Raw genomic sequence first — 72,089 nt, forward strand, 5'->3', positions numbered from 1 at the left:
GTTTTGCAACGCATACCACTCACCATTTATTTCTATGAGGCTGAACTCCCATTGACAAAAAAAAGATACCGTAGCGAAAAAGCATCACAGCTGCATTTAAGCCTGGCATACACATGAGCGGCGCAGGCAACGCTAGCAGGGAGCAGTGAGGGGTGATACCACAAAATTAGTGGACACACAACAGCGTATGTGGAGGCAGTTTCCAAAGTAAATCATGCCCCTACCACAGCCAAACTGGCCATAAATTATGGACTGGAGTGTAAGTCCAGTATATGCAGTTAATTTATTAAAGAACATTTACGGACCAGGAAAGAAATGGGAGGAATAGTACTGGGCAACAGTATGTTTCCCATCATCTCATCATTTTTTCGTCAATGTGAGTTCATTCTCAGAAATAAATGGTGAGCGATATGAGCTGCAAAATGTTGCTTTTTCCGCGGCGCTCATGTGTGCCCTGCTTTAGCCGGGCGACACGTCTGGCTGTAAAGGACTGGGAAGAATCCTGCAGTTAAGGTTTAACTTAATATTACAGTACATGAGCGATACATGCATAGCTTTCAGAATTTTCAGCTTCTTGATTTATGGTGAATTGGTTATGTTTTATCAGTTGTTTTTTAAGGCTTAGTTTGTATTCATAAATGTATCGTATGTATACATTTAAAGTATTTATTATTAAAATGTTTACACATGAGAACCAGCACTTTATTGTTGAATTTCACAATATAGAGCACACACGCAAGGACAATAAAACGTGTCAGAAGGGGCCTCCTCCCTAAAATCAGAATCTTAAAATCTGATGTGCTGTAAATATGTTTGTTAATATTATCTCGGCAATGGAGGTCAAGCGTTTGATACCTCATCCTGCAGTTGATACATTTCCTTAATATTACTGAGCTATATAAACCACTATCAGTTATCCTAACCACTGTACATTAAGGAGTGGGCTGAAAAAACATGAAATAGCTCCATAAATCTTACAAGATTAGTTAGTTCAGTTTTGAAAGAAACACATGTTATAGCAAACATTTACTTTAATTTTAAAACTTTTTATCTGTTACTAAAACAGTACTGGTTACAAAAGCGTCCGGTCTCATAAAGATGTGATTTTTTTTTTTTTTTCTAAATGGCAGATAAGATATAATTGGGACTAACTCCCTCCCCCATTTTAATGTCAGTGCAAACAATTTACAAAAAGGGGGGAACAAACTCAATTTACTACAGTATATTATTGCAATTAATAACTGGGCAGCAGTGTGGAGTAGTGGTTAGGGCTCTGGACTCTTGACCGGAGGGTCGTGGGTTCAATCCCAGGTGGGGACACTGCTGTTGTACCCTTGGGCAAGGTACTTTACCTAGATTGCTCCAGTAAAAACCCAACTGTATAAATGGGTAATTATATGTAAAAAATAATGTGATAACTTGTAATAATTGTAAGTCGCCCTGGATAAGGGCGTCAGCTAAGAAATAAATAATAAGAAGAAATAATAAAACAGCAAGCATGGAGTCTGACTCGAGTGAAATGGTCATGTCAATCCTCTGTCAGTGTGTTTAACTTACATCAGAGGGCGCTGTAGTTTACAAACGCAAGTAAAGTGACCTCATGTGTTTCTCTTGCCATGTCTCTTCCTGATCTCCAGCCAGGAGCAGGAAGCTTGTGTTGACCTCATGTGAATGCTATGAGCGCTTTCTAAATGTAAATTTATTTAGGCGTTAACAAAACACATTATGGCAAGAAGAGTAATGTAAGTAAATCTACGTTTCAAATTAGATCTGTTGGGACTCTGAGCTCGTCCATGTATAAAAATCAAACGCACTGTTTTATATTATTTTGTTAGTTCTTTATGTTGCACATTTCTTCTGATACGTACGATACTGTATTGTAGATCCATGTCTATTTGTAGGTGCTGTGTAAACAGATAATGGTGCAATGTATAAAGAAAAAGGTCATGCATGCATGCATGTGTGTTGTTTTTATTAATAACTATAAATCATAGGAAACTAATAATAACGCATGGTAAAGGCATGCATTGTAGTGCTTAGTAGAACAATGGAAAAACTGCAGTTACCATGCGAATTTCCTATGGTAAACTCCTGAGGGTGTAACCCTTTCAGTATTCTCAGTACAGAAAAGACCTACTCAAATAATATTATTGTTATTTTAAAATACTGTTAAGGGTTTCATATTTAGGCAACGCAACGTGTGATAAATAGTGGTTCCAGTAGTAAATAAATGGTAACATAAGAGTATAAGCTCTCTGAATATAGTATAACTATTTCTTCTTCAAAATATACGGGGATAATAATATTAAGCTACTTTTTTAAATGACACATTTGAAAGCAGCTGAATCGTTGGTTGTTTTTCTTTTCACTGTATGTTGATAATAATGTTCTAGCAGACTGCGTTTGAGTTCGGATTCTCAATTGGCTGTTGAGTACGTAATCGTTATACAGCGGTCTTACTGAAGCGCAGACCTCTGCAGTTTTTCTGAATGTACAACCACAGATGGTCTCGTATGCAGAGCAGTTTACACCTCACTGCAGTCTCATTGCCCATGGTTCATACACAGTATGGCATCCAGGGGGCATGCCACACATTGTTATGAGAACAGCTTAACTTTGAGTTGTTAAGTACAGTACCTAATTTAGGTTTAACAGTGTAAAATAATTTTAGTCTATGTGGAGGCGGTTTGTAGTGTATGTCACAATTTTACTTTCTGCTAACTGCTAATCCAATTGAAATAAAACATGGCAAGGGCATTCTTTAGCACAGGTTTGTAAGAGTGTTAGCATCTGAATGTATCTGGAAGCTGTCTGACTGTATAGCTTTCAAAGTATTCAAGATATCTTCCTGATACTCGCTACACGCACATAGCTGCTCTTGTAGCTTAACAATGTGCCAACATATCACCTATTGGTGACCACGAATGTCAATGCAATGTAGAAAAAGTGCAATGATGGCACACAGAATGCCATATTGTACTTGTGAGAACCCATGAATCTCTGTAGTTACCTGCTTCTCTGTAGTTTGTCCAGGTTATATAACCCCAACAAAGACTGTATGCAATGTCTGTATTATAGTGTGAATGGGTACTGAGGTGTGAGCCCCCAAAGTGGACAGCAGGCCAGGCATGGCATCCCTTCAGCACCCCAGAACTCAAAAGAGCCCATAACTTTAAAAATAATAGTTGAGCTTAGAGCTAACATTTTAGGATTCTTCATAAAACACTTCCAGGTATTTCAATATGCAATATCAAAAGAATCTGAGACTGTGAGGTGGGGGCTGTTGTTCCATTTGATGGGGGGATGTATGTATGTTTCACTGTAGTTGACAGCTTTAATTTTGTATTTAGAGGCTTATTGGGGATATACAGTTTGTTACTTACATTTGTTTCAACTGTTGGATTAGGAGTGTGCCATACTGTAGTAAAAGTCCCTGTCTCTATGAAAATACAGATTCTTCTGCCCCAATGGTAGTATGTATGTGTTGCCCATCATTTGGGGACTCATCCTGCTATTGCTCTGTGGTGCTGTTTTTAGAAAGCACTTCTTATTATTTTTTTTTTTAATAAGTGGTCTACTGGCTTTATTGTAACACCCCTACACTTCAGGCTGCCCATGAAGTAGTGTGAACCCCAGACATGGTGATTGATTTGAAATGTGCTTGTCTGTGCCTCTCTCTAGATACCCACTCTATCAGCTCGGGAACCCCCAGTTGAGGATTTTCCGAACCAACTTCTTCATGACCCTGGTAAAACCGGGCAAGGAACAGCCGCCTGACACTGTGCAGTTTCGGATACCCATGGAGTGAGTGCTTAATACTGTACACACTATGCCACAAGCAAACACATTTTTATAGCTCTAGTTAAGGCAGCCATGTTTTCATTGTTGTTTTGTAAGCTACCTGCAATAAACTACAGGTAACTTACAAAAGACTCAGTAAACTCAAATTTTATTTTGGAAATAACGCTGTTTAATCACATGAAAGGACATCCCGCGATCTTCAAAGAGTTATAAGATATGTTCATTTTTAACACACAGGGGTGCATTTGCAGTACTGGCAGGCAAGTATGTAAAGAAAAAATACCTTTAAAGCCAGTCTTTAATGATGAACTGGAATGCCATTAAGTCAGTATGCTATTGCAACATAATTCAGAAATACAGCAGGAATAAAATGATACAGACTTGACCGCTGCTTAACACTAGTTTATAGAATAATAATTAGTACAAACATGGGTTTGTCACATTTTTAATATGGCTGGCAAGACCTATGGTCAATGGAACAGAGCAGGATCAGTTTCCTCATCAGGTCAACATATGATGTTCTCCCATCACCACAGAACCTAAACCTCTGGGTAGGAGAGGATCCCTCATGTCCTTTGTGTTCATCACCTGCAACATTAAGGCACATTTTGACAGGATGTAAGGTGGCTCTTAGCCAAGGACGGTTTACTTGGCGCCATGACCAGGTGCTGCGATGTTTGGCCTTAGCATTGGAAGACAAGCGTAACATGACCAATAAGTTGCCATCTGTTCCATCAAAACATTACACACAAAAGACAACATTCCTCCGTCCAGGAGAGCAACCACCAAGAAAAGGTGTTAAAACCAATCCTCGCCCAGGACAACTGGAAGCTGCTAGAGACTGGAAAATGCTGGCAGATGTTGGTCAACGGCTTATTTTTCCACCTGAGATTGCCACAACTAACCTTCGACCAGATATTGTCTTGTGGTCTGGATCAGCACGCCTTGTTCACCTGGTAGAGTTAACAGTGCCATGGGAGGATGCTGTAGATGAGGCGTATGAGAGGAAGAAACTGCGGTATGCTCAACTAGCCACTGAAGCGGAAAAGCGAGGATGGAGAGTCCGGGTTTACCCAGTGGAAGTTGGTTGTCGAGGATTTGTGGCACACTCTACAACCCGGTTTCTCAGAGACGTCGGATTCAGTGGCCAAGAGTTGCGTCGCACAGTGAAGAACTTATCTGAAGCAGCAGAGAGGAGCAGCAACTGGCTGTGGTTGAGACGGAAAGATTCTGGCTGGGGATCTCAAGCACAATAGAAAGAAACAAACGCTGATGTACAGGTAAGTAAGCTGGGCTGAGTTGAGTGGGGGACGGAGGGGGGTGATGCTGGGATGCCAGAATCACCGTCAAGCCCTCTTGAGGTGTCGTGGGCTAGTCGACGAAACACTGAGGATGGAAGGTGCCCACTTGAAGACCCCACAGATGTACCCTACTTAGCTCAGTCCAGACGGTTGTCATGCTGATGCGCTGGGGAGGCCGCACTGTGGTTGATCCCCGGAGCCAGCCTTGCAGCCGTTGTGTGTGCTGATGTGCCAGGGAGGCAAAATAAGCTGATCCCTGGAGCCAGCATTACACTTCAGCCATTAACACCAGACAGAAGGATATCTACATCATCATATGGAAGGAAACGTGAATGGATGGAGACACATATGGATCACATTAGTTTACTTTAAAGCTACGTCTTAGTTGGTGCTTATCTTGGTGAGAGCCGAGTTCAAATCAGCATGAAGTTTTAACATCTACTCTCGTGTAATGGAAATCATATTCTTTCAAAATGTAAATGAATATTTGAATATTGTTCAATTTTGAATTAAGTATGTATATTTTGTACCATATTGCAGTGGAAAATAACCCAGGTACCCTATAAAAACCTATTAAAGAAAGAAGAGAAACTCTTCTGTATTGTAATGTGTGCTTTTTTTTAAACGTCATTTATTATTATTATTTATTTCTTAGCAGACGCCCTTATCCAGGGCGACTTACAATTGTTACAAGATATCACATTATACATTATTTCACATTCAATTACCCATTTTTACAGTTGGGTTTTTACTGGAGCAATCTAGGTAAAGTACCTTGCTCAAGGGTACAACAGCAGTGTCCCCCACTGGGGATTGAACCCACAACCCTCCGGTCAAGAGTCCAGAGCCCTAACCACTACTCCACACTGTTGCCCATTTATGCTTTTTCTGCATGATAACTTTTTATAAAGAATATGGCCATTTTTTGCAAATAAAATTTATTTCAAGATGATGTGTGTTTTGATATTTGGATATTTGTCACTACTACTACAATTTATTATTATTTTTTTTTAAATGTAGACTTTTTTAATAAATTTGTATTTTTGATTGTAATACTTCAAAAAATTCTCTAGAGGGCATGCAAGTTCCAAGAATGAGCTTTTGTAAATCTGAGAGGCTCTTGCAGTGCTTTCCCTTATTAGTCCACTTTTTAAACTGAAATTCTATAATGTTAATTGAGAATGATATTTGATGGCTAATATAAAAGCATTGACCGTTTCCCTAGAAAGACACCTTTATGTTCCCAGTATGACAGCAGGGCTAAAAGAAAGCTGCCAGAGCATTTGTCCTGGTGAAGAAACCAGCCAAGTTAAAGTGGATGGAAACCAACTACTGGGGCTCACTAATGAACAGTAGTGAGCTTTATCCCTAGCTGTTCTTACATTCATACCACACTTCAGTTTCACATAGGCCTATATACATCTGCTTATCCAATTGTGATACAACTTGGGAACCATATTCTTTACATTATTGAGAATACAGGGGTGTGCAATTGATATCGCCCGAAAAATTACAAAAACCTATAAACTATTTTATATGTAACGGTATAGCAATGTGTTTATTTTTTCAAAAGCTACTTAATCGGGTGGTCGGCAGTAGGTTTGTAAAGCTATAGATTGATTTAATTATTTTTTAATACAACTTTGCGCTGTGACCGACAGCACAATGCCCACAAAACAGAATTATTTATCTTTATCTAATGTCCATATAGGAAACCAAACGTATTAAACAAGCGGCATCACCGGTCTTCTGGGTAATGTAGTTTAGAGCGTCATCACCGGTCTTCTGGGTAATGTAGTTTAGAAACCAATCATTTAACCCTTCCGCTCCGGTGAATATTCTACCTGTTTAAGGTCTGACTGACATAACATGACATTCGGCTGTTTTTAGGACAAATATCCACGAAAAGTATACCGTATTAAACCTTTCTAAACAGCTGAGAATCTGAAGATTAGTACGAGAATAACGTTTTCACTTAATGTAAAAAAAAAAAAAAAAAAATAATAATAATAATTTGATAAGTACCATGTCTGGTTTTCATTTTACACCAACTTGTTTAACGAGTGTATAATGGGAAGAAGTTCACCATCAGATAGATCTGTCAACTCGTCGACATCTGTAAAAAATATATATATATTTTGGGTCAGTAAGCATTCTTGGTTATGTAAAGCAGTTTAGTTTGCTCTCCGGTAATGCTGTGCTTTAAAAACATGGTATATACGGTAATCAAAACTGAAACCTAAGATACTGAAATGCTGCACCTCCAATTAAAAGTTATCTCTATTGGCCGGGTGTATGGAGTCTGACTTGCCATGTATAATGCACAAAAATTACTTGGGCTCAGTTTTGGCAAGTATGTTCTTTATTTGATTTCATGAAGCAAGAATTATTATTAATCACTAGTTGATTGTTTAATAAATGCAACATTCTAAAAGTTTTATTATATTTGTGTGTTTTTTTGTGGGACGGTGAAGGGGCAAATAGATTTGGGCAAATAGATGGACAAGAAGTTTTTTTTCAAAAATTGCACACCCCTGGAGGTACAGAATCTGGAATATACAGAGGAATATATTCCTACAGTATGTCTTGCTTACATTCAATGTCCTGTTGATGTCTGTAATCTAATTTTGTTACAGTCACATGGATGCAGTGGTGTAGTCGAAGGAATATGCAGGTAAACGACATTTACCCACTTTTAATTTGGGCAATATAACGTTTACCCACTTCTCATATAAGGGATACAGAGTTTCCTCATATCCTGTGATATGCAAATTCTGAGTTAAAGACAAGATATTTTAACAGTGAATTGTGTTGCTGCACGTGAGACTGCCAGCTGAGAGCTCTCATTCATAACTGCGGTGCGAGCAGGGGGGCGTGGCCACTGGACTGCGTGTTCTCTTTGTGTGTTCTGTGGTTGGTTGGTTGGTTGGATGTTTGTCATGTTAATGTTCGTTGTTAGCAACACTGGACTTGAAGGCGGTGCTAGTAGCCTTCATCCTAGCCCGTGAAAGGACACTCACAGAACTGTCACCTGAACAGTACCTGAGAGGGGAAATAACTCTCAGGTTAATCATAAACTCTTTCAGCTTTTTTTGATGTCCAATTGGTTTTCAAAGTTTAACAGAAAAATCTAATTGCATTTGTGCAGCCAAAGGGACAAACATGCCATTAATACACACATGTTTTATTTTTTTTATGCATATTGGAGCACTCATATCAGTGTATTGTACAATTAGACGAAATGTAGAACTAATACACTAATGTAGTAAGAGACATACCACTGAGTACTTCTCATTTCCCTGTCCCCCCCCCCCCCCCCCCCCCCCCCCCTTCTTGTTGTTGTGGTCGGTTGTAAATGGCATATCACATGCGAATAGAGCCGCAGCTCATGGATTTCCAAATTAAATTATTGAATCAACATGTTGGCTTCAAAGCGACCAAGATGCTTGGCAGCATTTTAAAATGAAGAAACACTTCCAGGATTAGAAATGAACTTTTTGAAGAGGTGGCCACTCGGACCACCGGTCAAGAATATCTGGCGGTCCATTAGAGATTTTAGTGGCCCTACATTTTTCTAAGTGAACTTAAAAACAGTCACAATAAATCTGGTAAATAACACAGCGTGTGAGCAAAATAAATAAAGCAAGCTGACGTTTGTTTAATTTGACCAATTATTACTTAAGTGATAGACGCTTTACAAAGATATTAAATGTTCATCACAAAACCCCACTGAATTACATACAATGCAAAGGATGTCATACAGTAGTTTAAGTCAAATGTTTGTTTTTTTCTTGTTGTTTTTCAGGCATAAACAGAACATAAAAGTAGAAATTCCATTTAAAAGAAAAATCCCTGCCATTGTCTCTTCTTCACAATAAACAAAGTGACAAAAGACACATTTTCAAGTAATAGCATTACTGAGGTGTAGTTATGCTTTTTATTTGCTGAAAAAGCAAGTGAAAACTGTCATATTTAACCCAAATAAACACTTCAGATAAAATTAACGTGGAAAAGGTTACATTGTACAATGAAAAAAAAACAAAACATTTTGGTTCTCGTTTATAAAACAAAAACAAAGTGTTGACCACCATACATAACGTTCCACTTGCACGTTAGGCCCGTGTTGGACAGAGTGTGGAGTGACGTACCTGCATCTGTACCCCCGATTCTGACTCGCTTCCCAAATCTGAAACACTGACTTGAGCCGGTAGAGATCCCTATTTGGCAGATTGGGTTGCGCATGCATAGCCAGACTGCATATTCTTGGTGACAGAAACCTTTTAAATTGGGGATCAAGAGCAGCTGTCTTATTGTCTGTTTTAGGATTGTCAATTGTCATTAAAATGCAGTGTTATAAAAATGTAGCCTTATTCAAAAAAACTTTCACAGGCCACATTTCAGTTCCATTTCGTTTGAGTAGCACTTGAAACAGCAAATTAATGACCGGAAGATTTAAGTCTGACTCTGACAGGCGGGTGTAACCTTCATGGAACACACATTCCCTATTATTATTGGCTCCTCAATTTAAGTAGCTTTTGAAACAGCCAATGATAGCAGAGTAATTGAAATCAGTCAGGATATTACCTTGATAGAAATTCAGCTAATAGAGATTGCGATCATTGACGTATTTCAATTTCTTTAACCACATGCCTACATACACACAAGGTATTCCATTGGTTTGTACGCAGTGTCCGTGCCGACATCTTTTGGAAACAAGACCTGGCAGCCCCCTTAAGCATTGCACTTTTTAACCATTAGACAAAATATTTACATAATACTTAAAAACTGCTGCTATAATCATGGTTAATTTATTAACAGCATTAGAATTAAATTATACCAAATTATGTTTTTTTTATAAATATGAAATATTCACTTGTGTACCATTTAATTGAATATAGGGTCTGAAATGTAGAACATTAACACAAAAGGTTTGCATGTTTAATATATTAAATATAGAGTTCCAGCTTATTTTATTAAGTGTGCTTGTTTTGTAAAATAAAGTAACAATGCATATTTTATTGAATTCATGTTTCTGCATTGTAGCAACAATCAAACAGATTGATGCCCTTCCTGCAATTAACCAAGAATGTATATGATAAAAAACCTGCTGCCTAAATAAGCCAAGGCCCAAGTGTTTTAAATGTTTTAGATGTCATTATATTTACATCATGTTTTTGATTCTGTTTTCCCCCACCATGTTTTTTTTTGTTGAATTCTCCCAGTATTGGTGCACCATTATCATAACCATGCTTTTGTTTTGAGGTTTAATGCAAAACAGGCGTTTTAACTGTTAATGGGCGCTTTAATAGAAGTTTTCACATGGTAAAAATACAAGCTTTTCTTTGTCTCTACAGAGCATGAAACAGAACAGCAGACAGTTTAGCACAGCATCGTATTGGTTTAAGTTTACAAGGTGCTTACCACTGGAAAGCCTTAACCCTTTCTAGATCTCACAGAACACTTTGGTGTGGATATATTTTATCAGTTATTGATGTTGTTTTCTTGTTTAGACTTTGTATCATTTTCTGTTTCATTTCAAGCACCCATAAAAGCTCTCAAACATGTCTTCTAAGTTCAGCTGGTACACCAGGGTGCAACCATTAACCTGCCCCCCTACAACACTCTGCTCCCATATTTGTTTTATTTTTTTGTTTCTCACCTATCTGTATTTCTTGCATCCACTAGGGGCAGAGTGTTGTGGGGGGGGGGGGGGGGGGGGGGGGGGGTAGGATGTTTAGCGATATCAAACAGAAAACAGTTTGTAAGGTTGAAGTTTACACTGTGGATGTAGTTTATTTTTGATACTGAAAGCTTTTTTGTCTACGCTGGGGGTACAATTCCCTGGCAGTGGGAATATAACTGAGGTGTCTATACATAACAGGACAAATATCAAAATATATGTGTTCAGAATTCCCATTATGATCTAAGTAGAACGATAGTTCATGACTGTTTAACAAAATATACAGTCTCTTCTCATCATGCATTTTTATCATAAAGCAGATGACAGTCATTATTGAAGACAAATTCAGTATTTCAGTTTTTGTCAGATGGTAGGGAAAAAGTTTAAAGATTAGAGCAGCAATTTGTTTTATTAGATTCACATGAATAATGGGATACAAAATGCTACTTAACAATATGACAAAGAAAACTACTACTGTATTTAGGAATAGTTTTGCATTATCCCAATTAAAAAAACACAAGCATAAAATATTAGATGTTAACTCTCAAATCCCCAACAAAGTGCAGGATATGAAGGATAGGAAATCATCTAGATAAGACAACAATTATTTAAAATCACCAACCAAAAACTTACCCTGCCATATTTAGTTAAAAAAGAAAGGCCATTTCTTTTGTGGACTATGAGTTGAATTTAGGATAAAGCAGAACATATTTAGCTACATACTTTTAGGTTTTTCATCTTCTTGATATTAAGTGAGAACATCAAACGATGCCCAGTAGGACACCCAGTCTCTTGGCTAAGCCTTCAAACATGGCCTAACCAATAAGGATGCTCCGTGTGAAAACCAAAGCCATCCTTAGTGTAGAATTGTATACAAAAAACACAGAATTGAAAGCTAGAAATCTGTCACATTGTCAGAATCACCTTGGTTCTATGGTAGTGTTTTTGTGTATTATTGACTGCATAACGATTTCTTGAACGTTGTTATTGTGTGATTGCTTGTTTAAATAACATTGCTTTGAATGGATTCCTAGTAAATCATTCTCTCTCTGTAACAAACACAATCTGCGAACTTTTAAAGCAAAATAATTTGCTGTAATATACAAGCATGTCAGGAAATGTCTATATAGTGTATTAAATTCAATTAATATTCCAGTAATAATTATAAATTAACCAAATAGCTACACTCAGGCACCCCTAGACATGGCATTTTAAAGTGTGCCCAGATAGTGTCCATTGGCATCCATAGACTGAACCCGAGAATAAGAACATAAGAAAGTTTACAAACGAGAGGAGGCCATTCGGCCCATCTTGCTCGTTTGGTTGTTAGTAGCTTATTGATCCCAGAATCTCATCAAGCAGCTTATTGAAGGATCCCAGGGTGTCAGCTTCAACAACATTACTCGGGAGTTGGTTCCAGACCCTCACAATTCTCTGTGTAAAAAAGTGCCTCCTATTTTCTGTTCTGAATGCCCCTTTATCTAATCTCCATTTGTGACCCCTGGTCCTTGTTTCTTTTTTCAGGTCGAAAAAAGTCCCCTGGGTCGACCTTGTCAATACCATTTAGAATTTTGAATGCTTGAATCAGATCACCGCGTAGTCTTCTTTGTTCAAGACTGAACTAGATTCAATTATTTTAGCCTGTCTGCATACGACATGCCTTTTAAACCCAGGATAATTCTGGTTGCTCTTCTTTGCACTCTTTCTAGAGCAGCAGTATCCTTTTTGTTACAAGGTGACCAGAACTGAACACAATATTCTAGATGAGGTCTTACTAATGCATTGTAAAGTTTTAACATTACTTCCCTTGATTTAAATTCAGCCCTTTTCACAATATATCCGAGCATCTTGTTGGCCTTTTTTTATATCTTCCCCACATTGTCTAGATGAAGACATTTCTGAGTCAACATAAACTCCTAGGTCTTTTTCATAGATTCCTTCTTCAATTTCAGTATCTCCCATATGATATTTATAATGCACATTTTTATTGCCTGCGTGCAATACCTTACACTTTTCTCTATTAAATGTCATTTGCCATGTGTCTGCCCAGTTCTGAATGCTGTCTAGATCATTTTGAATGACTTTTGCTGCTGCAACAGTGTTTGCCACTCCTCTTATTTTTGTGTCGTCTGCAAATTTAAGAAGTTTGCTTACTATACCAGAATCTAAATGATTAATGTAGGTTAGGAATAGCAGATGACCTAATACTGATCCCTGTGGTACACCACTGGTTACCTCGCTCCATTTTGAGGTTTCTCCTCTAATCAGTATTTTCTGTTTTCTACATGTTAACCACTCCCTAATCCATGTGCATGCATTTCCTTGAATCCCTACTGCGAACCCATAACCGCAGTCCAAAGCCCTAACCGGTAACGTGCAGTTGCAGGTTCTTGGAATAGGAAAAAAGCTAAGTAAAAAAAAAAATAAGAATAAAATTAAGAAGGGTTTCCATTTCAGGCAGTATTCCGTAGGTCTTTACTACACTTGGTGCATTAATCAGAAAAAAAAGTTTGGATTAGATTATAGAGTGTGGTAATTATCAATCACACAAACAAAACTACAGTAGATGGTTGTATGGTGTTGTTGGCACTGTACATCTTGTTTGGTATTCGACCAGGACGACTGTCTTGAAACACCTGCTAAGTCATTATTATATTGTTAGTGATTGACATACACTGCTTGGCTACTTTTTTGGGACCTGTACCTAATGATCTCAGATTTGACATGGCATAGATTCCACAAGGTGTTGGAAGGTGTCTCCATTTAGTCATTAATATGTCCTATCATGCAGTTGGTGCAATAGGTAGGAAGAGAATCCCAATATGCTCAAAAGGATTGAGATGCGTGTAGTCTCTGTCATGCTCCTCAAACCATTTGCACACATGGTGGATGGGTGCATTATTGTCTTAATAGTCGCCATTGCCATCCAGGTACAAGGGCACAATTGTTGGGTGGACTTGATCTGCAACTATGCTGAAGAAAGTGATGGCAGTTTTATAGGGCAGGGATCACATTGCATGATCGACTTCATTTGTGTCTCTAATTCAAATGGGGTAATATTTCAGTATTAAAACAGTGGGGTATTTGGATCTGCCAATGTTTAGACCAATTATCAGTGTTTTCAAATGTTGTTCAAATTTGGTATGATTGTTGTAACTTTGTTATATCTCAGAAATCAGTTGTATGTCAGATTTTATATTTGTTACATTAAATGTTATGCAAAACATGACAGTGGCCAAAACTTGAACTCAGATTTAATGTGGCTGCCAGATGATGAACAAAAAACCCTTTTGAAATATTACTTTCCAAGTGAATTCACAGCTGAATTTGATTCTTACAGTGAAGTTTGAAACCATTCTTTGGGGACATGTACTTTAACCTCTGGTTATAGTGATGATGGACTACTGGCTCCGATATATATTTTATTTAAATTTGATATACAGCTGTGTTTTCTCAGATACCTTTGATTATTAAAATTGTCAACAATTCACTGTTCTGTGGCCATATCATATTTCAGAAACCTTCAGATGTATTCTTCATATGTACTTCACGTTCTTCATGCTTACAAACAATTCTGGCAGCCACGCTATTCCCCAAGGGATGCCAGTCAGTGGTTCATTAGTAGCTCCCAGGCCTAAGATCTAAGGAATAAATGTTGTATGTACAGGCCACAATGCTTTTGTTTTTTAGTTCAAAAGGATTTCTTAAATTGCTCTTGTCTCCGGTTTCTTACATGAATATTCAATTTGTATACGTTTTTTGATTGTTGCAGCATTTTCTTGATACAGCATACATTTCTTTTTTCTTCCATCCTACAAATATAGAAAATATAAACCTATTTGAAATCTGGACCTCTTTTAGAGCTGCTAATTTTGCCATTCGGTTTGTACAGCTGTTAAGGCTTGTGCTTTGTGTGTTTGTTTTTTTTTATTATTTACAGGTGGCACGTGCAATGTCTATCTGCTGGAAATAGTAGAATGACCATGCCTTTGTCTTGCAGAGTGACTTGGTGTGCATCTGGTTACAAAGGAGGACATGTGTGTCCCTACAACAAATCAACAAGTTTAACACTGAAGATCTACCTCAATAGTTGTACTGAAAAGAAATATGTAAATATGCTTCTGTGATAAATCTTTGTTTTGTGTTAGAAGATTTTTTAATCATATCATCAGGACTTATACTTCTGTTTCCAGATGGTTTTGATACTGTGCGAAATGGAGGCACCTACAGCAAAAAAAAAGAAAGTCTAAAGGTTACATTTCTGAATGGAAACATAACGTTTGTAAAGACATCTGTCCTATACATTTCCACAGTGTTTTCAGAGTACTGTTCTGTTTACAGCTGGTAAAAGCTCTTGTAAAGACACATTGAAACCAAAAATAAATTACCAAGTTTTTTCCCTACAACTACATCTGCCTTTGGGTACTACAAACAAACTGGATTGTCAACAAGGCTTTCTGTTTAATAAGGTATTATACACAGATGGCTAAGCCAGTGGACTAATAGAGTAAACAGGCATCTAGGGATAATCTTGTACTGTAAGACATTAGGGCAGTTTTAGCTTACTTTCTCTTTAAAGATTTCCAGGTCTCTAATCAAGCTCTACTCTCCAATGATTTGGCAAAGCATGCCTCTTTAGGTCACATATCCGGCAGCCCACATTTCTGCTTTCAAGGAATCCTTCGTTTAAACAAACACAGAGGCTAATGCTTTCTGCAGTGCTCTGTGGCAATTACATCACAGACGCAGATGGCTTGGAGGCAAACTAAGGTAACTCAAGGTTACATTTGTTTTCAAGTCTCTAAGGATACCAGCTTAAGAGTTTGAAACAGTTGGTGGATTCAGCCAGATGAAAACAATCTCTTGATTGAGCTCCCCACCCCCCAAAGATTTTCCTAAAGTTTCCTTTACGCGATTAGAATTAAATAGGCTGAAATCTATTAAGGTTTTGCATCAGGGGGAAAAAAAAATCTGTATTTTCTACAGTAACTCAGTATTTAAAACAATAATCCTTTAAAAAAAAAAGATATATATATATATATATATATATATATATATATATAATATATAATGTGTTTGTGATGTCATTTACTACACAGTTAATGATGTAACAATCTACTATTAATTTTTATTTAAACCTTCAGGCATCCTGGTATGGTCTATTTATCCATTTATGTTCCTTTATTCTCGTACATTACCTGTCTCTCTTACATATTTTGTTTGGTTACATTTTGGTACAATATACCATAAACAAGGTTGCTAGTTTTGCATGACAAGTTTCTTATGACTATTTTTTCTTTATTTGCGATTTCACTTTTATCTTTACAAATACATTTGCATAGTTTACATGTGCTCTTGCAGGTTTTAATGTCCTTTTAATATGTCTGTGATACGTTTATGTTTATTGTGTGACAGCTTGTGACAGAGACAGAATGATTCTTGGTGAAAAAAATCTCTCTCCCGACCTGTGAGGGCGATGTGTAAAGGGAACAGAGTGCCCTGGACTGGATGGCCAGACAATTCATTCCCAGGGTTAGGTGGAAGTCAGCCATCTAGAAAGGGGGCGGAGCTACGGTACGACCCAGAAGGGTAACGATGTGGCAGCCGCGGCTTGGAGGAGCGGTTGCAATCATTTACCAAGGGGGCGTGATTGACTGTATATAAGGGGACGTAGCGAGGTGATCTGTTCCTTTGTTATGGTTAATGCTGAACTGGAGGGAGAACCGTGTTGTTATTGTGAGTGTTTTGTTTGTTTTGTCGTGTCTAAATATATACTTGTTTGTTATTAGATGGCTAACACGATCCGGAGCTGTCGCTAAAGGCCAGCACCAAACCTGGACAACATTGCACTTGTGTCACGATTAACTGTATTCACACCACGAGCACTAGGCGTCTGCTAAGAAATAAATAATAATAATAATAATAAAAAATCATTTTCTAACTGATTTATTTCATGATGCAACTAAAGATTTAAGTAAGGGATAAACAATTTGAGTTTATGCCACTTAAAACATTTCTTCCTACTTGATACTTGTTCGCTAACGAGATTCCATTGATTGTTAATTTGGTAATTGGATTTGGTTTTCGCTCCTTTGTTACACTTAGTAAAAACAGTTAAAATTGCGGCAATGTTATCATGATTTGCTCGGAGTTAGAGTTTGAAATTCCACTTTACACAGACGCAAGTTTCTGTTGCAAGTGAAAATAGTAGCGAGCACTATGTTTTAGATGTAGAACATTAAAATGGCATTAGAAAAATAGAAATGCAAAAAACAAAGGAGTGTGAAGTGGGAACGGAGAGGAAAGTTATTGATCGTTTTGCCAAACCTACAGATGCAGATCAAATATCAGTGCAAACCCTTATCTAAGTGCTACGGTTGAAATGTGTAATACTAATTATTGAAATGATTGTTGCGTAACAAAATTCAGTTTGTTTTTCTGTGGTTTCGTTAATGAATCCAGTTTCCTTTGTATTCGTAGCACTAGCTGTGGATTTGTTAATCAACAATATATCTGCCTCACAGTTCCCTTCTCAAGCCACACAGCCACTTTTAGTTAGAAGATTTATAGAATTAATCAATCAAAAGATCAAAGGGTGACAGAAATGTTTGGAAATGCTAGAATATATTCTGTGTAATTATTTTCTTAATGATTTACTTGCATTTCTTCCCTTTTATTCGTTATTGTTGCGCATAACTGTAAAACATAGATTGTATTAATAAATAATGTGTTAATCTTCATAGTGTGGGATTTCCTCTTTATTATTATTTTATTATCCGAATGAACTATGATTGTGTTATTTTAACTGGAAAAATTGACCTCGCCCGAGTAAAAGCAAAAATCGTCTGCAAAAAAAGATATATAAATAGAACAATAAGGGTCATGTGAGGGATACTATCCTTAAAGTAAAAGGATATCGGAACACTTTATGCTGTATACTATTGTCAGTGTTTAGTTCAACTCATGGCGTTGCGATTGATGTGGCATGGAGTGTTTAATTGTCCTTTCTAGACTCGTCCCTTCTAGACTCGTCCCTTCCTAGCACACCATTTGCCCCTTCCAAGGGGATCGACGAATAGGACAGTTGTTTTAGATTGAATTGTGTCACCTATTCGGTCCTAGGATCAGTCTACTCGCCCTTCTGTGAACCTTCTTAAGTGCAATACTGTATTTTCTGTAATGAGGTGACTGAGAATGGATATAGGATTCCAGGTGGGGTGTAACTCAAGCATTATTACAGTAGTCTTAGGCTAGCTTCCCTAGTTTTGACAATGGCAGTCTAATCTACCATTCTATTGCCTTTTAATTGCCTCGCCACATTGGCGAAATATTTTGATCTAATGTAACACAACATGCCCGCAACTGTAGTTTTAAGATTAGAATGTGCCTATAATTCTTTTATTGGCTATTTTGTGTAATTTTGGAAGGTTAAAGTACTACAACGATTAGCTACTGTACCATGGGGGCCAACTGCCATTTACATGTACTGTTCCCTTTGACAAAGGGATTTGCCAACAGTTTTATTTCATTGTGTTTTCTACAGGATGACCAAGTGTGATGTTAAGAACTACCTTGAGAAGATATACAGTGTTCCAGTGGGAGCAGTCAGAACTAGAATCCAGTACTGTAAGCGTACATTATTTATGTTGTATAAATGTATGGTTGTATTATTGTCCCCTGCTGGGTATGCCTATGCACATCCAAAAATTGTTTGATACTTTTTTTTTAATCTTTTGAAATTTAAAAGCTTTTAAAAGTGAGCGAATCCCTCTGATAGATTTGCAGCAACCTGCAAAGAATGTCCAGTAGTTTTGTTACAAAAAATGCCAATGCAATCCCTCGGGAAGAACTCAAAAACACACTAAGCAAAATACTGGCACCAAGGGGACAGAGCATTTTGAGAAACTAACTCAGTAAGGATACCTTTTTGTTTGCAGTTAACTTCTTATCTTGCTATTCGCTTCCCCAAAGCTTTGAGTTCACTTCCTGGTTTACAGGTAATAGGGACCCCATCTGAGGCCAACATTCAAAATCTTTGCTGGAAACAGGAAACAATGTAACACAAGAATTCAACAGGGAGTGGACTCCAATAGTGTTTGGAGTCTGAAAACGAGCCTGGAGTGAACTCTGTAGCTCAATTAGAACAAAAGCTGTCCATCTGTAATAAAAAATAAAATAATTAAGGTTGCATTTTTGACCAAAACAATATGACCTCATATCTTGAATTTATGAGTGATGGAGATCTAAAATTCAGTGTGCTTTGGCATTTGAAGTGAAACGTTCCATGAGTAGCAAATGGTTACGCTGTAGGAGACAGTAAAGATTGGTATGGAAAGTATATACAATAAAGAAACCCTTTCTTCGTCAACGCTGGGTATTTTGGAGGATGTTACTATAGTTACAGATATCTGGGAAGTTTTACTTGATCTCAGTGTTGACATCTACATTCTCAAGCACAAGCTAATAGTTGAGGGAACGTAAGAATTAAAAAAGGACTGCTGGTTGAGATGTTTCCATAATACTGAGAAGAAAATTACAGTTGTGTGGTTAGCCCTTTACAGTAACCTCACCAGCGATTGACTGGAAACATAAGTCACGATGGAAGAGGAGATCAACACTTGTGGAGTTCTTTATACTGCAGTCACCTATACTTGTCTTTGTTCCCCACAGTCTGAGTGGAATAACAAAAGTTTTCTTTTTCCTATGTTCAATTCTTGTCCCGGCAATACAGAAATGGGCATTTGAAAGAAATAAGTTAGGGCTTTGGCGATTGCATTGATACAAACATTTTATCAAAATTAACAGCAGTAATAATGGAGATCTGGATAATACAGATGTAAATTGAGCTAGTACATGACTGAAAGCTACTACATTTATTTAAATGATTATGCACATTTCCCCACAACATATAAACAGCAGAGGACATTTTACCATCAGATTTCACAATCGAAAGAGTTGATGTTTGCTTTCCATCCAGTATGCAACAAGTCAAAAACCACCTGTGTTTTGATTTCTTTTCATCAAAGCTCAATCACACTAGAAGTTCAGTAATTGGGTGAGGACACAAAGGAGAAGCAATAGTGATCAAGCAATGTAATATATTCCCAGTTTGGGAGGGCTTGATTTGAAGTTTTAAAAATCTTACAAAGAAAAAATATATTAAATTAAGCACAGGAAACTGGACCAGAGAAAATGAAGTGGCCACAGATAGGACAGGGTAGGAGACACTGCTTTACTCGGTGGTGAGAGCATGGGACCGATACCAGGCTATGTTGTTGATGCTGAATTATTGGGACCCAGTTTGACAGCATCAGCTCTGGGAACCGGACGAGCATTATTTGGCCGAATGGCCTCCTTTTGTTTCATGTGTTAGAAGGAAAATTACTTTAAATTACTGGAAAACAGGATTTTTGAATTAGTCATGGAAAAGTTCCATCTCGGTTGAACCATATTCTGGAACATACCCACGAATGGAGCATTTTCACTGATGAATAAAAGAGTTGTATGTTATGTGTCCCCTTTCTGATCTTTTGCAGGTACAAACAAGAAAAGAAATCACCTAAGCCAGAGGGTGAAGCGGCCTGATTACAAAGTAGCATACATACAACTGGTGAGTATAAATTAAGCCATACAACGTGGACTGCAGATATTCCTTACATTTCATAATTTTTGTCTCTGTCTGTCTGTACCTGGCTCTGAGTTTTCTGCCTAACTGCCCTGCACTAGATAGACTTTCTCATTTCGTTCAATGGTACCTTTCAACACTGCTGGCCCACCTACTCTACAGGCTGCCTAGAAAAGCAAACAATGTGATTTTACTTTATTTCCTTAAACCTGTGTGTGTGTGTGCTTTAACTGTGACCAGACCATCTTGTTCCATCTAATTTAGTCCCTTTCTCATTAATTCAGCCAATGACAACCCCCGTTTTTTTTTTTTTTAGTTTTTTTTTTTAGTTTTCTCTACGTGGGATTCCACTACTTTCAGTGGGCCATAGTACAGTATGAGGCTTAAAACTGAGGTCTGGTTTCATCCAATTTAACACCCATCTCTCAAACTTGACAGGGGTCCGCTCCTGGTTTGGTGGACTGATTGTATTGTTGACATGTGTAGAGTTGAACTCTCGTCTGCACTACGTCACTTTGCATGGGAGATTCTGGGGAAAATGAGCAAATGGAACCTACTGGTTGTAGCGAGCCAGGACTCATTAGCGTTTGTATATACGCTTACACAAACTGAGGGGCGTACCAAGATAGTTAACCAGGGGAGCAGAATTCAGGGAAGATTATTATGAGGAACACAAAACTTTCCTTTAAGCATACACATTGGAGAAGCCATTTAGAGACTTTATTTGCAGGCTTATAAATGTATCTTATGAGAATTCCGCACAGGGCAATGAGAGTATGTGTCCTGTGATAGAACTCCCTGCTTTGTTGTCAACTACTCTCAACACCCCTCTGGTATTTATTTATTTTCTGTCTCTCTCACAAACTCTTGCCGCTCTCCCGGGACAGAGGTCTGGGAAAACAGGCACTATTCAATTACATGACAGACTTCTTAGAGGAAATAAAGAACAAAGTACTGTAGTTTATTGTCTAGGACAGCTTGTTTCACATTGTGATATATTGGAGAACCAAAAGAATATTTTCTAGCATTTATCATATAGAAGTTGTAATTGGACAGCAATATTTCTTAGGAAATGTGTCAGCTGAAAATGGGGACAAGTCTTCTGTACCCTGGGTTTAAAAATCAATGAAAAAAACTTTGGTGAATAATGGTGAAAAAACTTCTTGGACTCCTCAAATTGGAGATCCCGTGCTTCTATGGACTTGTAGTACTGCCGCTGTTACCAGGTAAAGGGTTATGTAAAACCTCTTCACCACTTTCACAGAGTTATATAAATCTACTGTGTAACTGTGGAGATATTTGTATTTAAAACAACATTAATGAGGGGTGTTAATTTTAGGTTGGGTTTCTAATAAAAATAAATAAATAAATACAGACGTGCTCAAATTTGTTGGTACCCCTCCACAAAAAACAAAGAATGCACAATTTTCTCTGAAATAACTTGAAACTGACAAAAGTAATTGGCATCCACCATTGTTTATTCCATATTTAATAGGAATCAGACTTTGCTTTTGATTTTTTATTCAACATAATATTGTAAATAATAAAACAAATGAAAATGGCATGGACAAAAATGATGGGACCGCTAATCTAATATTTTGTTGCACAACCTTTAGAGGCAATCACTGCAATCAAACGTTTTCTGTAGCTCTCAATGAGACTTCTGCACCTGTTAACAGGTAGTTTGGCCCACTCTTCCTGAGCAAACTGCTCCAGCTGTCTCAGGTTTGATGGGTGCCTTCTCCAGACTGCAAGTTTCAGCTCTTTCCATAGATGTTCGGTAGGATTCAGATCAGGACTCATAGAAGGCCACTTCAGAATAGTCCAATGTTTTGTTCTTATCCATTCTTGGGTGCTTTTAGCTGTGTGTTTTGGGTCATTATCCTGTTGGAGGACCCATGACCTGCGACTGAGACAGAGCTTTCTGACACTGGGCAGTACGTTTCGCTCCAGAATGCCTTGATAGTCTTGAGATTTCATTGTGCCCTGCACAGATTCAAGGCACCCTGTGCCAGGCGCAGCAAAGCAGCCCCAAAACATAACCGAGCCTCCTCCATGTTTCACTGTAGGTATGGTGTTCTTTTCTTTGAAAGCTTCATTTTTTCGTCTGTGAACATAGAGCTGATGTGACTTGCCAAAAAGCTCCAGTTTTGACTCATCTGTCCAAAGGACATTCTCCCAGAAGGATTGTGGCTTGTCAATATGCATTTTAGCAAATTCCAGTCTGGCTTTTTTATGTTTTTCTGTCAAAAGTGGAGTCCTCCTGGGTCTTCTTCCATGGAGCCCACTTTCGCTCAAAAAGCGACGGATGATGCGATCAGAAACTGACGTACCTTTACCTTGGAGTTCAGCTTGTATCTCTTTGGCAGTTATCCTTGGTTCTTTTTCTACCATTCGCACTATCCTTCTGTTCACTCTGGGGTCGATTTTCCTCTTGCGGCCGCGCCCAGGGAGGTTGGCTACAGTTCCATGGACCTTAAACGTCTTAATAATATTTGCAACTGTTGTCACAAGAACATCAAGCTGCTTGGAGATGGTCTTGTAGCCTTTACCTTTACCATGCTTGTCTATTATTTTCTTTCTGATCTCCTCAGACAACTCTCGCCTTTGCTTTCTCTGGTCCATGTTCAGTGTGGTGCACACAATGATACCAAACAGCACAGTGACTACTTTTCTCCATTTAAATAGGCTGAATGACTGATTACAAGATTGGAGACATGTGCGATACTAATTAAAGAAACAAATTAGTTTGAAATATCACTATAATCCAATTATTTATTATCTTTTCTAAGGGGTACCAACAAATGTGTCCAGGCCATTTTAGATGATCTTTGTAGAATAAGCAACAATTCACCTCTTTTCACAGCTTCTTTGCTTTATTCTATGACATACCAAAGGCATGCAAGTATACATGATAAAATAGCTTTTAATGTCATCACTTTTCAGGAGGAATGAAGCATTATTTCAATGAGCTGTAAGGGTACCAACAAATTTGAGCACGTCTGTAACTCAAGGAACATGGGAGATTACCACTTATTTTGTGTTCACTTCTTCCCCTGGCTCATGGTCCTGTTTACTGTATTTTGTTACAGTGCAGGTACTGTGCTATTTGATTTTGGTTGTTCTTAAACACCTAAACACATCAGAACTCCTGAAAAGATCAATTCGGTTTTCAACAAAAACTAAAAGCCCGGATAAACACTAATTTATGGGGGCCATCTACAAAAAGCTAGAAAGTGAAAAATGAACGCTGAAAAACAGAAGCCTAAATTATACCTTCTTTGTCCCCCCCCCCCGACAATGTCTCTTCAGCTAATTACCACAATTAAGCTAATTACCACAATTATTTATGTAACTTTCAAAATGTGAATTTCCATAGTAGATACCACTAGGGGGCAGCATTATTCTATGAACGGTTTTGTTGTTGGACACTCGCCTCTGGGCCTGTGTCTTTTAAATAACATATATTGAGTTTCTCAACAGTAGCTTTGCTTTCTACAAGGTGCTTAAACTCATAATGCATGACAGCAAGCTTCTGTGGCATTGCTTGCTCTGATGTCGAGTTCTTTGGTGACTGTGAGGAAGAGGAAAACCAGACCTGGAGATGTTAAGAACTGGTTTAGTTCACAGATGCTGTTAGCCTAAAGCATACAGTGCCAGGCAATTATCTGAGTGGAGGTAGTAGATAGGGCATATCCGGTGCTATCTGGGCTGTCTTTTGTACTATCCTATTGTGTCTGTCTCAGTAGCTGTTTTGGTTACATGATTTTTAAAGAGCTAGGAGCTTACATTTTCTACTTTTCTTCTTGTCTTGCCTTTTATTTATTTATGTCTTAAATACATTTGCATTTTTCAAATTTTGCTTAATATAAGGACTTCAGCTCTAGATGTCTGTCATAGACATATGGAACCAAGGCTTTATCAGCCAGAATGTCTTTAGAGAATTAAGAGCCAGGACCACCTAGTGATCAGCTATTTTGACATATTGTTTTGCTGGGTGCAAACCAGACATAGCTCTCTTTAGAATGTGAAGTCTGACTGCAAACTGTCCTCTGCTGTTTATAGTATGTGGGGAATTATGAATAATCTAAAGTGATTTGAATACAATGTAGTAGTAATACAAGTAGTATATTTTGTAGTTCAATTTACAATTGTATTATCTACATCTTCAAATGCACCATTATCACTGCTGTTAATTTTGATCAAATGTTTATTGTGTTGATGCCTTGACGCATTGAAAAATGATGCTTCAATTGTAAAAAAAAAAGCAGCATCCAAGCCTTAGTAATTAAGCATGACATTCTGTTCTCTGACAGATTCATAGGCAATTGTATTCTCTTATTTCACTCATTTTAAACTGACTATCCTAAAGTTGTAAAATGTTATACTACCACAGTATGTCTGTATTCTATTATTGAGATCTATCCCAAAACAATGTGGTGCTGCAGTTTGTTTGTTAGAAAAATGTATTTTTGGCACACCATTAAAAATGTATTTAATACTAATGATTATAAACATATGGAGTTTGTACAGAAAATGAATTCTTCACTTACATAAGTTTGAATACTGTAAATAACAAGAATGAATAGACTATCCCACTGCAGTCGCTTGTCTCTGCTATTGAGACATTAAAACTTTGTATTCTGTGTCGTTGACAGTTTCCTTCAAAACCGTTATTGTAATACAGTATAATCAGTTCACAAAAAGATCTTCCTCCGACACTTTAGTAGGGGTGCAAGTATCATTGCTTGGTTTTGAAGCATATTTGCAGTAGACATTGTTTTCTGTTTGCAGTAGAAACATGCAAAGACAACACCGTAGTGATGATGGTGACTGACAGCAAGGTAGATGGAATGCTCCAGTATGAGGCTGGGTGAGGAAGCTGAGCAGGACGTTGAATAACAAGGTGTTCATATGAAAGTGGCCTCTTCTTTCATTTTGCTCAAAGGAGCACAAACATTAACCGCTGTATACCGTAATTACGATATTTACAGTGTAGGATAACGTAATGTACCTACACCTCGGTAGACCACAAAACCTGTGTACCGACTCGCCCCTAGTTGACAGTTTTCCAGTACTATATATTTCCAAACCCAGTGTAAGAAGGAACCCAAAAATAGTCATATAAAATCTCCCCTCCCCTCCCTCCCCAAATAGAGCTTCAGTTGGAGTGCCCTGTAATGCAAGTCCTCACATGTTGCAGGCATTTGGTTGTGACAGCTGGATCACCCCCAGCAAACATTACTGAAGATAGGCACTGCTGCATGTTTCTTTCTTACAGGGTGATTCTTTGTTCTCAGAGTATACAGCTTAATCACAGAGAACGGGGTTTGAGGCCTCCCAACCCTTACAAAAATACATGTTTAATCTATTGGCACAAAATCTATTCCTAGTAGTTGATTAATCTGAAAAGTTTGTCTCGTGTCTTTAACCCTTTAAAGACCAAGCGTTTTTCAATGGGATGCTCCCCCAGAACCGGGTTTGTTTTTTACTGTATGACTCATCCTATAAAAATTCACTTTTTTTCAGAACACTCTGGGGAACAGTATAAAGTACATCAGAAACCATAAATTATCCCCCCCCAAATACTATATTTAGTTTTTTCCAAACATGATATTTAGTTATATTTACTAAATGTAGTATTCTGCTTAGTGTGTTATTCTAAGACCTTAGGGACCTTCCAACACTTCCTTAAAGCTTAGTTGAAAAATATTGATGTTTGGGCAAATTACAAGACATTGTGATCTCTTTTTACACATTTTGAGCTGGCTTTGCCTTTCTGTCTTTGAAATTCAGCAAAAAAATCTGTTTTTAGAGGTAGAGACTACTGTATTTATTGGAGTTTGGGACACTAGAGAATATTACTGGGAATATATATATATATATATATATATATATATATATGTATATATACACTACCGGTCAAAAGTTTTAGAACACCTCCATTTTTCCAGTTTTTATTGAAATTTACGGAGTTTAATGTCTCAGTGTACTCTGAAATTAAAGCATAGAACAAATAAACAATTGGAGATAAAAAAGAAATCATGGAATCGTTTTGTTTAACAAAATTTTATCTAAATTTTTGACTCATCAAAGTAGCCACCTTTTGCAGATATAACAGCCGAACACACTCGTGGCATTCTTTCTACAATGGAAATCAAATATTGTTCGGAAAGTTCTTCCCAACACTGTTGCAGAAGTTCCCACAATGTGTTGCACTTGTAGGTTGCTTTGCTTTCACCCTTCTGTCCAGTTCATCCCAAACCAGCTCGATGGGGTTTAAGTCTGGAGACTGTGCTGGCCATTCCATGATTTGAAGCCCACCGTATTGTTCTTTTCTTCTAAGGTAGTTCTGACATAGCCTGGAGGTATGTTTTGGGTCATTATCTTGCTGTAGGATGAACCCCTGACCAACTAGGCGTATACCAGAGGGTTTTGCATGGTGCTGCAAAATGCTGTGGTAGCAGATTTGGTTCAGGGTGCCACTCACTCTGTGCAAGTCGCCGACTCTGGATCCAGCAAAACAGCCCCAGACCGTCACGCTTCCTCCTCCATGTTTGACAGTTGGTGTCACACACCGAGGAACAATCCTTTCGCCTACTCGACGGCGTACAAAACCGTGCGTGATGAACCGAAGATTTCAAATTTTGATTCATCAGTCCATAAGACCATCTTCCAGTCTTCAGTAGTCCACTGGCGGTGCTTCATGGCCCAGGCAAGCCTCTTTTTCTTATTTTGCCACCTTAGCAATGGCTTTCGTACTGCCACTCGACCTGTCAAACCTGCAGCTCGAAGTCTTCTCTTCACAGTTGAAACTGAGACTTGCTTACTTCGACCAGTGTTAAGCTGTGCTTGAAGCTGTTGTCCTGTGAGCCGCCTATCACGCAAGCTGTTGACTCTCAGAAACTTGTCTTCTGATTCTGTTGTGGCTTTGGGTCTGCCAGACCTCTTCCTGTCAGAGTTTCCTCCAGTTTCCAAGTGCCTTTTGATGGTGTAGGAAACTGTACTCACTGACACCTTGGCTTTCTTTGCAATTTCTCTAAAGGAAAGACCTACACTTTTAAGGGTTATAATGGTCTGTCTGTTTTCCTTTGTTAATTGCCTTTTTCTCGCCATTATGAGAGCAATATACTACTTCCTGCAGTACAATACTGTCCAAATAATGCTTAAGAGGGTGTAGTAACACAGTCTGTTCCAGCACTGCTTTTATACAGACAGAGGGTTTGTAAGTAGTCCACAAAAGTTGGGACACCTGTAGGAATTGTTAGCATCAACTTTCAAGGCTCAATTTACTTCCATTGCTGCAGAACAGCTGTAAGTTGCTAACCCATTACTTGTTCCCTGAAAAAGGCCTTTTTGTATAACTCTTTATTTACATTATTTTTTAGTTTTTGGTAACCTAAACTTTTTTTTTTTAACCTCTGGCAGTTTACCGCTTATCTTTATACCATTTCAGGTTATTCACTGGACTTGAACTGCTTAAATTTCAATGAAAACTGGAAAAATGGGGGTGTTCTAAAACGTTTGACCGGTAGTATATGTGTGTGTGTGTGTGTGTATATATATATATATATATATATATATATATATATATATATATATATATATATATATAAATTTCAGTTGATTTGGGGTTTCAAAGGACATTTGGAACTGAACATTGATTTTTTTAAATAACTGATACCAAAAACTCATACATTACATAAACTGAATCACTGTCAGAAAATTCTGATTCACCACAATCATACGCCAGTATTTTTGCCAACAATGATTCATCTAATTATCTTGCCATCTTGAAATTAAATTCTTTAGTCTGGAAATGTTTATATTATTGTGTGCATATCAGTTTCTGTAGAAGAGTAAACATATACATAAAACGTAAACTATTATAGCCAAACAATAAAATTGCAATGCCATAATTAACATTTATTCTCAGGATATTTTATAAGCAATAATGGACACAACTCTCAATTTTATTTTTTTCTCTCAAAATAAATATTTATAAATAAAATATGTTCTTCATTCTGTTATCAGTAATAATGAAAACAAAACCGGTTTAAATTTTATTCAAGAAACATCTGATTATATCCACTATTCTTGATATTTACAAATGGTGTAAAAACATATAAAACACATGAGACAGAATACATGCTTGAATATAATTCTAAGTCAGATACATCAGTTTTACAGTGTTTTCTCTCAGCGACGTCACACAAGGGGAAAAAAAATAAATACATTACTGGGGAGTGTATTTACAATGATATGCGTTTGCAACCTGTGTGGCAAAGTATTGTGGCCCAGTAAGTCAATAAAATTAAGCACGTTCTGTATCGTGTTTACCCAATCATGGGCCCAGATCAAACACTTCAGTATGATTGTGTTTACATGATCACAGCCTAAAGGGTTAAGGAACGAGTTAGTAACAACATGACTTGGCAACTCTATCCCCAAACTCTCAATTCCATACCCTCACCACTCTTTGTGTTAAGAAGTGTCTCCTACCCTCTAGTTAGGGTTGACCTGAGTGTTAAATTACAGAAATGGCTTCTTATCAAAGTTCATTTTTAGTTATCGTACTAATAGACTATTACCGAAGTCTGTCTGTGCGCAAGCTGATCTACAAATGTGCTCACTGAAAGATCAACCGAAATGGTGTCCTCTGTACTGAAGACCTGATCCATGAAATCTACACAGTTGGAAAGAACTTCAAGACCGCAAACAACTTATTGTTGCCGTTCAAACTGTCCTCTCCATGTGGTGGAATGAATAAGAAGACCACACATTTTGTGGAAGGTGGTGATGCTGGCAACAGGGAAGACCAGATCACAGACTCATTATTATTTGTTTATTTAGCGGGCAACTTAAAGAGACTTCCAACACTAAAGTCACTTACAACAACATCTCACCCGAGAGCACAAGGAGGTTAAGTGACTTGCTCATGGTCACACCATGAGTCAGTGAGTGTGCCAGGATTTGAACTGTGGACCACCTGGTTACAAGCCCTTTTCTTTAACCACTGGACCACACAGCCTTATCAGGAGGATGAACAAACAAGATATTCCGAAGAGGCTCTATATCATGCACCGGTCTGTTGAAATATGTATATACTACATTGTCCAAAGCTTTGCTGTCGATTACTGCACCACTAAGGAAACGTGTATATGCTTTTAGTTTCTATGAGTAGGATAGTACAAGATTTATAAGCAAAAGTACACCAAAGGTTTTTAACATTGTTTGTTTGTTTATTATATATATATATATATATATATATATATATATATATATATATATATATATATATATATATATATATATATATATATATAATACACACATACACACACCCACAATTGCAGCAGACAAAAGTATTTGGGCAGTTAAAAAAAAAATCACAAAGTGATTTCTATAATTTCTAATTGTTCTTTTCAAAGATATAAATAACAGTAGAGAGTCAGCTTTATAATAAAACAGCAAATGATTACATAACATGCAATGAAAATTTAACATGCAAGGACTCATTTAATACTTTACATTAGTATTTTTTGTGCCCACCCTTTCGTTGCTTTATAGCTTGCAGTCGTTTTTTTGTACTGTGAAACCATCTTTCCAGAGATATTTGTGCACATTCTTCAACACATAGAGCTTTGAGTTGTGCAGTTGATTTCCTTTTTGCAACAGCAGCCTTCAAGTCAATCCACAACATCTTGATGGGATTCAAGTCTGGGGACTGAGATGGCCAATCCATAACTAATCTTCCTTTTTTTCAGAAATTCCTTTGTAGACTTTGCAGAATTCTTGGGTCATTACCCTGCTGGAATACAAACTTCCGTCTAATAAGCCTTCTAGCACTGGGTAACAACAGCATTCATTGATCCTTCTACAATGTCGCCAGTGTCTGAGGAAGAAAAACAAGCCCATACCCTCACACAACCTCCACCATGTTTAACACTGGGCCTGATGAACTTTTTATTAAATTCTTCCTCTAAACATATTGTAGCTTTCTTGGTGAAAAAAGTTATATTTTGGATTCGTCTGACCATAAAATTTGGTTGAAGAAATCATCAGACTTCAAGTATTCAAAGGAAAACTCCAATCGCTTTCTTTTGTGTATTGTTTTTAACAAAGGTTTGCATCTTGGTTTTCTTGGCCATTCATTTTGTTAAGGTATTGTTGAATTGTTCGCTCTTGAATTTCTTGACCATCTCTCAATTCTTGAATAGAATGTTCTTCAGTTCAGAATAGAATGTTAATTCCAAGAGGTTCCAAAGTGCCTAATTTAAAAATGCATGTTTATTATTTTTGCATCCTGACTGCATTTGTCCCATAACAGTGATTTATCCCACAAAAAGGTATAATCCTAAAGGTATTGGCGATTAGCACACACACACAAAAACCCTTTGTTGTACATCCTCTATGCTATATGAGAAAATGTTCCAGCAAAACACAGAACCTTGTTTAACTACACTTGTGCATATACTTAATTTATTGTTATTTGATAAGGTTAGTAGCCTTCTATTACTGGCTGTGTTGAACCAGCTACCTGAAAGAGAAATACAATGTACTGTCATTGACGTTGTAACGCGTCTGTCATAGCAATGTTATTTTCTTTTTAAAACACGATACCTGTTACTGCTTTAGTTTAAACGAAGTTTTAATGTGCACCTTTCTCATAGGAAATATGTTATGCTTGCACTTCCTGGGTCATTTCTTCTATATGTGTCTTCTGGGTCATAGAATGTTACTGGTTGAAAGCATGTCAATCAATAGGGAAGCAGCTGATTGGTTGTTGACAGGAAAGAAGCCATTGAAAGACTGGCGACAATTTCAACCTCTGGGTGAAATGACCAAGCAAGTGCAATGCTCTCTGAAAGCATAGCTTACAAGCACAAATGTCCAAGTGTTGTACCATATATGATGTTTTCAAATTAGGAAGACGGTCAGCTGTCAATGACCAAAACAAGTCGATGTCAATTTCCCCTGCCAGTAGAGCGCTCTGGATCGCATCGGGTGCCACCTTCACAGTGTACAAAGCAAAGAACATATTTTACTTTCTCTTTTGCTGATATATTTGCAACGCGGGACCTTTGTCGTGGCATTTTCTGGTAAAATCGATCAATGTTCCCTTTACCCTCTGTGTGATCCAGCATTTTTCTCTATCCTTGTCTGTTAACGGTGATATTATTTAATATTACGCGCCTATGCGTGATACGTTTTATGCATAAAATTACGCAGGCACATGATTGCGTAATTCCCCAGGGTGCAATTATAAACCTATTGTAGAAATCTGTTTGGTTTATAATTTGCACTCACATTTTGTGAAACATCATAAATGTAAACATCAATCTCTCTTTCCTACTTTCATCTGAAGAAGAGACCTTTGAGGTCTTGAAAGCTTGTGATTTAGTTAGTCCAGTAAAATATATCGCATCTCCTTCTTTTGTGTATCATCACTGGACTGATATGGCTACCATTTCATCTATCACTGACTTAATTTAGAAAGCAAAGGATTTTTTAATTTACCAGATTGTATTACCTCGGATGAACTCCAATTTTACTGTCACGACACTGCGTGTTTGAGTATGGTAATTGGGTTACTCTATGCCAACTTGTTGAGTTGCATGTAATAGGAGCTCACCTGCCCCCAACAAAGGTTCCTGTATGCAGCACAAAATGTGAGTGCACATTATAAACCAAACAGATTTGTATAATATGTTTATAATAGTGAAAGGAGTGCTTTTGATGTACACTTCCCTTGTGACCAAATATGGCTGCCAAATTGACGTCATTGTAAGTTTCTAGTTGACAAAGTCCTAAAGCTTTTGAAATACAGTATGTTCTTCATTCTTTCTATTCTATGATTTCCAAGTTCAAGTTCCATTGTGGGTATCGTGCAAGATAAATGAACCATTTTGTTTGTTATTTTACAAACCCTTTCAAAGCTTTGTATCACAGAGACTGTGGGGGTGGTTTAATAACTGTAGGGTTTTATTATTAGCTGCCCTTTACATTTAAACACTATGTATCAAATGTCAGGGTTATATTCTTATCTCCAAGTTATAGATACATTACTTGCAGTTGGTAGGTTCTTGTTGTGTGACGTGGATTCGATTTAGTTGTTACATTGTCATATATATTGAGTACAGTGGCTCTCAGGAGTTGGTTTCTTCACGAATTAATCCTAAATATAAGCAGGTCGGTGGGTGGCATGGGTGTTTTGATATGCTAGGGCCACTAATGTAATTGCTTTCTAATTTTGGAGAGGGTATACTTTAGTTACATGACATAATTGACACTGACGATATTTCAGTTGTATTCGTCAGATCTGAGCAGAGGAGAAGTCCTTTCTTCACACCGCAGGAGGAAGGGTGCCATTGAATGGGTTAATTCTCCGCTGTACCAAAGGGAGAAGGCGTGGGGGAGTACGTTGTACAAATTCAAGTCCTTAATGGACAGCCACTGTCGTTATAGAACTATGGTTTGTGTCTCCTTGTTACAAATGTTATTTATAGTGAATTTTGGCAGTTGCATTAATCTACAAACATGAGTTCTGCATAGGGCATGGACAATTTAAGTTGGGCCAGTAATACTAGTGTATGCTTTTTCAGTGCTTTTTAATAATAATAACAACAACAATCATCATCATAATCAATAACAATACTTCATTGTTTTTGTAATTCTGCCCCTGTCATCTCTTTGGTGGCTCATGGTTTAGATACTGTCTGTATATTTTCAGTCATGTGGAATCTTTTCTGGCAAATTGAATGGGTTGACCTTTGGCTTGTGGTCTAACTAAATAAACAACTAAATACATTTATTAACAACTTTAAAAAGTGAATATATAATGTTCTCTTTAAATAGTAATAGCATACACACTGTCTGTTAAATTGGTTCCTGTTGAAGACCAGTTAAATATGAATTAGTTGTCCAGAAGCAACGAATCCAAGGCATTGACTAAACTTGTCTAGTTTATTTGGTGTTTGTTTCTAGTTGCAGGTCTATGAAGTACAGGCAAGTAAATTACTGACATAAACAATCACAGGTTCAGTATATCAGCATCTTAAAAATGAAAGTCACCCGTGGTTTTCATTCATTGGAATTTGTTCAAACTTTGATAACCAGTTGGAATGAAGTTGTTGCAGTTGGATGTTGCTGTTTTAATAAATCACAAAATACGACAGGAGTTTGGATAATATGTCATTTACCAACGGTATGGAAGCAACAGTGTACCCTAGTACATTATTAAGAATAAAAACATAATTAATACTTCATTAAATTAATACCATATCACAACTGGTGAATAAAATACTTATGGAAATTGCTTTACCCTTTAATGGAACTGCCGTGCAGTATACTTCCATAAATTCACTTTTCTGTTGATAGTCTTAATTTTTTAAATCTGTATCAAATTCTGTGTAGGCCCACTTCATTTAAAGTCACTTTAATTTTTTTATTTGACCACCATCTTGAAACAAGGTCATCTTTTTTTTATTTTTGTGTCACATCTCTAATTCTGAACAACATACTGAAGATTGAAGTTGTTAAAGATGGCGCCGCTTGTAGGCAACATTCCATAGTAAATATTTCATTGTGGTTGTTCCTGTCTTTTAGTGTGGTATTACTACTTTAAATTATTCTCATCTGAATTGTTACTTTAATGCAGATTAACATTTCATCCGTGCTTCTTGCCCTGGAATTATATTGTTCTAAGGACTCTTTTCCCATATTGTTCAGATTCTTGATACACTTGGATGAGTTTTTGTTTATAGTGTGGATTTTGTTTTCCCAGAACTGGAGTTAAACCAACATTGTCAGTGCTCTGAGGCACTCTTATTGATTTAGGCGCTTCTTCCAGTAGAGAAGAGAGAACAAAAAGAAGTGCAGCTTGTACGGCATGCCTCGAGGATTCTTGGAAGACTAGCGTGTCTGGGGAAAACATTATGCTTCTCATTGTCCGTGATTTGGATTTGAATCCTCCTGTTCTGGAAAAGCAGTTATACAGAAAAAAAGCAGTGTGTGCTTAATTGTCAGGTGTCGCAGTAGAGTCTTCTCAAACACATTCTGTACACAAAAAAAAGAAGGGTATTATTTCACAAAAAAGAAGGGTATTATTTCTTACAGTACAGTATCTGGGGATATGAAAACATCTGTCTGTATGCCAAACTTTAAAATCGGTATGTAGGTTGAGGTGATATATTTATTTATTTTTCTAGCTATGGTTGTAGATGTATCTTACTGATGTACTTTATGATGCCCCCCCCCCCTTTATAAGGCAGGCCTTTATACAGCTGAACCAGTTATATAGGATGGCATGGTTGTGGCTCCCGTTTGGTTAAAAGTATCCTTTACTGTGACAGCTATATACAGTTTTAGTAAGCTGTGAACTTCTGTGATTGTTTAATGATCAATGTTTTTTAATGGGAATGCCAAGACTGATAGGACACTACAGAAATCCATTTTCTGAAGTAAAATAAAGGGGGGGGGAGGGGGAATAACCCAGTCCTGCATTGATAGTAATTTAGTAATTGATTTCTATGATTTGGGCCACTGTAGCATCTCAGCTGCCTGTCATAATAGGTGGCAAACATCTGCCCACTCCGTTCCAGGAACATCCCAGTGTATTGATGGACACGTTGGCCAATGCAGCCACATCGTTGATGGAGGATTCAATTGCACAGGCACGGGGAGCAGAGATCCTTCTGCTCTCCCATGATTGTAACTCAGTGGCTCATAGCTTGTATAGATCTAGTGGATCACATGGCATATCATGCTCGACTATGAGATGCAGACAAGGGGATTTCCTAATTTCACTTCTCTAATGTGTTGGTCAGTCAGTCAATTTGCAAGTCGTGTCCATGATTCACTCAGTAAAGTTCCAATAACATGTGGTATCCAGTAGAAGTTTACCATTTCACTGCCACTTTGTTTCAGCCTCTGGACAATGTCAGTGATCTTTTCCACACACACATTGTACTTTAGGTTTACAAACCACTTGACATTCCCTGTTGATGATTCCCCCTGTGGAGCTCAAAAACTCCCAATTTCTAGTTTGTTCTTTTAGTCGTATGCATTAAACAGCTGGATTGTTTGCTAAATCTGTGAGGAGAACTCTTCAAAGGCAGTACCAGCTTTATGCTGTTCACCAAGTATTAAGTTGCCCCTGTCTCGGTGCTGGGGACTTAATAATGAATACTATCTTCAACCTTTGAATAAATGAAAACTTAGCTTTTAGCTGTGCTTTAGGAAGCTGGTGAATAAGCTCAGTAATCGTAAAGCTTTGGGAATACTAAAATATTACCCAGATCTGTGCACTGCAATGTGAGTAACCCTTTAAAGAGTAGAGCGAGAATCCTGGATAGCGCTTTCCTCATTAGCATGCCCAAGTGCCCATGCATGAACTTCATTAAATGACTTAATTAAAGTAACTTCATTTTTTGTTTTTACTTATTAATGTATCTTGTACATGAATGTCAGAGTTTTCCATTAATATTTCTGAATCAGATTTTAAAAGCAACAAGGTACACTGTATAATGAAACCGGAGTGCTTGACATTTTTATGTGTGGTTATCCCCGTAGTAATAATACAAATAAAAACAGCTTCAATAACTTTCATTACAAAAGGCAGTTTACAATTACATGAGCCATGTTTGCTGACATGTTACTGTAAAGTAATCCATTATTCGAATTAGCTGTCTGACTTGCACCAATTAGACTGTGACCAATGTCTTTTGACGCCTTCCCTCAGAACTAAATGCACTGATCGGGGTGTTCATAGAATGGATTTGGTCAGAATACAATTATTACAGTTAATATGAAACTCCTAATTAAAAATCACAGTACAGCTTTTAAAATATTTAATAGTACTGTTCTGTGATACAAGAGTGCTGGTTAGCTTATTCATTAAGGAGGGTAGAAAAGCATGGTTCACAATGTGACGGGTTACCAGAGGTATTTTCAAAACTTCAACACTTTCATTAGTTATATAGTAGGGATGTGAACGTGGTCCAGTAGAGGTCCGGTATACCTTAAGGAAGTGTGGTCCAAACAATGGGACTGTCTGGTCCATCATCAATATTATTATATTATTATGTGTTTTAAAAATGGTTGGAGTGTGAGAAATGTGCACGTTTTTGTGACATATTATACTGCAGTTAACACAGTGGACAGGCATGGTAGTAAATTACAGTATGGAAGACCTACATACAAATTTATCTGGGAAAAAAGAGAACAAATATATCCAGTTATTGGATTTATGTCTAAAAACAGAGAAAACAACTAGGATGTGTAACAACAAATATGTGTATAGGTAACTCTCCAAGCAAAATGTCTCTGCTTGAATGTACAAATGTACAGCACACAGCTAAGATAAACTTCACAGACCGTAGTGGTTTCCCCCCCCCCACCGAGTAGCATTAATATGGGTCAAGACAATTCTATTTTTGCTTTGAATGCTTAGCATAAATTGGAAAACAGTGTAATAAAATGCTGTATTTCAGACAATAACGTGCCAGTATTGTTTTGTTTAATGAAGGAATGGGGTAACCAAGAAAAATGTCATAAAACATGTTTTTTATTTTGTGTTTATGTCTTCAGATTTTACCACAAACAACTTTGAAATAACTAGTTAAATATTTGTTAAATATAATTTAATACAAGTAGGAATGTTTTTAAATATATGTTATAACCATTTTAAATGATACAGTCTATCCTATACGTAGGATAGCCTTGTTGTCAATCAAAAAATATTGTAAAAAATACAGGATGTTTGTTAATACAGTCCATAAGAGAGGGAGGGGGTATTAAAAACATCTTAAGCCAAAGTCATCTTGTTAATCAACAACATTATACAGCCAAATAAATTCCTAAAATCTCTTTGGCGCTCACTGCTGCAAAAAGAAAGCATTGCGTTTACACTTCACTCTGCAACACAGATAACTGCGGTATAGATTGACTTGTCTCGAGTTACCACGGTCTTACCTTGGTCCCCCTGCTGTACAGTTACTTTAACATGGAAAAAGCAGTAGATACCACATACAGACTCCAGCATCCTAAAGGTGTGGTTTAAATGCCTAAGCACATTAGCTAGTTTGTAACTGTTAACCAAAGAAGCATTGTTATGGAACAACTTGATACACATAGTTTCAAAAAGACAGCTGTGCCTCGGTGAGCGCCATTGTTGCACAGTGAGAAAAGTAAACAGGGTACATGGGAAACATGTGCATTGAAGAATATCTTGGTTGTGACACAGCTAGAGGAGATTCATTAAAATCGTATTGCTGCTACTTGAATTCTGCCTCCCTGATTTAACGGAACTTTTTTTTCTGTCTTGGGTCCTTGCTTGCTGCCATGAGTAAGAGCAGGTTCTGAATCCTACTGGAAAATGACGACATAGGTAGTCGAGAGTTGACCTCTAAATATGTACATAATACAATCAGTACCCCAACCTGAGACCATCCAAATTGAAGAACGATTCAAACTAGATTCAGTCTAGTCAAACTAGACTGAACAAGTTGGTTTGACCTCGGTTTCAGAGCCCCTGCAGTTGTGAAATGTGATCACCACTAGATCTTAGAAAAATATTTGTGCTGTATTTTCAATTGAGTCTTCTGGTTTCTGTCAAATTACAACTTCACTGCTAAATAAGGCTGTTGTTTAAATCATTACGATAGGAGATTTCTGATGCGTTAATATTTGAAAGGCCAGAAGTACACTAGATGATTCATTTTCATAACTGTGGTCTACGGTTCGTCAATCATGCCACTCTGTGCTATTGTCATATTAATATTGACTTTACACAATTTAACATGTATGCATGGACATTTTATTGCCTGTTGATTATTGTTGCACATTAGACTTACAAAAATAGGTGGGGAGTAAGGGTATAACAATTAATTGTGTATCGATGAATTGTGATACTTTGTTTACATGATATATTGTATTGCAATAGAGGTTTTGTATTGAGGGTTGACCAAAAGCATGATATAGCTTGTTGTAGTTTACAAAATAGTTGTTTAATGGAGTGTTTTGTAGTTGATATGAATAAATACCCCTATCTCAGATTTTATTTGTCTTTTAGCAAAACAGCCAACATTTAAATTATAATTTGAGCCTATTGTGCATCATACAAATAGCCCATCGGAACCATCATGTGTAATGTGAGATACCTGCATATCACGATCTGTATTGAATCGTGGTATTAGTGGATCGTTACACCCCTAGAGGGCAGTCTATACCAACAGTCATTTTCTTCTAGCTTAATGCCAACATTGATTTTGAGCCCTAATGGTATATATGTTTTTTAGGCTCAACAACAGACATTCCAGTTCCCAGAAATATTCCCACAGAAAGACACCGCTCTTGAGCCAGGCTCCGTGGAGGAAATGCAGGACCAGTTCATGCAAGACGAACAGCAGAGACAGAAGGCTGACCCCAGACGAGGAGGGGTGACGGAGTGGTTTGGGCTTTGAAAGGGAGAAAATGAAATATACTCATTTCAAGAAAAAGCACCAAGAAGTGGAGCCAGGTGGAATAGCGGATTGCGTTCCAAATTATCCTGGAAACTTAATGCACTTGATATGTTAGTCTGATGAATTGGAGTATGACATCTGAAAACAAATTGTCCTAAAAACTCAAAAACAAGTTCTCTTGAAGACCAGGTCAATTTCCATGAAGCTTTTGTGTGTGAACATTTTTTGTAACATTCTAAAAATAAAATGTAAATTGTCTACATTTGATCTTCCAGTTGATTCATTTTGCAATAAAACAAGTAAAAAATGACTGTTTTGTCAGGAATATCAAATGTAATTTAGAAACATCGTATATCAACAAGATATTAAAGTAAATCCACATGACGTGAGCATGAAATGTTACACCCTATCAGTTTGCTTCAAGTAAGAAAATAGAAAGAACTCTGAGCCAGTATCATAGTTGAATCTTCAGATTAGTATACTATTCTTTTAAATGATGAATAACTAACAACTGAAAAGGTTTTTGTGCGGTGTGTTGGTGTTCTCCTTGTGTTTTTTCCATATGGGAGAGAGCCTCCATCTGAAGGGTGACCTTAGCAATAATTTCATACATATTCAATTTTAAAAAAGATATAACATTTCCAAGATTGAAGTTAGATTGGTAATAAGGCTGACTTGATTTCAAAATGCGCTGCAAGAGCGGCCTGTACTGGAAAACTAAACACTGCAGGAATGAAGACGTACCTGCTCTCCTCAATAGATCTAACCAGTCATTCAAATACTGTCGCCTTGTCTGTGGAGGAGAATACCATTCAGGCTAGCTATGTTCTAAAATAAATAGTGAGGCTGTAACCTCTTTGAATCACGGTTGTTATAAACATGTGAGTCTGCGTTATCAAGACCCGTAGTCCAGACCAGTCGAGATTAAAAGTAAAGATAGGTCAAATAAAATATATATAAAAAATATCTAGTCTACACTTAAGCCAGTCAGAGTGACAGCTATTATAATGGTGTAACTGAAGTAATAATTATAATATAAATCTGTTAATAAAAAATAAAAAAAGTGATATGCTGTTGTGTTTTATTTCTTAGCATACTAGATCACTTTGTGAACAGGATCCCTTTATAAAAGTTTGCCATGGTATCTTTGTAGTTTTACCATGCTTTTCCCACAGTTTACCCTGGGTTGCCATGTTTATTAATGATTTAATATATCTTACTATTTTTTAGAACGCTTACCTATGCTTTACCATGCTTTATTACACTTTGCTGTGCTTTTACTATGATACACTTGTATAAGGGTTATATCTGCAAATCAGTAAGAAAAGATGCAGTAAGCAATAATATTCACCCCCATTGTCCAAATGTTATACTTTATATTTGAGTCCAAGAATTTGGACCCACGGACTGCGTCAAAAACATCTGAAATGTAACGAGTCCAGAGGAGGTGGAGGTAGAATTCTAGCCTGATTTCATCACTGCCAAAGCCGACCCCCCATGAAAGTTTGGATATCTTGTGTGATGTTTACCAGGCAACAGCTGGACCCCCAACACATTCCAGTAAATCACTGGACACAATGCCTCAGCTCTGCTTTAGCAAACAGATGGCATTGATTTTCTTGTTTGCTTATAACATGTTCCTCCAGCCTAGCAAAAACCTGATGAAGAGTTGAAAAGATGTTTAAAAAGCTGGACACAAAAGTGAATGCATTGTCTGAACATGACACCTAAAAAGGAATTATTTTGAGAGGAAAAGATGAGCCATAACAGAACCATTGTACTGCTGCACCAAAATGTGCATTTGTCTTGATTCCATTCTGTATGATTTTAATGGAAGGAAAAGTAAAGATTTTAGAACTTCATTGCATTCCTTGTTTTATCCAGCTCCAAAGAAATCTCCTTTGTATTGAGAAGTATCGTGCTGTTTAGTTCAAGGTTGTAAAATGTAACAAGGGATGACGCCACTGCACACCAGAACACTCTCTTTAGCCATGAGGCCAATAACAGCACATAAAAACTAAATAAGGTTATAAAATACAGGCAGAAAAAGAAGGAAAAAGGTTTAGATGTATAGACCGCATCAGGAACTACCTGTGGAGAGAACAATGAGAAAGGTGTGTTTGCATTTATACTGGGATAGCGTGCAAACAAATGCACAGCATCCTAGCTGTGAAATCATTTATTTAATAGATACACAAGCCCAGGAGATGGTGTTAAAATGTTAAGGAGCAGTAATGATCTGGAAATGAAATGCATGTATGTTACAGTAAATACAAAAAGCGTCAATCTTCCACAGCCGTGTTCTTTAGTAATATTCATCACAAATAAAAACATTCAAATAATGTTATGGGTTCAGCTGAAAGCTGCAGAAGTCAGGAAATTAATTAACATAAATAAATACATTGGGGTCCCCCCGAGTGACTCACCTGGTCCGACCACATGGCGTGCAGGGTGAGTCCAACAGTCAGGGGAGAGCATGATTGGACGGACTGTTTCTCCTCATCGCACTGCCTCAGACTACTGACCAAGTGCCTGATGAGCTGAAGCAGACACCTGCAGGGCAGGCCTTTGTTCTTCCCTCTCGAGTTCCTTGGTGTAGAGGTAATTGGCTTGGTCGTGGGATCGGACTTGCAGTTTCCCTGACCTGTTGGAGAATTGTTGCAGTGAGGGAACCACATTTGCCATTCTATATTGGGAAGAAAACCAGGGGTAAAAAAATTGGGCATACATAAATAAATACATTAAAACAGTGTTGAGTGTTCAACTCACAAAAGTAAGGACATTTCACAGTAACTAAGTTGTATCCAGGCTTCAACATTAAGGTGGCAGGAGGTAAGAAAATTAATTTTAAAAACTTAGCGACACCACCTTTAACAAGGAAAACTTCCATAAAGACTGTTTTGAAATCTGCTTCTTGTCTACTATTTTTTTGCTGCAGTTGGAGATCATACATAACACATTTATGCTTTTTCTTGAAGCTTAGTACAACCAAATAAGTCTGCACTGCGTGACATCCAAGTCACTTATAAAATAACTATATAACTAATGGATAAAGGTGAATTGCATGTACTTACAGTGTAGTACCCATTTACAGATATTTTCTACAAGCACACATTTCTGTGACTGTGAGGGTGGAACTCCATACATTGATGTATTTAAAAAGTTATTTTCCCAATCATCATTTTTTTGGAAGTGTATGTATATGTATATGTGTTACATAATGTAACAAAGGTATAAGTACAGTGCAGTCCAAGTACCTGTATTTTAAAGCTGTTACATTGTGATAAAGGTGATTTATAAAACTGATAAGGGTACTTCTGTCAGATCTGTCATTACAGTAAACAAACCACATCTCCAACTGCAGTCCACTGAGAAAAAGATCAAATCAGCGTATTTGATCAACCCATACCCCGCTGGGATAAACATGGATTTTAATAGGACGTGAAATCCCCCTGGATTGCATCATCCTCCTCTCTGTGGGTATCCCCGGAACCCCCCCAAATAGGTGATAGATGAAATCCTGGGTAAAATAACATTCTAATAAAAATCCAGTGGTGGCTTATCTGTGGTGGTTTCGGTTGATCAAATAAACCACTTTAACTATACTATTTGTAAAAATAAGACAAACCAAATTTTGCGATTGCATTTATACAGTACAAGTAAGAAAAGGATATAGGTATTGTTATTTTAGGGCAGCAGTGTGGAGTAGTGGTTAGGGCTCTGGATTCTTGACCGGAGGGTCATGGGTTCAGTCCCAGGTGGGGGACACTGCTGCTGTACCCTTGAGCAAGTTACTAAAAACCCAACTGTATAAATGGGTAATTGTATGTAAAAATAATGTGATATATTGTAAGTCGCCCTGGATAAGGGCGTCTGCTAAGAAATAAATAATAATTGTTGTTTCAAAATTATTTAAAAGTCCAGTTTCAGCTCTATATAAGCTATACACAACCTTGCTGTGCTGTTTCTTACGCATGAAAGAGGAACACATTTTACATTGTATACTGCAGATGTTTCCTGACAACACAGACCCACACTCAAAGCTACTCTGTATTATTTGTAGCACTTTGTAGTCTGGAATATTATTTCTGGTTTTTAAATCAGCAGTGTACAAAAGGTTTGCTTAGGCCACCTGATAAGAGGCCTGTCTCTCTTATACACAAAAGAGAGACCACCAAAACACAGCACAAAACTCTCAGAGAAGGTAAAATTGTGCAAAACTGAAAAAGAATGTACAACACATGAAGGTTAAACTATGATACTGGATCTTTAAATTGTACAAAGTGGAGAAAACAAACATACATACATACAGCACAGAAAAAGAAACCACAGAGCAACTTTTCCACAAGTTACTTGCTGTCCAGCAAAGGGGGAAGAGCTGGTGCCTCTGCGGGTTCCCGGCAACCATAGACGTTGGGATGCTGTTGCCATTTTATAGCCTACCCCTTCAGAAGAAAGGATTAGGCAACAGTGCCCTCGTTCCTTGATGGCAACTTTGAAGGCCTGGGAGGTCTGGCTCTCCCATCACCTAGGATTATTGCTGACAGAACCCGAGTTGCTGCTGCTGCCTGGGCCAGAGTTGCTGCAACGCTGCTAAGAATGCTTTGGAGAGATGAAATTCGAAAGGTGTTTGACCGGATCTTTTTCAGGTACCTGGTGAAATTCTTTCGTTTCTCCCACTGAATGCAAATACGGCATTGTGAGGTTTGTCAGTGTGTTTTTCTTCTTGTATTTTCTTATTCTTTTAAAAAGAATAAGAAACATAATTATTTTAGGAGGCAATGTGGTCCAGTGATTAAAGTCCAGGGGCTTGTAACCAGAAGGTCATCGGTTCAAATCCCACCACTGCCACTGACTGACTCACTGTGTGACCCTGAGCAAGTCACTTAACCTCCTTGTGTGGATGGGCTGTTAAATCAATGTCCTAATGCACAGTTCACAGCCTACCTCTGTAATGCGCTGTGTGATGGTGGTCCACTATGAAAGGCACTATATAAATATATTATTATTATTAAATAATTCTTCTGTTATTGGTGTGAAACCTAGTTTTTTTTCGAATTGTCCATATCTTTGTTTTGAATGTAGCCTATTCTCCACTTTACAGTGCTTGTTGTAATTAGTGATAAATATGCCGGCTGTTGACATTAAACAGCACTGCAAAATATTAGTCACTTTCTGACGTGTGTACATACAAAAAAATCAGGATTTTTTTTTCAGTTTAGGGGTCTGTTGCAGTGGTAAAATAGAATTTTATATAAGAGAAAAGGTTTTTCAAAAAAATGTACACAACATTTTTTTTTTTTTAAGTTTAAAAAATCTTTTATTTTCAGGACGTTTCTGGCAAAAGCCCTTCTTCAGCTGTTTAAAAAGAAAAGTAAACACAGTGCAGTAAACTTGTTGTTATTCAAGAATTGTAATTATACAAAAATTATGTGGATGGTGTCAAGATTATCAGAATAGAATGTTCATTCCCAAAGGTTCCAAAGTTCCCAGTTTGAAGATAAACTCTCGTTCCTTTTGTTTCCGAACAACATTTGTTCCATAGCACTGATTGATCACACAGACTGTGATGACTTCGGGAGTGTGATCACAGTCCGTGTGATCAATCTGTTATGGAACAAATGTTGCTCGGAAACAAAAGGAACGAGAGTTTATGTTTATCTTCAAACTGGTAACTTTGGAACCTCTGAGAATAATCTTGACATCATCCACATAATTTTTGTATAATTACAATTCTTGAATAACAACAAGTTTACTGCACTGTGTTTACTTTTCTTTTTAAACAGCTGAAGAAGGGCTTTTGCCCGAAACATCCTGAAAATACAATATTTTTTAATCTTTTTGTAAAAAAATTTGTGTACGTTTTTTTTAAAAACCTTTTCTTTCATATGCCTTCAATATTGTATACTGCAGTTTTATATATATATATATATATATATATATATATATATATATATATATATATATATATATATACACACACACATACAGTACTGTGCAAAAGTTTTAGGCAGGTGTGAAAAAATGCTGTAAAGTAAGAATGCTTTCAAAAATAGACATGTTAATAGATTATATTTATCAATTAACAAAATGCAAAGTGAGTGAACAGAAGAAAAATCTACATCAAATCAATATTTGGTGTGACAACCCAAAACAGCATCAATTCTTTTAGGTACACTTGCACATAGTTTTTGAAAGAACTCGGCAGGTAGGTTGGCCCAAACATCTTGGAGAACTAACCACAGTTCTTCTGTGGATTTAGGCAGCCTCAGTTGCTTCTCTCTCTTCATGTAATCCCAGACAGACTCGATGATGTTGAGATCAGGGCTCTGTGGGGGCCATACCATCACTTCCAGGACTCATTGTTCTTCTTTACGCTGAAGATAGTTCTTAATGACTTTCGCTGTATGTTTGGGGTCGTTGTTATGCTGCAGAATAAATTTGGGGCCAATCAGATGCCTCCCTGATGGTATTGCATGATGGATAAGTATCTGCCTGTACTTCTCAGCATTGAGGAGACCATTAATTCTGACCAAATCCCCAACTCCATTTGCAGAAATGCAGCCCCAAACTTGCAAGGAACCTCCACCATGCTTCACTGTTGCCTGCAGACACTTTCATCTGCTGCAGTAAGTTTCCTTGGCCGACCACTGCGTCTACGGTCCTCAACGTTGCCCGTTTCTTTGTGCTTCTTCAAAAGAGCTTGGACAGCACATCTGGAAACCCCTGTCTGCCTTGAAATTTCTGCCTGGGAGAGACCTTGCTGATGCAGTATAACTACCTTGTGTCTTGTTGCTGTGCTCAGTCTTGCCATGGTGTATGACTTTTGACAGTAAACTGTCTTCAGCAACCTCACCTTGTTAGCTGAGTTTGGCTGTTCCTCACCCAGTTTTATGCCTCCTACACAGCTGTTTCTGTTTCAGTTAATGATTGTGATTCAACCTACACAGTGAATTGATGATCATTCTGTTTGGTATAATTGTTTAATCATACACCTGACTATATGCCTACAAAATCCCTGACTTTGTGCAAGTGTACCTAGAAGAATTGATGCTGTTTTGAAGGCAAAGGGTGGTCACACCAAATATGGATTTGATTTAGATTTTTCTTCTGTTCACTCACTTTGCATTTAGTTAATTGATAAATATAATCTATTAACATGTCTATTTTTGAAAGCATTCTTACTTTACAGCATTTTTTCACACCTGCCTAAAACTTTTGCACAGTACTGTGTATGTATATATATATATATATATATATATATATATATATATATATATATATATATATATATATATAATTATTATTTATTTCTTAGCAGACGCCCTTATCCAGGGCGACTTACAATCGTAAGCAAAAACATTTCAAGCGTTACAATACAAGTGATACAATAAGAGCAAGAAATACAATAACTTTTGTTCAAGTAAAGTACAAGTTTGACAAACCACAATTCAATAATACAGCAGGTAATAGTGATAGTTACATCAGGATATGATTAAATAGTGATAGTTACATCAGGATGTGATTAAATACAAAGTACTACAGGTTAAAAACTTGGCAGATTACAGTATTCTGAAGTACAGGATTAAATGCAGTAAAATAGGGGCTGATAAGAGCAAAATAAAGCACATTTACATGAAGGGTGATAGTGTCCCAGGATACAAACAGAGGAGTTCTACAGGTGCTCTTTGAAGAGGTGAGTCTTAAGGAGGCGCCGGAATGTGGTCAGGGACTGGGCAGTCCTGACATCTGTAGGAAGGTCATTCCACCACTGCGGAGCAAGGGTGGAGAAGGAGCGGGCTTTGGAGGCAGGGGAGCGTAGCGGTGGTAGAGCTAGTCTTCTAGTGCAGGCGGAGCGGAGAGGTCGAGTGGGGGTGTAGGGAGAGATGAGGGTCTGGAGGTAGCTGGGTGCAGACTGGTCAAGGCATCTGTAGGCTAGTACAAGAGTCTTGAACTGGATGCGAGCGGTGATCGGGAGCCAGTGGAGCGAGCGGAGTAGTGGAGTAGCGTGGGCGAAGCGAGGCAGAGAGAACACTAGGCGGGCAGCAGAGTTCTGGATGAGCTGGAGCGGACGGGTGGCGGACGCAGGGAGGCCAGCCAGGAGGGAGTTGCAGTAGTCTAGGCGGGAGAGTACCAGGGCCTGGACCAGGAGCTGGGTAGCATAGTTGGTGAGGAAGGGTCGGATTCTTCGGATGTTGCTCAGGAAGAATCGGCAAGTGCGTGCCAGAGTGGAGATGTGCTGGGAATAAGAGAGGCAGGGGTCCAGGGTGACTCCAAGGTTCTTAGCTGAGGAAGAGGGAGAGAGTGTGGTAGATTCCAGAGGAACAGAGATGGAGAGATCAGAGGAGGGGGAGGAGGAGGGAAAGAAAAGGAGGTCAGATTTAGAGAGGTTGAGTTTGAGGAGATGCGAGTGCATCCAGGAGGAAATAGCAGACAGACAGGTAGAGATACGGGAGGAGATGGTGGAGTCAGAGGTGGGGAAGGAGAGGAAAATCTGAGCATCATCAGCATAGAAATGGTGTGTTTAACAAAATTTAATCTACATTTTTTAATCATCAAATTAGCCACCTTTTGCAGATATAACAGCCTAACACACTCGTGGCATTCTTTCTACAACGGAAATCAAATATTGTTCGGAAAGTTCTTCCCAACACTGTTGCAGAAGTTCCCACAAATGTGTTGCACTTGTAGGTTGCTTTGCTTTCACCCTTCTGTCCAGTTCATCCCAAACCAGCTCGATGGGGTTTACGTCTGGAGACTGTGCTGGCCATTCCATGATTTGAAGCCCACCGTCTTGTTCTTTTCTTCTAAGGTAGTTCTGACATAGCCTGGAGGTATGTTTTGGGTCATTATCTTGCTGTAGGATGAACCCCTGACCAACTAGGCGTATACCAGAGGGTTTTGCATGGTGCTGCAAAATGCTGTGGTAGCAGATTTGGTTCAGGGTGCCACTCACTCTGTGCAAGTCGCCGACTCTGTATCCAGCAAAACAGCCCCAGACCATCACGCTTCCTCCTCCATGTTTGACAGTTGGTGTCACACACCGAGGAACCATCCTTTCGCCTACTCGACGGCGTACAAAAACCCTGCGTGATGAACCGAAGATTTCAAATTTTGATTCAAAGGTCCATAAGACCTTCTTCCAGTCTTCAGTAGTCCACTGGTGGTGCTTCATGGCCCAGGCAAGCCTCTTTTTCTTATTTTGCCATCTTAGCAATGGCTTTCTTACTGCCACTCGACCTGTCAAACCTGCAGCTCGAAGTCTTCTCTTCACAGTTGAAACTGAGACTTGCTTACTTCGACCAGTGTTAAGCTGTGCTATCACGCAAGCTGTTGACTCTCAGAAACTTGTCTTCTGATTCTGTTGTGGCTTTGGGTCTGCCAGACCTCTTCCTGTCAGAGTTTCCTCCAGTTTCCAAGTGCCTTTTGTTGGTGTAGGAAACTGTACTCACTGACACCTTGGCTTTCTTTGCAGTTTCTCTAAAGGAAAGACCTACACTTTTAAGGGTTATAATGGTCTGTCTGTCTTCCTTTGTTAATTGCCTTTTTCTCGCCATTATGAGAGCAATATACTACTTCCTGCAGTACAATACTGTCCAAATAATGCTTAAGAGGGTGTAGTAACACAGTCTGTTCCAACACTGCTTTTATACAGACAGAGGGTTTGTAAGTAATCCACAAAAGTTGGGACACCTGTAGGAATTGTTAGCATCAACTTTCAAGGCTCAATTTACTTCCATTGCTGCAGAACAGCTGTAAGTTGCTAACCCATTACTTGTTCCCTGAAAAAGGCCTTTTTGTATAACTCTGAAATGTACATTATTTTTCAGTTTTTGGTAACCTAAACTTTTTTTTTTTAACCTCTGGCAGTTTACCGCTTACCTTTGTACCATTTCAGGTTATTCACTGGACTTGAGCTGCTTAAATTTCAATAAAAACTGGAAAAATGGGGGTGTTCTAAAACTTTTGACCGGTAGTCTATATATATATATATATATATATATATATATATATATATATATATATATATATATCAAAGCCTCCAGTAGTGTTTTCTACTATTATAACAACATTGACTTGCATAAAGACGGAAAAACCTTTAGTGAAATAGCTTGCATCACTCGACAAGTACAGAGAAACATCATCTGTAATTGACAAACCCAGGACAGGAAGACCCAAAAAGCTGTCTAACAAGGATGAGCAATACTTGAAGATAATATCCTTAAGGAATAGAAAGAAGCATTGAATTGACAATAGAACTGGCAGAAGGCACAGGTGTCATTGTCCATCCATCAACAGTCCAAAGCACCTTTGACCATTGTTCCATAGTCCAATTTTTGTGTTCTTGTACATATTTTAACCTTTTAGTCTTGTTCCCCTTTCTTAAAGAGGTATTCTTACTGCAACACATCCTTTAAGTCCTGATTTCAAGAGTAACCATCATACTGTTGATTTGATGGACAACGACACCTGTGCCTTCTGCCAGTTCTATTGTCAATTCAATGCTTGTCTTCTTTCTATTCCTTAAGGATATTATCTTCAAGTATTGCTCATCCTTGTTAGACAGCTCTGATTACAATGCACACGAGTAGCTTTGCAGACACATGTTTAAATCAACATAGATAAACATTCCAGTTCCAAATACGTATATACATCCGTAGGACACTATCAGCAATCCTTGTACAAAACAAGACAATTATAATTTTTACACAACTTGAACCCCTTTTTATACAAGCTTAAAATGACAGTGTCCTACCACTTACGAGGAGAGAGGCCCTGCTTCAAATCAGCACTTCCCTAAATAGCAGTATGCATTTCTCTCTCTACCCAGAATGCACTTTTAATGCATGATTAAATTGTACAAAAAAATAATCTGTGATCAACTTTAGTTGATTAATTGGTCTGATTAATCTGCAATAAGATCCGACAGGGTGTCCTCGGGGGGCTGTGTGGCACGAAACGAAGTCGAGTGCCTCCAATCCCCCGAGAGGTCTGTATATTTGACGTATACGGACACCCTGAAGGACCTTATTGAATTTATAATCCAGGTGAAACAGTGGATTTGAAAAACAAAAACCAGAAATCATTTTTAGGGCAACAAAAAAAAAAAGTTTTTAATTAATTATCCTTATGCCAAAAAAGGGAAGAAAAAGTAGTCCCATTTAGTTTGAACTACACACTAAATAAAGCTGAGTAAATTAATCTAATTGAAACAGGACTATTTATTTTTGATATATGTTGAATTGTACATTGCCATTGAATGTACATTGTTTAAAAACATGCTGAAAAGATCCACCAGGAGGTGGCATTACGCCACATCTTCCCTGATAATACTGTACCCAGACCTTCCTCACCAAGCCCGGCACCGTGTCAGTTGACAGAACTTCAGATTTCATTATTTTTTCAAGGTCTGTGTCAGAGAAGGGTGGATAATGTGTAGAAGTGTCTTTTTGTGTTTTTCTATAGCATTTATAAATTGCTAAAATGACATTATTTGAAGTGATAAAGTCAGGGTGAGTACTGTATATTGACAGATTCACTGGTTTTATTTTAATAATAATCAGACAGCTAAGCCATTTATTACTTAAAATACTTATTTACAATAATAGTAATATTAGCCACAATGCTGGACTGCCTTGTCTGTCATTGCCAGGTCTATCAAGACGACTAAGCCTTCACACAGACAACCTGCACCCTCTATTAGACCGTGAATCATTCCCAGCTAACTGTACCAGACCCCAATGCATGCTGGGAAATGCAGTCCCGGCCTACTTTTTTTAAACCCAGGACTACATTGTCCTTTGCCACCAGCTAGAAAGGATAATATATATATATATATATATATATATATATATATATATATATATATATATATATAGTAAACATGGACTGGAGAGGAGAGCTATAGTGGAAAATGAAATGCCCCTCGGGAAGACTATTGTTACCGACAGAGAGCTATAATGCCCTGGAGGTAACAACAGTATGAATCAGTCAAGAAAATATGTAAGGCAAGGTTGGATAGTACAGCATAAGTAAATAAATAAATAACATAAATAAATAACAGAAAATGTTTTTGAAGTTCATACTGCATAGCTATCAAAGTTCTTTTGGCATACAGGTCTCCATCTGGTTTGCTGACTACTGCATAATACAGTTTAGATCCCCGCCATATTTGTTTCCATTGTCAAGTTGAATTTGTTTGAATTTCAGAGTCAGAAAGCAGTGACAGTGATGTTTTAATCACCATTTTAGAGTATCTTTCTTTTGTAGTGTGTTTTGTCATTCATTTTCTGTTATGTCATAGAATCGGTGTTGAGCAGTTTCTTCACATTCAGCCATTTTCTCTTGTTGTGAGGAGTGCAAGGGACGGGCGGTACTGTCCTTTGAAAAGGGGCGGGACTGACAGTGATGTGAAGCAATCACATGTCAGTGGGAGACTTGCCCGGTGGGGATGTTAGGGCAATAGTTCAATCTATTTTTGGTCCTATCATCAGGATTTAACCAATCACAGGCTAGAATTTCCAACCAATGATTCATATATATGACAAAGTGACTACTGGTTACTGAACCAAAAGCAGCCTGTCAGCAGCTGTGGCTGGATGGGTAGCTGTTTCAGCCCAGTCCCTCACAGCAGGCAAAGCTTCCATTTTCCTTATTCTGTATTTCACAAATTAAACTACCAAAAATTCACCTCACCAAAAAAGAAGTAGCTCTATTAATTATTATCATTATATTTAATCATGGATTTGTTTAATCTAAGAGAATTTTTCATAAACTCTTCAAAAAAAAAAAACCTTAAAATACCATTTAGAAATACTAAAATAGACTAATAAATTAAATGGCAAAATGTTTACACTAGAAGAGACATTGAAAAAGACTTCTAGTTGAAACGTTTGTCATTGCATTTACTAGGTTCCTTTTAATATTTCTAAATTCACAACTATTAACTGTTTAATAGTTATGGATGATCTTAAAATAGCCATAAAACATCCACATTGTATTGTATTATGGATGTCACTAAACATTACAGGCTTTTTTATTTAACCAATTGGGTTTTTGAAGTACAATAATAAAACAATAAGAACACAAATATGGAAAAACTGTCGTCTTGCTAATTTTGAGGAAATGTCACTTAACCAGTTTGTGGGTGGCGGTTTGTGTGAAACTGGCGGGAGCAGCTGAGAGAGGGAAAGACAAAAAGAGAAAGGCAGAGAGCTCTGCTGGCGGCATGCATCTGTTGGCATGCCTGTGCGATGACACTGCACACCAGCACATGGTACTTTCCTCTTGGGCCAATGGCACTCAGATATCTTGAAATTTCATAGTGCCATCTTGTAGCATCAGAGCCTGCATTACCAGCTGTTGAAAACAAATGTTGGGGAAGTGTTAGAGGAAAACAAGACTCAGTGGCACCAGCCCAGAGCTTGATATCTACAGTACAACATCTTGGCTCGTGGACTGAGAAGTTTGTTCAAACCGTACTTATTATTTGCTTTGCTAACGAATTAGGCAGACAAACTCTTTAGTCTATACAGTATCCTCCATCGTGGCAAGTCCCTTGCATGATAAAATAAATCCCCCTTTGCACTCAATTAATGTTTATCTCTAGTCAACAAAATTAAGTCTTGTTTACTTCTATTGGGTGGTCTTTGTTTTAAGAACGGTCCAAAAAACTGCTTTACAATACACGCCAAACTGACTAATGATGCAAAAAAACAAATAAATAAATGTTTTCCTGTGTGAATAAATTCTCTGCACATTTTAAATTAGTTGTATTGTCATAACAAGGACTAGTTATTGAATATGGCCACCCAATAGGATCTGAAATGACCTTAAAAAACACAAGGCTTTGAGGGTTTTTAACCAAAATATTTAAACAAAGCGTTATTGTCCTTTATAGACAACAGACATGCTGTGTATATTCCAGTGCTAAGCTGAGAGGCTCATTCACTTATTGTTTTTTCTGTTGTTCAGATATGTACAGTAAATGATTTAAGTCCTAACCACATGTATTTAGTAACAGAGTGGTCACAATTCATAGTGGCACTGCAATCTTCTAGCCTAGTAGAGTTTTGCACATCAAAAAATAAATATTGTACCTGCAGCAGGATAGTGTCAGGAATGAGACTCTGAGGTATGTGGAGGCTTCCACCCTGCACATACCTATTAGATTTGCCTGGTCAAAAATGAAAATGATAATTTTCTGTTTAAGAAAGGCCTAGAACTAAATGGCCAGGGATATTCGGATCCAGGGTTCTAAGGGGAAGCTTTCTTGCCGCTAGCTTGTACCGTGCCATGGTCCCTGACAGAGGGATGGATGTATGGATAGACAGACACCCTCATGTATCCACAGAATCTAATAAAAACATTGATACTAAGCTTAATCCCAATTGAATAAATGGTTTTCCAGATGTATGGAAAAATGTATGACATGCCACCTCCACTATTTCCTTGATGCCAGGGATTTCATCCCCTGCGGGGGATAATTCAAACTTTAGCTACTGAGGTTCCCAGGTAAAGGCAATGTCACTGGGAGCAAATCCTGGCTGTGCTGGGTTTCTAGTCTTCGTTGGCAAATACATCAATGGGCTCCGAAAGTTGTAAAACAAAACAAAAAAATGTGATTCCATGCTATTTTCTATTTTAGTTGGTTACAGTAATACAGTATATATATATATATATATATATATATATATATATATATATATATATATATATATATATATATATATATATATATACTGTATATGAACCAGGATGTGGGGCAAATGTAATATATATATATATATATTAGCTGTTGAAAATGCTGATGTGGTCAAGGCACATTATGATAATTTATACAGTGCTGTAAAATGTATAGTTATCAAGGTATTTAGAGACCCCTTGACAACAGTGCTGTTTGAAATTAGTTTCCTCTGGGGGAGTCTTGTGAACACTGACCCATTAGCTGTATTGCATAGTTAGAGGATATATGTGGTTTGCCATTGAAAAGAAGGTAAGAGGGGTTTATTTAAAATGACACAATTAGGACCCCTCTACTCAATTAAAACAAATGTGAAACATGACAGCCCATTCCAAACGCAATTAAAAACAAATAAAAGGACTAGACCATGTTTTTTAATTGGCCTCATAAGTACTGGGTTCCACTACTCCCTTTTGTAGTCAACAAGCATGCATTTAATTACTTATTGTTCAGGATGTAATCACAATTGTTAGTAAACCTCCCGGAAACAAAGACAAGCTGTGAACTCCACTAAGTCAGTATGACTTAGCTTAGGTTGTGGTTGTCTTTGGGGAGTGGAGTTTAGTGCAAAGTCGTGCAGAACATCTCCACAATCTGAAATACATTTCCCTCAGGGAGTGCTCAAGCTTCCATATGGTTTCCTCTGACGTAGTTAGGGCTTTTAATTTACACTTGAAGTAGTTTGTGTTATGCTGGAGAGAGGGGGATGAAACACGCTTTTATTTCCTTGTTCTTAATGACCATTCAGTCTTATATTCTGATTTAGACATGTTCAGAGACCCAGTGTTGGGGACTCGCACATTACGTGTAATGCAGTGGCTAAAGTAAGGGGGAGCCAGCTAAGAAAATCACTCAGGAGAGCCCCCCTAGCTAAATGGAACAAGGGGCCAAGGGGTCCTTGTGGAGGATATATTGAAGAGTTATTTAAATAAAAGAGGTTGGAAGTAACAGACCACTGCCAGATATTCCCAAACAATTTTCTTCTCCTTACCTTATTTAAAAAATATAAAAGGTTTCTACTCTGTAAATATAAAAATGTTCACAAAAACAAGAAACATTCCTGGTTATCCCAGGTGAAGAACTGAGGGGTGTCTGAGTGAGGGGAGACACACTAAATAATATATTAGTAAGAGCAAGACTTCTACGAGATTCTCCTAATGGATTACAATACGAAATAGAATAAAATACAGTCTCTTGGGTTATAATAAAATATAGGCTCTTGGGATATATATTTATTTGAAGCTATTCATACAATTCAAGTAATTTCTATTGTAACCAGTTCTTAAGCAGAGGGTTGTTTATAACTGGGCTTGCTACCGTTCGATTTTAATCGGTAAAGTTCGTTAAATGCTGAATTCCCAAAAAAAATAATTCCGACTGAAATAAATTTGCATAGAATTTAATTAGCATAAACGTCAGTAAAACCACTCACTATTTTTTTATTTCCTTACCAAAAATAATAATTTAGAAATCATCTCTAGTTTGTGTAGTTTTTATACTTGCTGTCTGTCCAGTCTCTGTTCCGCTCTGAATAGCTAGGGGTTGCTGTCAGTCATCTCAGTGGTCCCTACTGTAGTCAGTCAGTCATTTCATCCTGTGCTGACAGACCTGCACCAACAGTGCACTTTCATTTGCCAGCTACAGCACCTGTCATTCAAAGCGCCTACTTTGAAATTAGCAGGCTATGGTGTAGTGTAAGTTACTAGTTTGATTTGAAAATGGGGCGCAAGAGGAAAAAATACCGTGACCGACGGCAGGTCTCTGCGACAGGACGAAGCGGGCCTATCTGCCTTGCCTTCCAGTGAGTCCAGCTGTGCTGAAGCAGGAGTGGGGCGGAGCTCAGACTCTGAGTAATAAGTGCAAGTTGGTGCTGTTCAACTACCGAATGTTTTGTTCTGTGCATATTATTTTTACTCGCACATTTATGCTTAAAAGACTGTGTAATACAGTTTTATATGCTTTATTTGAGACAATTTTTTAAATTGTGTTGTATTTTTATCTTTACAAGGTATAACTCCGTTGTGACCAAACGGTATTTCAATTAGAATGTTTTTAACCATGGTTTTGTTGCATGTTGAATATGATAAATAGGTTTTGCTAAATAAGACATTTCTCAATGGCATAAAAAGTCTGTTTTTTTAGCATAAAGGTCGATTTCACCTATTCTCTGCATGAATTGAAAAAACAGTAAATTCTTTCTAAAACAAACGTTGAAATTAATCGTCGATTTGGCAAAAAAAAAAAAAAATCAAATAGTGGCAAGCCTACTTATAACCTTATACTTATAAAAGAAACTACAATTCTCTCCACCACATTAGAGGGACTATATTTGAAAGACTGAAACAAAAAAAATCATCAACAGCAAATTCTGGAGTTAGCCACTGGGCCCCCACAGCTCCAGATTTCCACTTTAACCACTGGTGTAAAGCATTACTGCAATCTCATTACATTTTTCAATATATTTTAACTGTAATGGTTCCTTTTTCAGACAGGTAATGAAATATGGTAAAAATAACATGAAAATCAGAAAGCACTTCAACACTGCAAGTCAAAACTTACATTTCACATGAACACACTTTTTATATCATTTATATATACACTGAGCCTTTGTTACGTGTTACATTCTCGATGTCGCCTAGTTTATCACTGTGCTTTTGTTGTTTTCACTCATTTAACAGAGTTGTCCTGATATATTTTCTTTTCAGCATGAAATACCCAGTATAGAGTGTACACTGATAGCAAGTCCATCCTTGATTTGTAGCAAAGAAAAAGAAAAAATCTTTAACCCAGTTTTTAATTAATAAGTTTTCTCTTTATTAGGATGCAGAGACATCTTAATAACTACTAATTCACATTTAAAGGGAGGTAGATTTGGAAAATAAGAACCAAAAAGTTCAAGCCCTAAATATACGATATATGTGAACTGATATAACTCAACCCAGAGTATTAATTTTTCTTGTAAAATGTGTTAATGACCTATAGATATTTACATTGTTCTAATGCCCTTTCTATGTTACAGATTATACCAAACCACTGTTACACTTAATATCAGTTTATCAGTTTATCAGTTTCAAAGTTGCTCTCAGATAGCTTTGTCCTCTCATGGTGAAAGACCTTGCCAGCACTAGAAAACACCCTATCGACAGGGGCAGAGGCAGCAGAAATACACAGGTAGCGCTGAGCAAGCTGGGAAAGCCGGGGAAATTGGTGCTGGTTGCCTTTCCAGAATACAAGAAGATCTTGATTGTATGGGATGCAGGGTTCTTGTAGGTAGGTTTCCACTTCCTGAACATGTGGACTCGTGACATCAATGGGACTCATCTCCAAAGGGGAATATGCAGTTTTTCTTGCACGGAGGGGAAGAAGACTTATCTACCTGGAGATGGCCTTGTGAATCTGTGGTGAAAGTGCTGGTCAGGGTGAACAGGTCCTCCTTGAGGGGTGATGGTTGGTCACCTTCACAACAGCAAAGCATCAGGTGTGGATCCAGAACAGCTGCTGTCTGATAAGTGGTCCTGTCCTCAAAGCTTTTCAATGGAAACAAGCTTGTTGTTGTACTCTGATGGGGAACTGAGGTGTCTTGATCCCACGGGTAGAGAGGATGAACAAACTAACTGTGACAACTTGGTCTCCCTGTATCCTGTCTGTAACTGTCTCAACAGGAGTCATGGTGCTGATGAAATCCCTGAGAACAAGGTTATCTCTGGCAGTGAGTCAAGTTTTTCCTTGTAGGTGCTCAGTACACGTCAAGCCATCTTGACTTGACTATTCCACCGTGTAGCATTGGCAGACTAGACCGTGGGCTGGTCTTCCAGGTCATTGGCTGTTGTAGACTTCCAGATGTGGGCTGTAATGGAGGAGACTTTGGTCAGGAAATTGATGGTCTGTGTTGAAGACAAGTTGAAGTGAATGCAAAACAATGTTTGTGTTGTGGCAGGTATTCCATGGGACTGTCACCATCCAGGTCACTTTCACTGTCACTGGAGTCCTAAGAAGCTTGGGATTACGTCTGTAACCGTAGCAGGCCACAGGCTGCACACACGTTGAAAGCGTTGTGAATGACAATGCTGGCAATTTTACTTGACATGTTGTAAGTGGCCACAATTTGCTCCCAGTACCAAAAAAAAAGCCTTATCTTTAAGATAATAAATAAGTTCAGAATACACAGGAGATAATAGTAAGATATTACTGATCCCACAGCCTTGATGTATCAGTCTTGGAGTCTTAACACAGATATCAGTCTCACACATTGCGCACTATTCTTAGTAGAGATAAATCATTTTGTTTTATAAAATAAAATCTACTTACCCCTGCAATGACTGATTTTGTAAACTTCTTATGTCCCAAATTGATGCACTTGTGTTCATCCATGCAAGCTCACCCCTCCCATTAGGTAAGTAATGTCATTATTTTTAAATGTATAATTTTGTTATACTGTTGGCTGTAAAAATAAGCAATTACATTAGTTTTGTTGATTTTGCTTGTAATGCATGTTTTGCTTATCAATACTATTCAACTATTCTGTAGTAACACAGGGCAGAAGGGGGTCGCAGTGCTGTGAAGTATGAGAACTGCTGCTATACAGAGTGTTTGTTGCCTGGTTTAAAAAGTTATGACAGGACATGTTTTCTTTCAGATGAGACTCAGATTCATTAGGCTACAAATACAGTTTACATTAGATTTACAAATAATTCTGTGAAATGGAAGTTTTGGAAAAAAAAAATTTAAAACAAAAAGAAAACAATTAAGGTTGCAAAAATGTAAATAATCAGATTGTTTAAGACCATGTTTTTCTTTTTAGTTCTATGTTTTTTTTCTATTTATTTCTTTAAAAATACTAACAAAACATGGGGAAGCTTTACACTTTAGTTCATACTTAATGGATTGTCTACAAGCAGAGTTAACATACTGTGATGGGGGAAAAAAACAGTAACTGTCAGTAACATTTAATTGCTAACTATCTTCTGTTTTAAATGAACACACTATTGCTGTATATGAACATGTGATCGGCGTACGTCATTGACCAAACATATTATTGTTAAAGACTTTATAACTATAGTTTCGACTACGGCACAACAGGATTATACCTGTAGAAATTGTTCTCTGACCGAAATAACCAATTTCTTAAGTAACTGCACAGGTTCGATTCTCTTCTGGAGGGGAGCCAACACCACCGACCAACCACACACCCAGGAAAGGACAACACAAACAGAATTGTAACAAACAATAATTTATTACTCTAAAAACAGGGTAATACTAAAAACATTTTGAATCATTTAAAATAAATGGACTGAGAATTGCTAAAGTGACCAATAGTTTCAATTTGCAGTAACACAGAGTCCACTTCATTGAGCAAATGTTCAAAAAGTCCAGGCCCCCAGTCCAATACTTCAGGAACAACTGTTCTGTTAATTCAGTTTCTCCGCAGACATCTCCAGGCCTGTATCAGTCGTAGGTTTCCAGGACTAACAAGCAAACCAAACAAAAGGCAGTCAGTCCTTATCAATTTAAACTGCAATGAAACAAAAAATAAAATACAGATGCTAAATATTCCGATTACTAAAATGTTTTAAAAAAAAAAAAAAAAAAATATATATATATATATATATATATATATATATATATATATATATATATATATCAGTTCCAGAATGTACTACAACTCTACAAAAAATAGCCAAAAGACCACAGGCTGCTAATACCCCTTTACAACAGTGTTGGAGACTACAGAATAGTAAACAACATTCTGGACAGACAGGTGAGAAACATGGTGCCAATCACTACCCTGGCCGGTTCCTACGCAGGTGCAAAACATCATCCACATGAATCAAATGTGGGAGAGGTACCTAACTCTACGGGAGGAGTGAAGCAACTTCATCCCTCCCTAATACAGCAAATCGCCTTCCTTTGTCAGTCACTGCACACCACAGATGCCGTCCAACTCTTCTTCCAAGATTCCAGCCTTTCGTTCATGCAGTAGTTACTGCAGTTCCCTGTGTCTACTCCACTTCGGCAGATTTCTAGCTGTCAGCCTCACTGCCATTTTTCTCAGTTTGTTTAGAATTCTGACAGGGTGATGACGGTGATAATCGATTACAGGCCACAGCAGTGACGTCACTGTCTTTTTCCACACACTTACATGGTAGTAATAAGGCTGTGAGCTTCACCAAGCTCTGTGGGAGATTACAACTGTCCATATATAATAACTTGATTACAAATAACAATGATCAACTAGTCACCTTGTGACAAACACATATTATCAATCCATCTGAATTTCTAAAGCAAGGTTGGTGCTGAAATTGTAATAGAAATGCTCTTTCACTATTTGTGTGACTTTTAGACTTTCCTGCAGAATACTTTTGAAAAATCAGCCCTGCATGTCTTTTTCCAACGTTTCTTAGGATTATGTGAGAATATGTTGTGGTCCAAGAAGCTTGAAATTGTCATTTATGTATATATATTGTGACAGACTGGGGTGTTTTGTCACGGTTCTTCCGGGTCTTGAACACAGTCTTTCAGAACCAAGCACACTGGACAACAGTATTTTATTGTAAACAGGGCGGTGCCTATATGTTTATTACCGTGTTCTCTTTATCCAGTCACACAAATCAAATATCAACAACGTAAACAAAAAAAACCAAACAAAACCTAGCTCTTTATTAAGAGCACTAACTAAACCTTTTAATTATCTTTTAACTACCCCTTTCTATAAGTCAGACAGCTAAGCTGTTTACTGACCAAACAGAATACTTTAACTAGGCAGCAATTGTTTTCCCCTAGGTAGAACACCAACCTTTAATCTGTTTCCAGTATGTATCGGTCTCTCTGCATGTCATACCCTTTGCACACACTCGCGTTTGAAAAAACCCATGCTCTTTTATGGCTGCCTAATTGGAGACAGGTGAAAACCCTTGTCTCAAAATGGTCGCCCCTGTGGAGCTCTGGGAATTGTAGTCTTTGTGACATTGGCAGTTAAAGACTACAACTTACTTATGTAACCCGAATTCAATGGAGAGGATACAGGCTTCTCTTCACTCTTGGACCAATATACACACCGTCCACCACTTTCCTATATATTTTATAGTTCACTTTGTCACAATATATATATATATATATATATATTACCTTGTGCACTGAATGCATGCCTGCCACAGATCTCCCCTGGTTCCCAAACCCTGCTAACTACAGACAGAGATTGCAGTAACCACAGACAGTACATGCCTTTTGCAGAAATTAAAGGTTTGCTGACATTTAACAGTAGTTTTAACCAAAATACCACAATAAATCTGTCCCGGGAGTTTTCGGGGGGGGAGGGGGAGGGGAGGGGGGGGGGGGGGGGGGGGAGGAAGTTTTACACCCCTTCCTGACAGAGAATTCTGCTCTCTCTACACTTGCTTTTACTGGGTGAGCCACTTGTTACCACCAAAAATACTTTATTACTTACTACAGACTGCAGTAAAACACTGAGAATAGACCCTGAATCTAATAATGTGCAAACCCCCCATCCTCTGATTATTTCTTTGTGCAGACAGGAGGCCTCCCTCTGAACGCCCACACAAAATGGCTGCCGTTACCAAGTAATTACTTTATGCAAATATACCAAACATGTCAGGAAAGTTAATTTAAAAAACACATGGCCCAATTGTAGGAAGAGCTTGAAATAAACACCAGATGTATTGAATACACTTCTAACTTGTTTATCAGTATCACATAGGAACAGCTGTGTCTGAGTGTGGAGTGGGAGACACCAATCCCTCATACAGTGTTCCCTCGCTATGAGGCTCTCGGTTATAACACGCCTCGGATATAACGCCCCTACAGCATGTCTCCCAATTCCCTATACTAGTGATGCATGCAATATTTCTACAATAAATACAGTGCCAGTATTGTTCAAACTATAAACAACTTCTCAGTCTAACTTCCGTTTCTGTCTCTCCCTTTTTATACAGTATCTGAACTGAAGAAAAGCTGCGCTGGTACTTTATAACACAGACATCTTATTCAGCATTTGTTTTATAACTAAATAAATATTAGGCCTTTTACGTGGTTATATGTCCTAATTTATTTACTTTTTTGCTGCGAGAGGAGCTGCGGCTTTCTCCGGGAGACGAGATGCTTCAGCTTTGCTTCAGCCCCGCTCCGGCAGGCGAACCTGGGGCGAGCCCATTCCCTCTTCCCCTCACCTCTCGCACTTGGTTCGCTTCTCTGTCGCTTTGAACTGAACTCCCGACCACCATTCATCTAGGCTATTTATAGTTTAAAAACTGCTAATTAAAATGATCCACAAGTGGGATTGTTACCTTTTTTTTTTTTAATATAGCGTTGATTACATGGTGCTTTATGCATGGTTAATTCACTGAAAGTTAAATTGTTGCTTCAATACATGTGCATTATAGAGAGGCAGATATTTTATTTTGTATTTTAGTCAGATGTGTGTTGTTATGTGTCCCACCCCCTCCCCCATTTATAATGCTCTTCAGTTACAACGCTCATATTGTGTGTTCCCCGAGTCCTGCGTATAGCGAGGGAACACTGTATTTCAATCAACACATTTTCTCTTCTTCTTCTTCTACTTCTTCTTCTTATCTGGTGGGCCCTCTCTGCCGTTCACTTCCATTGGGATTCCAAATCATTTTATCCTGCAACTGTTTAAAAAATAAAAGTCACAAAGGCTCCCATTCACAGCATATTCTGTTGCTAAATGACTGATTTGGTTGATGATACACTCACAGCTAAAGCAGAGCAGGCTTTTCTTCATTTAAAGACAGAACAAATAGGGTGTAGACAGTCAAGCTCGGTTCCAGTTAGCTCACCACTAGGGCATTTTGCATCATAAATGTGACTAAAGGTAAGAGATTGAGATAAGTTTGATTATGAGTCTTGCCCTCTACACCTGTGTGAGCTTCCCTGCTGCTGCATTAGCCTCACATTAATAATTAAACTCCTTGTGGAGAACTAACTATAAGCATCTTGTCTTTAGTAAAGAAAATATTGGTAAGAACCAAACTAAGTTTCAAGGATGTAATGAAAAAACAGGAACAGAATAAGAATTGGAAACCAAATAACATGAATGGTACTTTAGTGATTACGTACACCTATGTATTCTTTATTCTGTACACCTAGTTATTCTACCTTTATATTTATATATATTTATTTCTTATCTTTAAGAAAGGAAAGCCCAAAACACTTGTCACATAACATAACTTTTATCCACTCTGAGGACTGGTACCCCAGATGTGTACTGCAGTTTTTAATTAACCCTCTTCTTACTGACAGGACTTCTTCACCTCAAGAGATAACAATAAAAAATAAGACTGTAACTTAAAAGTCTCATAAAAATAAACAATTCTTCTCTTATATTAGCAAACAGATGCTAGAGCCTTATATCAATGCTTTGACAATGCTGACTGTCTGTTTATATAGTAGCTTTCAGCTCCTTGGATGAGCAGCTGTTCAGCACTGGTTCTACACACAGTAAACATTTCCTTTAGACCTTAATCTGCCCTGGGCCCCTCCCTACTAAAAATGTATTGGTGTGACTCAAACTTAGGGAGGGTTGTCAGGGGGCAATACATCTTCCAGCATTGGCAGCTACTCAATGAACTAATTACACAAGTCTTGAACACATCATTCCATACTTATTATTATGATTATTATTATTATTATTATTTATAATAATGAACTAATTATAAAAGTATCAATACGTATATAACACAATATGGCTACTTAAACTACAGTAATTAGCCTCAAATTTTACACCCAGGAGTGTACTGAAATTAGCTAGTTGCTTAAAAAAAAATTATAAATAAAAGATAGTACCAAGAGTGAGAGGATAGCTATTTAAATAGCCATTAAAATAGCTTATATTTAAATGGTTTAATTAGTCTTATCAATTATTTAACAATGTGTTCCAGTTTTGAGCTTTGAAAATCTGGTCACCCTAACTTTACATGTACTTCATGATCATGTAATGCATGATTAGTCGACTACCAGCTTCTGAGGTCGACTTTTCTAATCGACTTGCTACTATTGGGTACTGTTTATTGTCTAATAGTACTTTGCCCTGGTGCAAAATAGTTTGTACTGCCAAAGCCTGAATACAACAGGTTCATTGGTCACATCTCTGCATAGTGTTTCATTGAGAAGTTAAATACATTGTAATATTTGTTTCAGCAAGCTCTTGTTTTTATTGTGCTAAGGAAAGAGAAAAGATGGAAAAAGCTGACCTCATGCAGAAGATTGGGCCTACTGTTTAGAAAGTTGCCTGTTAAACGTCAATTGGATATTAAATAAATAAACCAAATGAGTAACATTTTTGGAAAGAAAACAATAAACGTGAATAATACTGCCTGTTATTAAATAAAAAGTGGAGACATTTAAGAGGGCAAAGTTCAAGCAGTTGTATGTGTTGGCTGCAGTGTTTAGTCAAATTCTCTAAAACACAAAAACCAAGATGTCTTGGAAACAGACTGTAACATTCTGGAACCTTTATGAAAGAGGGAGTGATGTAATGTGGTTACGCTTCTGCTTAATTCTTGGAAATGTGTGTGCTCTTGTATATTAATATAATACATATCCATTGTACTGCATGTTTTAAAGCTCATATTACTAGAAGATAGTCTCAGAAGCATAAAAAAGAAATCAGCAAGACCATTTTCTGTAGAATAGCTTGCTGTAAATTTTACAAAAAGAACACAAAATGTATTAAATAATACTTGTTAAATGCATGTTGAATAGTATGCAAACTCTACAGTATAGTGGATTTTTTAAAATTTATAATTGAGTATGAAAGCAGATATTTTTAATGCCATTGATCATTTAAATCTCCTAGATCTAGGGAAACAATATTTTATTGATCAAATTAAGTTGTGGATTCAAAGCTGTAAACGCACCAGCCAGCAGAAAAAAGAAAACAGTAGTCCCCCGTTATTTATTACAAAAAATGTAACTGTTCCACACTGCCAACATCTGCTTAAAATACAACATTAATATAGCATTTCGATTTCAAGACCATGTCAGTTTAACACATTTTGCATACAGTATTTTCTAAACAAAGTTGTTAAAGCAGGAGAAAGGCAGACAAAAATCAAGCACACCCTATCGACTTAATAAATGGCCAACAAAATAATTAGATACTGTTCTGTACATACAAAATGTATATATTTAATATAAAATAAGCAATTCAAACAAACTTTAGTTCTGGAGCAAGGTGCATTACTCAGCTGCATCTTTGAAGCAAAGGTGGCTGATGGAAAACCTCCTCCCAAAAGTAATACAAAAATAAAACTGTGGGAGAGGGTAAATGGGGAGTATATCAGTCTCCATATTTAAAGGGCCTTTTTACTATGATTTATGCCAGTGTTGGTGTCTGGGGACTGTAATGGGGTTCAATTATGGTGGTGAACCACTCGATGTCATCACCACATTAGAAAGTTATTTACCTGTGTTAATTATTTAATAAGGCCTAATTCAGAAACCACTAGGAACATAAGAAAGTAAACGATAAATCTACCATTATGGAAGATGTATTGAAAGTGCTGGTACAGGCCACAGTGACCCAGCAGGAGACAAACCACATATAGCAGAGTCTAATGGAAGCAAAGCAGCTTGCGCAGTTAGAGCAAAGTCACCCAAAAGCTGATAAAGAAGGTCAATATGCTGGAAGAGAGGTGCCGGTAATGACCATGAAACCTAGCCACGTCCTCCAAAAGATGACCGCTGACAATGACGTGGAGGCATACCTCATGTCTTTTGAGAGGACCACAGAGAGAGAGAAGTGGCTGAGAACAATGGGCTGGAATCGTTGCACCATTTCTCATCGGTGATGCAAAAAAACCCTATTATGATCTGGACATGCAGGCAGCCAACAACTAAAAGCTGAGATCCTGGCCCGGGAAGGAGTGCCTAATGCGATGAGAGCACAGCACTTCCACGACTGGCAATACTATGCAGGACTGGCCATCCGATCCCAGATGTTTGACCTGGTGCATCTGGCCAAGAAATGGTTGCAGCCAGAACTATGACTCATCATCCCATGTTGTGGAGATGATGGTCATAGATCGATTTTTGCGATCCCTGCCTGGAAATCCGGCTAACTTGGATGAGTTTGTGGCTCTCGTTGAGAGGCAAATTGTGGCAGAACATCTGTCTCAGCCACCCACCTATTCATTGAACCGGAGCAGCTGGCAACCCCCAGCCCGAAGAATCGGAACTGCGGGAATTCCAGTAAGACTTTTATTGGGAGAGGGGGTGCTGAAGAGTGGCAAAAGGTCCTGAAAGTGCAGGGTAATAATTGAAGACAATGGTGACAGCACTGAGCAGGATAAAACATATAGAATGTACAAATGATATAAATCTAATGAATACAGGCATATAGCTGTCCAGGGTCCTAACGAGGCAGAGCCTATGGAAATGTTAGAAGGGGTACATTTATTTATACATTCAGTTCCCATAAAGTAAATGGAAAACAGATTTGGGGAGTGCAGTAACTTTGGTTTCTGATAAATTTGTGAAACCATCTCAAATAGAGTAAAATTGTAAAATCGGGATTACCTGCATGCATGGAAACACTAATTACTACCAAACAAGTGAAGTAAACATTGAGTTACATGAAAAGCTTTATGCAATGAGGGTAGGTGTCTTCCCAAAGCTCCAACATTAGGTAATACTGGTGTGCGATCTTCCAGCCTTTGGTTTGCTGGGGGAAATTACAGGGAAATTGGATGACCTTATAAACAAACTGAAACAGGTGAATAGACCCAACCCTGGAGCCTGGACGAGTTGTTTCCATTTATTCAACATGATTTATTCTCAGAGACTGTCAAAATGAGAAAAAACAGACAAGAGCACAGGTCAGATCAAATAAGGGGCACTCGTCAAAAGTTGAGTCACAAAATGTTGTTAGGGGAAGCCAAGAGCAGTAAAACCATATCAACACAATGTGATGCCAGAGAAATAATGGCAGATATGGGTATTTACTAACTTGACTTAAATGAGGAAAGGGAACAAGAGATTCTAAAACATTTAGCGGGTAGTGCAGCCATGTTTGGTATTGATCAGTCTAATGACCCCACCATGATCAATGTACTAAAGGACGTGATATCCATAGATGGTGTGATCCTAAAAAAGCCTTATTACAGTTTAAAATAATTGTTAACAAATAATTGTTGGTGCCACAAGCTTACAGGCTTGCGGTAATGCATTTGGCCCACAGTCACTTATTTGGGGACACTTGGGAGTTAAAAAAAACAAACACTGACCGCTTCTTAAAACATTTGTTTGGCTGGGAATCCACAAAGGAATAGAGAAGCACTGCCAGTCTTGTGTAGAATACCAGTTGAATAGCCCCTGCTGTAATTTTAGAGTACCATTAATTTGTAGTAGTAAGTACAATAAATGGATACAAATTTATTTCAAATAAGAGCAACTACAAAAACCGTGAATACGGTTAACTCTAAGAGTAAAATCAAGTACAAGATACTGAAAATGTAATTATGATTGAGAGCGGTAGTAGAATATAGCAAAGTGTAGAGCAGTTAAGTGCAAGTACAAGATGATGCAAGTACTGTCCATATAGTCCAGTATAGTCGAGAGTTGTGAGGTTTACAGATGCATTAATACCCCTCCCAGTCATCGATGTTCCCTTTGAAAGGATCGCAATGGATATAAATCAGGGCCATAAATAAATTTGAGTCGTAATGGATTATGTAACCAGGTACCCCGAGGCAATACCATTACACAATATGGCATCCAAAAATATTGCCAGGGAATTGGCACAGCTCTTTTCACAGGTAGGGATACCAAAAGAAATGCTGACGGACTAAGACACCCCATTTATTTCTTCGTTAGTGAAGGATTTATATGATCTATGGAACATCAAACCTATTAAAATCTTGGTTTACCACCCTCAAACTGATGGGCTTGTTGAGAGATTTAACCAAAGCCTCAAGCAATGTTATCGTGAAAGATGTGGAGGACTGGGATTTGATGTTGCCCTATCTAATGTTTGCTGTTAGTGAAGTGCCACAGGCATCCACCAGGTTTTCCCGTTTCGAATTATTGTATGGCAGACAGCCCTGGGGAATTCTCGATATAGCTAAGGAGACCTGGGAGGAACAGGAATACGAGGAGGAATGTTATTGAGCATGTACTAAAGATGAGAAAGCATATTGAAAAGGAAACCCTGATAGTAAAAGAGCACATGGGAAAAGCGCAGGCTTATTATGACCAAAGGGCAAACGTGGAAGAGTTTCACCCAGGGGACAGAGTGACGCTGTTGGCGCCAACCTCCAAAAGCAAATTATTTGCAAAGTGGCAGGGCCCTTACGAGGTGGTAGAGTCGATGAGAGCAAATTTACCACATTAATTTATTAAAGCCCTGGAACGGGAGGGAAGCACCTGTAGCCGTAGTAGATGTACCGGGGGAGAAAAATAATACCTAGGAAACCAGGGTACACATTTCAGAAACCCTAAATGAGATGCAGACTCTGGCAGTTTAGCAAATGCTGGCCCAATACCAGGTTTCCCCAGGCACTAAAGTAACTGTTAAGCACTACAGAGTTCCGGAAGCAAAAAGAAAAGAAATCACGGCAGAGGTGAATAGAATGTTGGAACTCGGTGTCCAATAGCGAGTGGCCCCATCATTTTAGTCCCGAAACCAGACAGTTTCTGGTGGTTCTGCAATGATTTTAGAAAGGTAAATGAAGTGTAAAAATTTGACACTTGCCTAATGCCTAGGGTAGATGAGTTGGTAGAGAAATTAGGGAAGGCGAAATTTCTATTTACCCTCGATTTAATGAAAGGGTATTGGCAGATACCATTAATGCCAAATGCCAAGGAAAAGACATCCTTTGTAACACTGGAAGGTCTGTTTAAGTATACTGAACTGCCATTTGGGCTACATGAGACTTCTGTGACCTAAAAGAAGTTAATGGATCCCCGGGACCTCGGGTCCCCGAGAGGCTCACCTGGTAAAAGCAAGGCCGCGTGGTGTGCAGGGTGAGTCATACTGCCTAGGGAGTGCAAGTTCGCATCCTGGCTGTGCAAAGTCGCCGGTCTTCGCTGGGGATTCTGAAGGGAATGGTGCATTGGCTCTGATGCTCCCGCAGGTTAGGGAGGCAAAACTGGCAGGGACTGTTTCTCCTTATTGTGCTACAGCTAGGCCAGGTGCCTAGTGAACTCAGGGGACACCTGCATGGCTGGCCTTTGTCCTCCAGAGGCCGGTAGCTCACTGACATCTGCTGTCGAGTTCCTGGTGTAAAAGAGGAGATTGGCTTGATCATGGGATTGGAGGATGCCCACTGAACCTTCAGTTCTTCTGAGCTGTGTGGGGAATTGCTGTGGTGAGGGAAAATAATTTGCCATTCTAAAGTGGGAAAAAATAATTGGATGCTCTAAATAAAAAATAAAGAAAACTATTTACCACTGTGAGGTGTCAAATCATAACTGTCTCTGAATCATACTTGTGTCATTACCAGATCACCCTTCACCTTGTTAATTGGAAGTAGAAGGTGTTTTCTGACACAGGGTTTTCCTTTTTACTTTCCCAGTGTGATTAATTCAGTGTTCATGAAAAGTGTGGTTTATGGCTTTCTAGTCCACCAATGTGAATCAGCTGTTGACTGAAGGCAGCAACCACCACAGAAATGGAATTTGAGTTGCACACAGGATCGCAAAGCATTTTACTGAGTCCGCGTCACTGGATCGCAGATGGAGTGGCAGCCATATTGTACTTGCATGCCACTGTTTGAGTGTAATTATGGTCTGTGGTTTTGGTGCAGTGTTAAACAGCCACACCACCTTCTCTTCTTGAAGATGTCTCCATAAGGGTACTCTTTTAGTGTTGCTTTATTAGTGTTGCTGGCTTGTAGTCTTTTTTCTTTTTTTCACACTTTTAAAATAAATGTAAGCTATTTTCTCTATAACAATATAACAGGTGTGCAAGCATGCAGGAGTTACCACTGCTGCTTCTAAACTAAAGACACAACAATAACAGAAGCTAAGATTTCTGATATCTTGTCAGAAATAAATGGGATGATTCATAAAATTAAAAAAAAAACACCAGAGGAGAAAAAAATATTAATATCATCTACATGATACTCTCCTGTGTACTTAATCAAGTAATGAAGAATGTATTTTTACCCAGACATTTGCAAATAGATTATAGAGACTATATAAAGTTATAGGTACCTATGATCAAGACTATTGTTTACAAAAATACATTCAAAATGCTAAATCCAAGTTGCACATTTGAAATGGTCTTTTCACACCAAGAGTGTGGTGCAAAAGTCAAAAACACTGTACATTGTAATCCCGTCATATTGTTTTTATACAAAATATGTCTGTATGGGAACAACACTATCTTCTCCCTGTTTATAAAATGTTTTAGAAATCCCTTTTGTGTGGATTGGCTGGTGAAATTTCCTACCCAGATCTTATGTTAAGTTTCAAAAGCCACTTTGACACACAAATGCCGGTATTGGGCCATCTCAGAGACATCTCAAAAATTCTTAAAAAGACCCATTCATACAGCACAAACATATGTGGCAATGTTACACTGTTACCCAATGCTTGTGGTGTGAAAAGAGCACTGTTATATTAACTGTAGTAAATAGATCAATTAAGTACAGCAATAAACTGATATGAAACCTCTTAGACATGTAGTAGTCATCACAAAACAAGCAACAGCTGCTCTGAGGCAGAGGACAGGTCAGCCTGCCAGACAAAACAATATAAAGGTACATTCACTTCTGGAGAAAGAGCCCTTTCACAGTGTCCCATGCCGATCATTACCAGTTGTGTTCCTCCTGCAATATTTAACAGTGCTTTGTATGGCAGTTCTAGCCAGCAGCACTCCTTTAGTATTCAGTATGTCAGATTCTTCAAACATGTCCAGACTGCCTGCTTTGCAGTAGTGACTCAGTGTTCACAAATACTCACTTGTTTGCCAATCCCCCTGGGTGTTTGCCTTTCACTTAGTGATGTCATAGACATCTTAGCAGTGCCGCTGAGCCATTTCCATTTCCCATTAAAGTAAATCAACTTGAAATAGGATACAAACCATCATCCCTGGGACCAGCGTCACCCAAGAACAAATGATAACCAAACAAGGATAGGAAACACCCCTCACAGCCCCTTTATTAATATCTTCATGGAAAATATGTTCTCATGAAAACAAACATTGCCTATGTGTTGTGTGGAAACTTTCCATTTCTAACCTAACATATGAAACGGGGTATCCACTAGGATTACAAGGTAAGTTGGAATGTGGCAGGTGTCACATGCAAACCGAGAGAGCTCCAGACAGTATATTTCGACTGGTCTTTCTATTATACTGTACACTAGTTATTATCACCCTGCAGGGGATGAAATCCGGGAAACAGGGATGGAGTCGTACATATATCACTCTTCACATTTGTTCAGAATCTCCAATTGTGATGAAACTTGGTATAAACATTATTTAGTATATCGGAAGTACTGGGTCATCAACCAGCCCCTACAAATCCTACAGCAGAAATGAGCATGGCCTGAGTCACACATCCTTTTCATGTCTAGTATCCTTCAAATCTGTTTTTTTTTTCCACAGCGACATTGCACTTTGTATAATAGCTTGAATGAGTCGATGATTGTGAATGAGCTGATGGAATGGAATCTGTATTCTCTAGCGGGTACAGGGTTGAGCGATATTAACAACTACTTATTACCCAAGAAACAGATCAGGGTGGGGTGGTTACACAACTCAGAACCAATATTACACATGCAGTGCTGTTAAAGTGCAGCATGAAGTGATCCAGTGCTTCTGTAACATTACGGATTCTGACCCCACAAATGGCTGTGTCTTTTGCATAGTGGTTAACTCTGTGCCCTGACACACACCTCACTGAAGGTAAAGAGTGTAACAGGCAGTGCTGTTTGATACACTGCCATTACGGATTCTGATCCCTGTAGGTGAAATGAGGTCAAAAGCTCTGTGGCTCAAATGCAGATGAGCCTGGCTCTTTTACACAGTAGTTAAGTCGCTTGTTTGTGGTGTGTGTGGTCACTGGTTGACATCCAGCTTTTGCCTTATTATACTCTCCTTATAAGGCAAACCTTTCAATCTATTTCATTGAAGGATTTTCTTTAAACCAGTTGCTTTATTATTTAATGAACCCTTCTGGTTAACAGGCCATTCATGAGGAGGCTGTGTGGTCCAGTGGTTAAAGAAAAGGGCTTGTAACCAGGAGGTCCCCGGTTCAAATACTGGTTCAGCCACTGACTTATTGTGTGATCCTGAGCAAGTCACTTAACCTTCTGCTTTGTCTTTAAGGTGAGATGTTGTTGTAAGTGACTCTGCAGCTGATATATAGTTCACATGCCCTAGTGTCTGTAAGTTGCCTTGGATACAGGTGTCTAAATAAGCAAATCATAATTATTGTGTTCTGTAAATAGGAAGGTTTTAGCACTTTCACTGATTTATTAGTATTGTTCTTGTGGC

At 38.0% G+C, this 72,089-nt stretch overlaps 1 protein-coding gene across 1 annotated transcript; it reads left to right on the plus strand.

Moving 5' to 3' along the window:
- The first annotated feature begins 1,607 nt into the window (after nucleotides 1–1,607).
- Nucleotides 1,608–39,181, plus strand: LOC117432116 (large ribosomal subunit protein uL23m-like). Its single transcript, XM_034053617.2, has 5 exons — nucleotides 1,608–1,742; nucleotides 3,682–3,804; nucleotides 18,326–18,408; nucleotides 20,319–20,392; nucleotides 38,707–39,181. The coding sequence occupies exons 1-5, from the start codon at nucleotides 1,726–1,728 to the stop codon at nucleotides 38,869–38,871; spliced, it is 462 nt and encodes a 153-aa protein (XP_033909508.1). The 5' UTR covers nucleotides 1,608–1,725; the 3' UTR covers nucleotides 38,872–39,181.
- Nucleotides 39,182–72,089: the final 32,908 nt, after the last annotated feature.

Source organism: Acipenser ruthenus, chromosome 27 (genome assembly GCF_902713425.1).
Source record: "Acipenser ruthenus chromosome 27, fAciRut3.2 maternal haplotype, whole genome shotgun sequence".
In the NCBI taxonomy this organism is placed as follows: domain Eukaryota; kingdom Metazoa; phylum Chordata; class Actinopteri; order Acipenseriformes; family Acipenseridae; genus Acipenser; species Acipenser ruthenus.

Bases quoted from the DNA above. Each gene is read 5' to 3' on its own strand.
- LOC117432116 (XM_034053617.2), top strand. The intron at 3,805-18,325 runs GTGAGTGCTTAA...TGTTTTCTACAG, and splicing joins CAGTTTCGGATACCCATGGA to GATGACCAAGTGTGATGTTA. The intron at 20,393-38,706 runs GTGAGTATAAAT...TATGTTTTTTAG, and splicing joins AAGTAGCATACATACAACTG to GCTCAACAACAGACATTCCA.